This window comes from Protomyctophum bolini, assembly GCF_963924005.1.
Source record: "Protomyctophum bolini genome assembly, chromosome: 4".
Lineage (NCBI taxonomy): Eukaryota > Metazoa > Chordata > Actinopteri > Myctophiformes > Myctophidae > Protomyctophum > Protomyctophum bolini.
The window spans coordinates 43,189,158-43,255,011 of record NC_137865.1 but is presented as its reverse complement, the minus strand read 5'-3'; the positions used below and the strand labels follow the sequence as shown (position 1 = coordinate 43,255,011).

The window sequence follows — 65,854 nt, the reverse complement described above, 5'->3', positions numbered from 1 at the left end:
TTTCAGGCTGTATTGATGAACAATATCGTCCTTGGCAGTGATTAGGAATTGGCCGCTGGGATAAATCCGATGTAGATAGTATAACACGCTAAGACGGTGGTATAAAACAGATTTTAGTATTTTTTTTTGTTTTGATAAATTGCCCATCTACACTACCTCAAAATGTTGCCTGTTTATCATGGCAACATTTCAAGTTAATGTGGTAACTGCCCTGACAACCTACAAGTCTGACAGTATCTCTTTTTCTATTTTTCTAGAGGTGGTTTGGGTTAATCTGTCTTGTATAAGTGTCCCTTTTTGGTATTGCACATGCACACGCACACGCGCACACACACACACACACACACACAACACTCTTCACTTAGCCTTTGTGTCTGGGTCCATCCACTTGTTTTTTTTTTGTTGTTTAGTTCCAGAATGCTCGGGAATTCTGTTGGGTTTGAGGCAAGAATCTGGAACAGGAGAAAGGTTTTGGACTCCGTCCACTTTGAGTTTGAATCCATGACGCTTGTGTGTCATATTATTTTGGTGCCACCATGAGCGTTCTCTGGCTGGCGCTAAACACTTCATTGTGTAACTATGGTCATCTTTAATCTGGGCCTTAATGCGCTCTCTCTTTCATATCCTTGTATAATGTATATACAAATGTATATAATTTTCTCTTCCCTTATCTTACACTGCCCAATTTTGCCACCCTCTTCCTCGTTTTCTTCTTTTGCCACTTCGCCTTCTCTCCTTTCTTGTATTTTTGCTTGGCTGCCATTTGTGGCCATGCTTGTGTTGCCTTCATCTTAAGGATGTGTGTGTGTGTGTGTGTGTGTGTGGGGGGGGGGGGGGGTCAGTCATTTTTATTTTCTTCATTTTGGGAGTTTTGTTTTTGTTTTCACACAAAGTGCACTGTAATCTAAAAAAATGTCATTTATTATATTTTCAATGGTTAATATCTTTTAATTATATACTTTCAACGTTTGAATTGATGGGTTTTAATCAAACATTTTGTCTCCTGTGTTCTTGTTCTTGTCTAGTTGATATTTCATTTGCATGTACATGTGGCTGCATCAGCTTGTTTTTATTATTTTATAAATTTTCCTCTTTTTTTTTTGTTTTGTTTTACAAACGGTTTGAAATATGAAAAGGTTCTGATCACTAGCTCTCTCTGTGGTTACCCATAGCAACCACTGCACCCGGCCCACCACCCCATGGAATGATGACCCTGATGAACTAATGTAAGCAACAGTACACGATGAAGTACACGCAGTCCTGCAGGAGTGTCATCATCTTTATGGACTTAATTTACCAGCACAACAACGGGGGAGTGGGCGTGGGGGGGGGGGGGGATTACATTACTGTGTTGACAAATGCTGTAGTGTGTATGAAATGACTGACTCCCATCGTATCAGACAGTTGGCGCACGCACGCAGCAGATATTTGACTGAAGTACAGTTCCACTAACGTATACAGTGGTATATTAGCACCTTTGTAATTATTTTTAGGTCTGTTATGTTCTGTGATATGAATGAAATTTGATGGAATCACATTTTTCCATTATAGGTTAATATGGGATCTGCTAAGGCAGATGGGAATGGGGGGGACAGACTGATTTGGTGTCCTCAAATGTGGCTGTCAAGGTTATTTTAGATTTTGTTTGTTTTATACTTTAGCCAGACTGGTCATCCCGAGAAGGTATAGCCCTGGTCTAGGACTATAGCGATCTAGCTACACGAGACAATTCTGGTTCTGGTCAATTAATTCCATTGAGCTCATCAGAAGTCTAGTGGATGGCGCCGCTGGCTATGACTGTTGCCTGCCAAAACCACCTCCTGATCTACCCAAGTGTTAAAGTGTAAGCTAAGCTTGGACATTAACTTTGGGGGTTGGGGATAGAGAGGTGCACTGGGATGAGATGGGGAGGGGTTTTTTTGTTTAGTTTTTTGTTTTGTTTTATTACTGTAGTGTTTAGAGCAGGACACGTGATTGTTATATAAAAGACTTGTTCAATTTGTTATCTTTCCTTATCCTGTGGAGCTCACTGTGCTTTGCTTTTGGTTCGTGTCATCTCTACTACCCCCCGCGCCCCCCTTGGCGCGTTCCTCCCTCTATCCTGCCTCATTCATACTGTCTGTTTGATAATCCAAACATGTTCTCTGAGATGTATGTCCCCCCCCCCTCTCTGAATTTTGTAAAGAGTTTCTACCATTTGAATTTGTGTCCGACTGTGCTTGAGTCTTAATGGTTGTGAAGGAGGAGGAGGAGGGGTGGGGTGTGGGGGTGGGCATCAACTGTGGCACCACCTGCTGGTGCAAACATGGACATGACGGACTGAAAAAAATTATATTTCCCATGATTCCTTGTGGTAAGATTTTTTTGGCAGCTAAAGAAAAAGGCCGCCTGTCATCTCTCTCTATCTCTCCTCTGCATTCATCTGCTTTTCCTGCTGGGTTATTATTATTATTGCTGCTGCTGCTGCTCTGTGGCTGTTGTAATAAAATAAAAAAAATACAAAAGATCATCAACAGGAAAAATAACAATGATGTGAAATAATTTCAATCAAAAATAAAAACTGTCTGTGAATATGTTTAAAACGATGGACAGGCATGAGTTCTTTGTGTTTCCTGTATGTTAATATTATACTGTAACTGTCATGTTTGGATCAAGGATTTTATTCAAGTCATTACTGAAATTACTCTGTAAAATATATTTACAGAGGAGAAAGGGGTGGCAGTGTGTATGACACCATTTCAATGGGAATTTATATCCAACTCCACTTCAGTTTTTTGAGGATTGAAACCATTTCTATTTATCAGGGCACTATACTGTCCCCTCTGAGTATCTTAAATACCAATCCCATCGAGAAATAAAGATGTAAAGTCTTCTACCTTAAGCCATCCCAATCTAGCAACGTGTGTCGAATGTATAGCCTATAGGTGGCTAAGCTTTAGGCTGAGTAGTTTGTTTTGAGAGGTCTGAAGCTTAGTTCTTTGTGGGCGTTGGAGAACCAAGAGGTGCAAGCAAAAACAAAATGCCATTGAATGAGTGCTCCAGCCTAGAGACTTTATTGCGCTTTTGTTGACAAAAGAGGAAATATAGGCCTACTGCCCTAAAAACTTGTTCTTGTTCTTTGACTTTCTTGATCACCTTTGTCGCCATATCTCACCATAGTAGATGGGGCAATAAGATGCAAACAGAGTACAGGGTATATTCTGTACTGTTTGGTATCTATTCCAAATGTGCTGACATCATCACATTAAATTTGAGCAAGTTGCTATGGCAAACATCTAGCCCAATGAGTGTTTTGTGCAAAACTATAATGCTTGGAATGGCTTCAGCATCATGAAAACCCCCTAGTTTGACACGTCACATGCTACTTAAAAGTAATAGGATGTCAATGGTGGCCATACTGTACAGGCCATTTTCAACACTTTCCCCTCAGACAATTCCAGGCAACTGAGTTTGTTTTTTTTGCAATTAAATTGAGGTTGACCCTGTATTTTCCATAGATTTCCTGTACTATTGTCAGTGCCAGAGCCATAGTGCAGCAGTGGCAGCCTGGCAGGGAGCGTTTGATTTGTTCTACTAACTGAAGGTGTTGGTCAACTGCCTAATTTATCCTATACAGAGCCTCCAACCAGGTCATTTCCTCTAGGTGGCAGCCAAGCCATAGACAACACATTAAGTAGCCATGATTCATGACTCTTGTCATGATAATCATCATGGCAGTCATGTTTCAGGGCTACACATTAAGTAAAGGTACTAGCATGCAGCTGTGACTGTGTGAGCTTGTAAAAAAGGTAACAAGGATACTGGTATGGTACTGGATTTGGGGTATAAATAATTTGCTTATGTTTTGGGAAATGAGTGTGCGCAATAGGAGCTATTTGCTGTATATTCATGCATGACTAGGCAACAGCAACAACCTACAGGCAACATTAATTAATGGGGGGGGGGGGGGGGAAATGAGGACAGATGAAAGGACAGATTTATCTGGAAAAACAATAAAATTCCCATAGGTACATACTGCCTTTGGTGACCCTGCCATCTCCATCATGGTCCAATTTGCTAATATCGTTTGCCATGAAACTTAATTCACTCAGCAAGGATGGACCCTACTAATTTTGGCAACCCTGGCTAGCGTCTTTCCACAGTGCCACCTATCAGCCAACATTTCCATTTTGGTGTAAGTATAAGGAATAGCACAGTCTCCAGGCTGCTATAAACTTTTAGAGTAGACTCTTAGCCTTGTTTAGGGCAGGGTCTGAGGATACAAATGGCGGGAGCTGTATTAATTTGAGTGTCTGACAATATCTTTTTTCAGGATGATGACAAGAGGGAGTGTCTTGGATGTATAAGCCAGAGGTCCAGGCAATGATGGAGATGGCAGGGAAGAAGACTCTCCACAGCCAGGACCTCAAGGAACCAGAGGAAACCCGGGACATTTTCTCAAAGCATTATTAAAGTACATAGGTACTGTACATACCTGCAAGTGCATGTAAGTGTTACCATGGTGACCACTCAGAAAATGTTGTGTACATTCCACTGCAATCACAGCCGGGGTGGGGACATTGTTTCTTCTGTCCTGAGCCAAACCTATACATGTATGCATGCACTGAAAGTAGAAAACACAATGAACACACAATTAAAATCAATGCCTAACAAATATACAGTGTGCACACATACTGTAGGTCAAACATTGTCTGTAGCAATTAAGGGTATTAACAGCTGCTGCCTGTAGACCTACAGTATGAACGAACATGTAAAGTTTGTTGCGGGCACCTATGCGTGTCCACTCATTTCTGTTTCAATTCTGTTGTAGGCTACTCACTGGATTATTTACAATAGCCTGATTCATTTTCATGTGATGTTTGATTATCTATGTTTAATCAGAGATGTCAAAACCTTGCCAGATGCGGTGAATAGTCAAATAGGCAATGATAAATTGCCACAATAATGTCAATACCTTAACATTTAGAAGAACTTTATTGAACTCAGTAATCAAAACATCCCCCTAGATGCCAAGCTGATGTGTAGACTAGACTCTCCTCTGTTCTCCACTATGTAAATGACTTGGGAATACAGTGTGAAGTTACATAATATGCAAATATGGTATGTCGGCCTACAGTGATTCCCATCAACGTGGACCTTGTTTCATATAGAAAAGGGAAAAGAAGAGTGCGATGCTAGCACTCTTACAGCACCGTGCTACGGCTCCACCTACCCTGTATAGCTTTATATTTGCCTAGGGAAAATATCGAACACCACGGGGACCTCAGTTGACACAGTGGTGGAAAGTAACTAAGTACATTTACTTACTATACTGTACTTAAGTACAATTTTGAGGTATTTATACTTCACTTGAGTATTTCAAATTTCCAATTCTTTTACTTCTACTCCACTACATCTCAGAGACAAATATATTGTCATTTTTACTCCATTACATTTTATTGAAAACTTTAGTTAGGCCTACCTAGTTACTTGATTTTGATTATTATTACAAAACATACAATAACCACTTTGAAAATAGCCGATCTACAAGCTCACAATGCCTCGCGATTTGACGCGTTGTGAGCTTGTATATCTGCTATTTCCAAAATATGTTTCTACATTTGAAATACATTCTGCATAATGAGCATAATGGCTATACAGTACTTTCTACTTTTGTACATTTTGTACATTTTGATGCCAATACTTTTGTACACTTTTACTTTTACATTTTGAAATCTGGACACCCGTGCCTTCCGTATTCAGATTTTCATTTTACGGGAGCCAGTTTCGAATTGCAGCCGTCCGTAGTCTAGATGCCCTTTGAGAGCGGTTTTGAAGGAGTCAAGGCATTCACATGTCTTAATGACTGTTGGTAGGGCGTTCCACATTTTGGTGGCATAGGAGCGAAAATAATTTAGTCCCTTGTTTGTGCCGAATTATATTGTACATGGTTTGTTGCACTCCCTCTGGTGTTGTGGGTGTGGACTTCGTTAACATTAAGGAAGTAGACAGGTACATGCATGGGTATCTTGGTGGTGTATCGAAGTCGAACCATGCAGACCCATTGCAAGATGCTGTACTCGTGACTGTCGTCGTGATCTGCATGCGCTCAGCTCAGCTGGAAAACTCTTTGTTTTCCGTCCTTGGGAACTTTGCATAGATAACATTATCTGCGCTTCCGGATCTGTTTTTATTAGGCCTACAGCCTAGCCTACTGCCATGCCTATATAGTCTATAATGCAAGTGAACTTTTACTTCCTCCTACACTCCAATAGAGGAACTGACTGTTGTGCCGTAGCCTACGGCAGTACTGCTGCTTCATGCTGGAACTAAGCTACTGCTTATTTGAAAACTCTTCAAACATGCATCATTGACAGTGACACCATCCCGTGAGGAGCCTGAGCAGATGACATATAATTTACGTTCAATAGGGTAAGTATTTATTTTTATATAGGCTATGTAATTTGCCTGTCAGTTGTATTTGATACATTTAATGTGATGTGTAGCAAAGACTGCCTGTTGTGTTGTTACACATGATGTACAAGTGACAAGGGGGGAAATCCGCTTTTTGTTGGCAGGCTATCTGTTGAGCTACAGTGAGCGTCAGTTTGGTGTTGAATATCCCATTGTTTATGTAGTGCTATATGCAGCTGTATGGTATACCCGGCGTTGCAATTTTAATTTAGATTATGTTAGGCTACATCATAGTAGTATTGAAACAAAATACTCTTAATTAAGAGTCTTTTCAATTAAGATGACCACCAAGATGATTCTATTCTATCTATACTAACTAAGTTCCAGTAATCTTCCATTTGGCATTGACTAAACCATCATTTGCATAGTCTGTGACAGAATGGTCATAGGCCTACCATACCCAACTGAGTTTGACTAGAAATTCTGGTTCCACTTAATTACCTGGCCCACAAACTGCAGAGAAAGGAAATAAGTCATATAGGACATAGCCTATACTGATTCAGGTTAGGCGATTGGGGTTGATTAAGCATTTGAATGTATAATACATTTTTTTTAATACAATGTAAACAATAACATGTGTATCTTGCACTTCATTGTTTTCTTGCATTCCTAAGTGCATGTGCCATGGGCGTCAGTTGTCGGTAGCCTATAATATGAGGAAGCAGTATAAATCATGACATGCTGGCTTACCGTACAGGAGAGAGATAAACGGCCATGATTACTGTATGTCTAAGTAACTTATTAACTTCCCTTTAGAGTGATCTTCTACATTTTTACACAGACATTAAAAAAATAATAACTATAAAGAACTATATAGACTCCTTATAAAACATCTGTTAATTAAGTTAATAATGTGGTATTGTGGTATTTCCAGCATCATGTTTCTAGAGTGCTTTCTATTACGGTATATATGTATGAGGAATAATTCAATGTTACTTTTATGTTTGAAGTTTAACAATTCATTACTGACCGAGCCAAACGGTCCGGTGCCCAGGGGCCCTCAGCCACAAGGCCCTTCTAAAAGTGAAACACTCAAAGATGTGGGTCCCTCTGCTATAAAGTTACAATAATTTATTATGGCCGTAAATGGTGCATTTATATAGCGCCTTTATTCAAAGAGCTTTACATAGTTTGCTGATGACACATCTTTAGTAGGTCTTATTACCAACGAGGTTGAAACTGACTACCGCAGAGCTGTAGAGGAGCTGGTGAGATGGTGTGAGAGTTACAAATTGATTCTAAACATCTCTAAAACCAAAGAGATGTTCATAGATTTTAGGGGAATAAAATCGTGTCCCCTCCCCCCCCTCTTCATCAATGGGGAAGAGGTAGAAAGAGTTTCCTCCTTCCGGTTCCTAGGGACCACCATCCATGAATCCTTATCATGGGATCTTAACACCAGTCTCATAATAAGCAAATCACACCAGCGTCTCTATTTCCTGCGGCAGCTTAAGAAGTTCAAAGTCAGCCAAGCAGCCATGACTCACTTCTATAGGGCCACTATTGAAAGTGTTCTCACCTTCTCCATGCTTGTCTGGTTTGGTCACACAACCTCTCAAGACAAATCAAAGCTGGAAAGAGTAGTACGTCGCGCATCAAAAAACATAGGATGCAGCCTCCTTACACTTTCCTCACTCTATTCCACCAGAATAATTAGGAAGGCAAATAAAATCATTGCAGACAACTCCCATCCTGCACATCACCTCTTTAATCTCCTCCCATCAGGCAGGAGTATATCCAGAGCTCAACATGTCGCTTCAGGGATAGCACTTACCCCGTAGCCATTAGACATCTGAACTCATAGTATATGCATATAGCACTTTAAAAAAACTGAATGTAATTTCATATGCTGCTGGTTTTTGTTTTTGTATTGTACTGTCCTTCTTGTTTGTGTATCTATGGTTGTCTGTATATGTTGAGTATGAACCAAGACAAATTCCTATCAACTTGTTGACATGGCAAATAAATTATTGAATCTTGAATCTTGAATCTAACTGAGCCATTTTTCCAATTTAACAAATTATAAATGAATAATGAATTTATTAGCGAATTAAAAATGCGAAAACGCACCCAGGGCGCAGTACCCCCTGCAGAAAATATCTCACAACGGCCCGGGTAAGGACCAGTACTTTAAATATATACAAATACCGATGGTCCTTCCCTAAATTTCTACTCAAAAGACGATGACTAGAACTAAATCAAAATATGCCTCCTTCTCATTCTCTCAGTCTCTTTCTCTCCCTGTACTGTCTCCTCCTCCTGCAGCAGAGGTAATGGCGGGCCGCGTCCAGCAGGGGGAGATGACGGAGTACAAGAAGAGCCTGATCAAGCGGGACCTGGAGATGGGCATCGTCATGACGGTGTTCCTCCAGAAGGCGCAGCGCCTCACCGTGCAGGTCATCATGGAGACGCGGCAGGTGGCGTGGACGCGCACCGCCGACAAGACGGACGGCGTCAGTGAGTGAAACACACACACACACACACACGCACCCAGTTATCCCATTCTGACCTGAGATCAGATTCATACGAGGTTTCCACTGGACACACACTGGTCTGATTATAACCCATTCTGACCTGAGATCAGATTCTAAAAAATGTCAGTCGCTCTTCAATTTTTCAAAAATAGCAGACCTACAAGCTCGTAGCGCGCCACTCGGTGGCGCGCTATGAGCTTGTAGATCTGCTATTTTTCAATAGATAAAGCATAACATGATGCTAACACCAAAATGGGCGCCCGGTCAGAATGGGTTATATACGCGACGACAAGGGGCGGGGAAATCCCGCGAGCGGCAGGAGTCTCTTCCTGGTTTTTCGACAGCTATAGCTGATGGTGGATGGAAATGAAGCTCCACCCACGCTGCAACTTATTGGCCGACACGGCAATTTTTTAAAAACCCATTTAGGCCTGACGTCGAAATAAAGTTCGCTCTGAAAGAATATATATTCAAAGATTTGTGCCGCATTTTTTACGAATTTTCGAAAATAGCAGACCTATACAAGCTCATAGCGCGCCACTCGGTGGTGCGCTATGAGCTTGTAGATCTGCTATTTTTCAATAGCTAAAAAGTTTAACGTAACGCTTAAAAAACACCAAAAGGGGTTCCCGCCCAGAATGGGTTAAGGGCCCCCTGGTGCCCAAGAGCCCCTGGGAACGTGCCCAAAGTGCCCATATGGTAGATCCGGCCCTGCTCACACGTTGCCCCATCATAGTACTTGGATCTATAGGCAGAGAGTATGAGAAATCAGAAAATAATCGGGGCCAATCAGTGAAGTCAACTGCTGACTGTACAAAAGTGAAAAGCAGAAATAATTCTCTGATTTACTATACTATACTCTCTGCCTATAGGCCAAAGTCCAGACTGATACCATGGGGCACCGTGTGAGTGAATCCACGTTATCAGTCAGGCTAATGACAGCTAGGCTACTAAAAATGTACAATTCTTTACACTCTGTTAGATTGGTGGTGGTAATGAGATGCGAAGCACCTCATGCACGTGTAGAAGTCACTTTATTGTGCTAATTATTGAAGGTGAACTTGCGAGAAACCCCATAAAGATGAAGTCAAAAATTTGTCAATGGGTCTAAAGTTCAAATGTGCTCAGTGAGTCGCTGAAGATAAATGAAACCACTGAAATCTTCATAAGTCTTTGAGAAGCAAAGTGAAAATGAAAATAACTGTCTGTCCCCAACCTGACTTCCTCGGGTGACTCAGGCCATGTGTCCCAACAAACTGGCAGCAAAGCCACATGGCTACTGAACTGAACTCATATTGAACATTGTAGACAATGCAAACTGACCTTATCGCCTTATTTTTAACAAGTTGCCTGATGCCTGTCACATTTATTCAAAAGTTTAGAACTTCAAATCAGCCCACTGGTCGTGCACATGCATTTTGGGAGGAAGAAAAATAAGGGCACCCCTCTCGTAATTATTTGCAAATGAATTGTGTTACAGACAGGAGCACACCTTGTACTTACTTAAAAATGTATTTATTTCAATACCCCTACACTTAATGCAGATGCTCTTAACACAACTTCAGATTGCATTCCACCTCTTTGCACTACATAAACCACTCAGACAATTTGTGTAGTAAGGATTCCGGAACCAAAGTCCTGGACAAAGGGGTACACCTTGTTCTTTACTCTAAATTTACCAAAACGCCTGATGTTCTGTACTCATTTCTGACTTCAGCAAGCATCTCGTTTGGAATATAAACGCTTCCAGAGAGAGTTTAGATGTGACAGGGCGACATAATAATGGTTTTGGTTTTGGGGGGTTAATGGAAGGCGGGGCTTTTCAGAGTAAAATCTGCCTCATCTGCTTGGCACTCTAGCGCCGTATGAAAGTGTTTTGTGTTTTGAAGAAATTATTAAACTGTTGACAGCCTAATAATTGATGACGGGTGCGGCAGTGGCTCAGGGGTAGAGTGGCCGGTAGAGCAGCCGTATGGGAACTGCAAGGTCCCCAGTTCGATCCCCGGGCTCCCCCAGAGTTATAGTGTCCTTGAGCAAGACGCTGAACCCCTATAGTTGCTCCTGATGTGCAGGTCGGTGCCTTGCATGGTTTAATTCCACCGCCATCGGTGTGTGAATGGGTGAATGTAATGCACATCTATCATGCATCTATGTAAATCGCTTTGGATAAAAAAAGAAGCGCTATATACATGCACCATTTACTAAGGGGAGGAGCTCATCGTTGATTTTGCAGAAGTTGGGTTTTAGATGTTTAGGCTTAGTTAAGTACACCACTCAACTAGTGAGGCAACACAGGAGATCAGACCCGTCACTGTGTTGCCATCTACAAATGTGAACATTTTAACTGAATCAGAAGGAGAAAGAAATGCATTTGAGTCGTGCGATGCTTGTCACACATAGTTGTTCAGATAAACGTCCCAAACAGCATGCTGTTTAACCCATTCTGACCTGGGATCATATTCTAAAATTATCTTCTGAATCCTTACAGTTTTCGAATAAAGCTATGTTTCTATGTCAGTCGTGTTCAAAAATAGCAGACCTACAAGCTCGTAGCGTGCCACTCGGTGGCTCGCTATGAGCTTGTAGATCTGCTATTTTTCAATAGCTAAAGCATAGCAAAATGCTAACACCAAAAATGGGTTAAGCAATGCACGTGACATTCTGTATGCTATTATTAACCCATTCTGACCTGAGATCAGATTTCGTACGAGGTTTCCACTGGACACACACTGGTCTGATGAACCCATTCTGACCTGAGATCAGATTCTAAAAATGTCAGTCGTTCTTCGATTTTTCAAAAAATAGCAGACATACAAGCTCATACGAGCTTGTAGATCTGCTATTTTTCAATAGCTAAAGCATAACATGATGCTAACACCAAAACGGGTTCCCGTTCAGAATGGGTTAAACACATGTTAGGGCATTCATTCCATTTACAAATGCAACCATGTATCTTTTTTTCAGTGGATCTGTTTGAGATCAGGGAGGTCCGTCGAGGGAGAAACTCGAGAGACTTTGAACGCTTCCTCTTCAAGGACAGACATGAAAATGAAAATACCTGTTTCACAATCTTCTACGGCTCCCAGTTCGTACTGAACACACTGAGTCTCGGAGGTGGGTATATGTTGTGTATGTGTACTGTATGCAGACCATAGACTGTAAAAAAAATATATGGACAAAGCATTCTCCGGGTCTGATATGGACGTAAGATAAAGCCTGTCAGTCCTTGAATTGTAAATCGCCATCTTTCTAGATCCGTTTGGGCCCAGCTGGCCATTGGCTGGCCCAGACAACGAGGCGGGACTTCCCCCCCTTCTTCGTTGGTTTTTATTTTGACTCAAATTTTTTAATATTTTAATAAATAGGACCATCATTTTCCAAAAAGAATATTACGACATGAGAAATGAGACTTTAAACTAGTGACTGGAAGCAGAAAGTAATCATGACCATGTTTATTAAGGTAATACAGTCTATAGGTGAAGTTGGGCCCCCCTGATGCAGACACAGTGATAATACTGTATGTTATTATTTCACACCGCACAACAATGGCTTCTAGTATAGGCTATTTTGATGAAGAAATAAATAGAGTTTGAAATGTTCCTAAATGAATGACTAAGACGAAATGAAATGAAATGCTGGTTAAATGTCTGGATTCCCCTGCAGCTGATTCAGTGGAGGATGCAGACAAATGGCTGATAGGACTGGAGTTACTGAGACAAGAGACACTGGCAGCCTCTACTCCAGACATCATAGAGAGGTACTGAGTCATTTATATATACACGCTAACGCAGAAACCAACATGCCATGAATGATATTATGTTCATCTTACACTTGCTATTTCTGTACTTCTAGTTGGTTGAGGAAACAGATGTATTCTATCAATCAGACCAAAAAGAACAGGTAAAGTATTAAACCTCTTGCTTGTCTCTGACTTAAAGCCTTGCGTCACCTATTTTGAACCGTATATTGATAGAATTGGTCCTCAGTAATGCTCGATTCCCTTCTACTCTAAGTACTCAAAGTCTCATATAGGCTTAGAACGGTTCAGAAACACCATTACCAATGACATCATCGATGGAGATTCAAAGCTATTAGAAACTAGAGCCTTATTTCTCTTACTGGAAAGTCAGCATGCTAAAATAGAACCCATTGCTCTTGCGTTAATAAAATATAAATGAATTGGAAAAAAAAAAAGACCAAACCTGCCTACCGATTATAATTCGTATTTATGGAATTTAATAGGTTTCTTCTGTTTCTCTCCCACTGTCCTACAGCATCAGCTTGAAGGAGCTGAAATCCCTCTTACCTCAGCTTAACTACAAGGCCCCAAACACAAAGGCCCTCAAAGAGAAGCTCTCGGTACTGTGTCTTATTCATGCATCTGTATCTTTACCTTACCTCATTTACAATGCGTTTTAATGCACTTATCATCAGGCATTATAACACATTCATCTTTACCTTGTCCTCACTGCATGTATGGCACAATGTTTCACTTTTGATTCAGGGAAGCTGTATATTGTCATTTCCTTGGGGACCGCTGCTATATGGCATAGAAAGCCCATTCATTATTCCTGCAGAGATTTCCCAAAATATTGTTATAAATTATTTGACATCCATCCTGCCATCCAACCAAGGCTCCTGGTGAAACATAACCATAAAACAATTGAACATGTATTGTAAATAATAATAATAATAATAATAATAATATTATTATTATTATTATTATTATTGTAAATGTTTCTGAATTGACCCACTGAATGTGGGTTAAAGGTGGGTTAAAGGTGGTTAAAGGGCTTAAAGGTGAAATAAATGGTGTATTGTAAATGTTTCTGGATTGACCCACTGAATGTGCTATGGAGTATAACAGCATTTTGTTTCCTCCTGTTCCTCTTTCACAGGAAGTGGGAGCAAAAAAAGACCAGTTGGACTTCGAGCAGTTTCATACATTGTACAACAACATAATGTTTGAACAGAAAGAAGTGAGTCTGAAATAACTATTATTATGTTGTTGTTTTTAGGAAAGCACTGAACATTCATTCTAGTGGTTGTTATTGTATGTAATTCATGCTATCCTTATCCAATGTTAGATCCTTGAGGAGTTTAAATCAGAATCGTGTGCTTTCATCATGGGGTAAGCATCCTATTTTTTTGTGTGATATGAATTGGATAGAGTGTTTAATAGAATTCTTTAAATTACTTTGTGCTTAAACATCATGGTCTGGGGCTTGCTAGATATATTGCGATAGCTGACTGGAAAGTGTCTGTTGCATGTCTTAAGGCTGCAAGTGCAACATACTCCAACCGAACAAGAGTTTATTCCGGTTTCGGAAGGGCTTGTATTTTCTATTTTCTACATTGCAGTATTCAATGTACACCATCTGCTTCATGTCTGTCTTTCTGTCTACATAGCTAAAAAAAAAAAGCAATAAAGAACAGAGAAATCACCTGTGTGAAGTGAGGGGCGCAACATGTATTTATATTGGCCATATGGGGCGTCTTACATGACGTAGTCTTCAATAGCCTGTAGTGGAGGAGCTAGCGCCCCTCAAAAACAGTGCTTAGTAGGTGATATCAATATGTTATTGACTTTCACTGTACCTATCATTCTGCTGTTGTTGGCATTGGAGCGGACAGATTAGACAGATTAATGTGAGAATAGTGTGACAGTGTATTGGGTCTTTTCTATCTTGTAGGTGCACAGATAAGGCTCATTCCTCAGAGGTTCTGCTCCATGACTTCCAACAATTTCTCCTCCACCAGCAGCAGGTACGTTATAACTAGACCTGTACAGTACGTGCCACTGGCACCAGCGGCTACTGGCCTACTTGAGAACGATGCTACTTGGGAACCTAATAATACCCGTTGTCAACTTGTCATATAGCACCCACCTGTTTTAACTGTCTATCTGTGTCCCAAATGGAGACTGACTGATTGTGAAAAGTGGACTGGTTAAGTAGGCTAATCAATTGTCAGGTGTGGGGTTGCCATGGCAATCAAGAGGCTGGGAATTGCACAGGTGAGGGAATTTAGGCTGATTAGGCCCACTGGCAGAGCCTGAGCAGAGCCTTTTGTGGGGGGGGGGTGTGGAACGCGTGTCGAATATGAAGTTGGTGGGGCAAAAAGGTTCTCGAGTTTCAATACCAAAAACAATGTCAAAAACACCAAAACAGCCCTACACTCACTTACACTACTACCCTTTCTCTCTTTCTCCCACTGTCTCCACCTCTCTTCCTCGTGTCCGTCTCCCTCCTCCTCTCGTCGTCCAGGAGTTCTGGGCCACTGACCAGAACAAGGTCAGAGAGCTGATGACCACCTTCATCGATGACACCATGCGGAAAACCAATGAACCCAAGTTCACCGTCAGCGAGGTGCTGTTGTTTTTGTATTATTTCTGTGTTTAAATTCAAAGAGCGTGTGTGTGTGTGTGTGTGTGTGTGTGTGTGTGTGTGTGTGTGCGCGTGCGTGCAAATTTTCAAATATTCGACTATCAAGTGCATTAACAGAATATTCAAATATTCGACTATCAAAACGCTATTCGACACTGTAAATTAAAATCTGAATAACTAAGTACTAATCCAACAATCAACCATTCCTATGGTTGATTGTTTTCATATCATACTACTGTACGTGGGTTTTGCCATCGCCGTCACTCAATGTAGGTTGAATCCAGTCTTCTCTTCTCATTCACAGTTTTTAAGTTTCCTGTTTTCTAAGGAGAACGGAATCTGGGATGAGAAGTTCTCAGAGATCAGCAACCTGGAAATGAACAACCCCCTGTCTCATTACTGGATCAACTCTTCACACAACACGTCAGTCGAACGCACGCACGCACACAGAGTATATATTGTGTGTGTGCATGGGGCACGTGTGTGTTAGCAGCAGCCACCACCAGGCTTTGCCAACTGTCACTGCCTCTCTGTATAAGTATTTATAATTGTAATTTACCGACGGCACGGGTGGGCGGCTGTGGGCCCCAAATGCCTCTGGGCCCCGATGCAATTGCGCCGTCTGCGTCACGGTATAGTTACGCGCCTGCTTCACAGGTGTTACCGATGATACCAATGAAGACTCTGTTCCATTCTGCTCAAACAGAGTCAGGGTGCTGCTATTGTGCATGTAGGCTCAACACCATTGGGTCTCAACGTGTCCTTGAGTGGGTTCCAAATGGCCTCGTACGGGTTTGTAACTCTGTGCTCCTACGCTGCGCGGCCTGTGTGTGTTGCCCTTAACCCATTCTGACCTGAGATCAGATTCATACGAGGTTTCCACTGGACACACACTGGTCTGATTAACCCCATTCTGACCTGAGATCAGATTCTAAAAATGTCAGTCGTTCTTCGATTTTTCAAAAATAGCAGACCTACAAGCTCGTAGCGCGCCACTCGGTGGCGCGCTATGAGCTTGTAGATCTGCTATTTTTCAATAGCTAAAGCATAACATGATGCTAACACCAAAATGGGTTCCCGGTCAGAATGGGTTAAATAGCTTGAGAACCACTGCAAACGAAACGGAACAGAGCCTTAATTAGTATAATCGGTAACGCCTGCGAAGGAAGTAGGGAAGCGGCCCGGGAGTAGGACGAGTTAAGGGCAACACGTAGCGTAGCAGCACAGTAATCGACGTGCCCATAAGCACCAGCAGGCCGTGTGGCTGCCACGTTTGTAGTATCACCGTGCGGCAACGCCTGGAAATAGAACAGTGGCGCATCGGAGCGCCGGGCGAGGCGTGAACGCATGTCTGATGCCGCCGGTGTGGGACAGGTTCATTGAAATGAATGGAGGTGGCTGTGTTGATGTGCAGCGTTTGCAGCCCGTGTGTTTCCCTTCATTCTGTGTGCATATAGAGCCCATTTCATTCATGTTCCCTGTGTCGGGGTGTTGTCCTCCATCCAGGTATCTGACAGGCGACCAGCTCCGCAGCGAGTCCTCCCCAGAAGCCTACATACGCTGCCTGCGTCTTGGATGTCGCTGCGTTGAATGTCAGTGCAATGGTTCAAATTAAAATGTTAAAACAAATGGTTCAACCAATCAGATTGCGTGATTTAACCTATAAAGTACCTGTTGTATTCTTCCAGTGGATTGCTGGGATGGCCCCGGGGAGCCCATCATCTACCACGGATGGACCAGGACGACTAAAATCAAGTTTGACGATGTGGTTAAGGCCATCAACGACCATGCCTTCGTCACCTCAAAGTTAGTGTCAGAATAATCATCTCTAAATGTATTGTTATTGGCAGCACCCATCATCACACACACACACACACACACACACACACACACACACACACACACACGCACAGGTGACTCATTGCTGCTGTTCTTCTGTTATTTCAGTTACCCACTGATCCTGTCCATAGAGGAGCATTGCAAACTTGAGCAGCAGCGTCACATGGCTCGTGTCTTTAAGGAGGTGTTTGGGGACAAACTGCTGACGGTATCTGTTGAAGAAATGGCTGAACAACTTCCCTCTCCAGCACAACTCAAGGGCAAGATTATACTCAAGGTACAGTCAGTACAATCTCTCTTAATGTGGCCTTACACTAGCCGAGTCGGGCACCCCTCGAGCGTCAAAAATGCCCAATTATCGGCTAGTGTAAGGCCACCTTTACTCTCACTGTCTTTACTTCACTAGTCAATCTATCACCCGAAATATATACTTCAGGTGATATTATTACTACGTACGTGGATATTAGCCTCACAGTGGCCAGACGCGTATCTGCCGGTGCAAAACAAACTTTGCCCTCGCCGGATATTAGTATGGCTAAGCCAGGCTACGTGGATATAGGCTATTAACACGGAACACTGTTTGAGGCAGATTACAGTACACAGTCTCAGCCAGCCTATAACAGCATTTTGCTAATTATAACTACCATTGAATATTTATTCAATCTATCAGCAGTGAAATATTTACAGCAAAAATCAGGCATCTGTTTTTATATATTAAAAATATATAAAAGTACACGTTTCGCTACTCAACAAAAAACTCTGAGACCTCCATCTCACGTCTAAAATAAAGTTTTGTGCAAAAATGTAAAATAATCCTACCTGGAGCAGGTAGACCACCAAGGCCACATTCACACCAATATAAATGTGCCTGATATAAGCCAAACCTCAGGCGGTCAAGGGAGTCACTGACCTGCACGGTGTCCTCTTGCAGCACAAGACGCTAAGCATGGACACTGGGATCGTAAGGAGGGAGTTCAAGAAGGGAGACAAGATGGGCGACCTGGAGATCTGGGACCCCGTAGACCAGGTACAGTTACCCTGTAGACCAGGTACAGTTACCCTGTAGACCAGGTACTGTAAATTTGTGATCTTTATTAACAACCTCTGAACCTCCCCAAAGTGCATCGAGGGATGTAGGAACACTAGTGCAGCACATTAGTGAAACAATCGTGTCAAAATGTTATCAAAATATATGTATTTTGTTCAAATACAAATTCAATATGGCTTTTAGCTTTCAAGATGGCAGCCATTTTTGACTAAAAAAATGTATAGTTTTCTGCCGTAATTCTATCTGAAATTAAGTTTCCACCAGATTAGACAGACGTAGTAGTCTGAATGTTCAGACTACCGGTAATTGAGAAACCTGTGTGAACATTATTCCCACTTCAGAAGATCACACTTCTTGAGAAAGCTTTGCCTTTCTTTCATCTATATGACTCCTGTTCAGTCATCATTCTCTGGTGATGGCAGTAATTACTGCTCTTACACCTCCCTGGCACTGACAGATTGAAGTAGCCCAAGCAGGGTTGAGGAGATGACTCGTCTAGCCCATTCTGACCTGAGATCAGATTCATACGAGGTTTCCACTGGACACACACTGGTCTGATGAACCCATTCTGACCTGAGATCAGATTCTAAAAATGTCAGTCGTTCTTCGATTTTTCAAAAAATAGCAGACCTACAAGCTCTTAGCGCACCACTCGGTGGCGCGCTATGAGCTTGTAGATCTGCTAATTTTCAATAGCTAAAGCATAACATGATGCTAAACACCAAAATGGGTTCCCGGTCAGAATGGGCTAGGGAAGTAAATTCGGCATACAGTAGGGCGTAGGCTACTATTTCAATCAATTTTCAATCACACTCTAGCTGTGATGATGTGGTCAAGGAGAGGAGCGGCCATGTTTCATCTCATCTGAAGAAAGGCCAAACTCGCAGGCAATCAAAAAGTGTGATCCTATGATTCTACCTGAATGTTCACAAGATGCTCAATTATAGGCTGAATCCTTAGGCCTGACTCACACCTTTACAACAGACTGATGTATGCTTGTTGTATGAGATGTATAGCTGATGCAAGCTCGCAATGCCTTTCCAATGGGAGTCACATGGTTTGACACAACATTTGTGTTGTATGAGGGGGAGGGGGGGGCAGTCGAAACACAGCCGAAAGCCGTACAACAGCTTGTAGTCCAAAATGTTGTATCAAACCATGTGACTTCCATTGGAAATGCATTGGCGCGGCCATGACACTTACATCTTGCTTACATCTAGCATGCATCAATGTTGTATGCTAGATCGAAAGGTGTGAGTGAGGCCTTACTGTCACAGACTGGGACTCAAATGGCCTGGTCAAATTATTCAAACTTGCAGTGGTGCACAGTCTCAGTATACTGTAAATACACATGATGATTACTGTACGTGAAGGAGTAGTTCACCCCCCCAAAATACTTATTTTCTATTAATTACACACGCCATGAAGCCTTGAATTCATCCTTTACCACCTTCAAACTTGCAGTGGTGGACAGTCAGTCACAGCTGAAACAATTATAACACTTTATTGAAAGGGATTTTTTTTGTACTTTAGACTAGAGGAATGAAACAAACATTACTTTAGACTAGAGGAATGAAACAACATTACTTTAGACTAGAGGAATGAAACAAACATTACTTTAGACTAGAGGAATGAAACAAACATTACTTTAGACTAGAGGAATGAAACAAACATTACTTTAGACTAGAGGAATGAAACAAACATTACTTTAGACTAGAGGAATGAAACAAACATTACTTTAGACTAGAGGAATGAAACAAACATTACTTTAGACTAGAGGAATGAAACGAGTGAGGTTTCTGTGTTTTAATCTGTGTTGGATGTCTTCCGCAGCGGTGGAATAAGCACTACTGTGTCATCTCAAACGGCAAGCTGTATTATGCAGAGGAGTACGAGGACAGGTCCGAGCAGGACCCCGGAGAGGTAAAGCCTGAGTGCATCACATCACAGTTATCAGCTTTTGTTCACAGATAAAAAAATATAGTATTTGTTTAATTCTTCGTTTAATGGTTGCACACCGGACGTTTCTTCGCTCACCAACACTCCACTAGACCCCACTAGACAGCTGCGGAAAACGGAAAACAATTCGACCCCCTGTCAAAAAAAAGAAAAATAAATAACCTTATAGGGACGAAATATTCTGTGGCAGACAGTGTGCAAACATGATTGACATAAAGAGATCAATTATTATTAAAAAAATTTACAACCTCCGAAATTCGTTCTGCTATTCGTCTGGGGGGGAAAAACTCACCAGTGTGAAAACACCTTTACAGTAGTTAAAGTAACTTGTGTTCCATGCTTGATATACTATGATATTCTCTCCAGTCACAGATGATCTGTCCTTCACTAAAGCCTTCTTCATCCACTCATCTGTTCTACATGTCCCTTTCCCAAAGCGCTTTCACTTCTCATTACGTTTCGCTGCTTCTCTTCCTCTCACTTTCCTTCTGTTCACCCCTCCTCCTGTTCACTCGCCCTACCATTCGCCACCTCCCACCCTCCATTTTACTCAATTTCGGTCACACTCCCACACTAACTCGGTGGTTTCCAAACCTTTCAAGTCGGGACCCGAAAGAGAGATTCAGACGTTTGCCCAGGCAGGACTCAGACTAGTGAAAATAGCATATCTACTGCAATGGTCTGCTCACAGGACTTTCAAACAAAGCTCTTCGTCAACTCCAACTAATTCAGAATGCTGCTGCTTTGAGTCCTGACAAAAACTAGAAAATATGACCATATTACACCAATCCTAAAATCCTTACATTGGCTACCAGTGTCCCAGAGAATTGATTTTAAAATTGTATTACTTGTCTATAAATCTGTTTGTGGCTTTGGGCCCAGCTACATCTCAGACATGCTGAAGCCATATGAGCCCTCCAGAACCCTTATGGTCATCTGAGGCTGGCCAACTGATAGTTCACCCGATATCTGGAACAAAACATGGTGAAGCAGCATTCCACCATTATGCACCACAAACCTGGAATAGCATTCCAGGTTACATTAGAAAATCCCCAACCATAGCCGTTTTTAAGTCAAATTTAAAAACGTATTTATTTAACATTGCATATCCCAATTAACTGTGTTTCTATTAAAGGTGGGAGTATCTGTTGTAATGTAATGTAATTGTATCTATTATCTGTATTCATTTTAAAGTGCACTGTTGCACTCTGTTTGTTTTTATTCTGTAAAGCACTTTGAATTGCCTTGAGTATGAAAGGTGCTATATAAATAAAATTGCCTTGCCTTGCCTTGCCTTGCCTACAAGCTCACTTGTAGATCGGCTATTTTCACTACACATTATTAATATTTATTTATGGACTTTCTTAGATGTGTTTCTTTCATTATTTTTCTTTCATTTATTTAAAATGTATTTATTAACCCATTTTGGGGGCGGGAACCCCTTTTGGTGTCAGCATTATGTTATGCTTTAGCTATTGAAAAATAGCAGATCTACAAGCTCATAGCACCCTACAAGCTTGTAGGTCTGCTATTTTTGAAAAATCGGCTTTTTCAGAAAACTGTCAGGATGTAGAAGACTTTTTTTTAGAATCTGATCTCAGGTCAGAATGGGTGAGTGACCCATAAAACATGTTCTGTGAGTGACCCACAAATGGGACCCACAGTTATCGGAAACGGTGCTCTAACTCGTCTCCCTCTTTCTCCCTCATCTCTGCCTGGATCCCTCCGTCCTGATTCGCCTCCTGTCCGGGTCCCTCCATCCTGATTGGCCTCTGCCTCGGTCCCTCCATACTGATTGGCCTCTGCCTCGGTCCCTCCGTCCTGATTTGTCCTCTGTCTTCACGCCTCCAGCTCCTGGTTTTGGAGCCGTGGTTCCACGGCCGCATGCCGGAGGGCAGACAGATGGCCGAGAGGCTGCTCCAGGAGTTCTGTGCCGAGTCCGGAGGCAGAGACGGCACCTTCCTGGTCCGGGAGAGTGGCAGATTCGTCTCAGACTACTCTCTCACCTTCTGGTATACTATGTCCAGTTGATTCATATTATGTTAGAGAGAGCACAACTCCAGACTACACTCTCACCTTCTGGTATACTATGTCCAGTTGATTGATATTATGTTAGAGAGAGCACAACTCCAGACTACACTCTCACCTTCTGGTACCGTGTCCAGTTGATTGATATTATGTTAGAGAGAGCACAACTCCAGACTACACTCTCACCTTCTGGTATACTATGTCCAGTTGATTGATATTATGTTAGAGAGAGCACAACTCCAGACTACACTCTCACCTTCTGGTATACTATGTCCAGTTGATTCATATTATGTTAGAGAGAGCACAACTCCAGACTACACTCTCACCTTCTGGTATACTATGTCCAGTTGATTCATATTATGTTAGAGAGAGCACAACTCCAGACTACACTCTCACCTTCTGGTATACTATGTCCAGTTGATTCATATTATGTTAGAGAGAGCACAACTCCAGACTACACTCTCACCTTCTGGTACCGTGTCCAGTTGATTGATATTATGTTAGAGAGAGCACAACTCCAGACTACACTCTCACCTTCTGGTATACTATGTCCAGTTGATTGATATTATGTTAGAGAGAGCACAACTCCAGACTACACTCTCACCTTCTGGTATACTATGTCCAGTTGATTCATATTATGTTAGAGAGAGCACAACTCCAGACTACACTCTCACCTTCTGGTATACTATGTCCAGTTGATTGATATTATGTTAGAGAGAGCACAACTCCAGACTACACTCTCACCTTCTGGTATACTATGTCCAGTTGATTCATATTATGTTAGAGAGAGCACAACTCCAGACTACACTCTCACCTTCTGGTATACTATGTCCAGTTGATTGATATTATGTTAGAGAGAGCACAACTCCAGACTACACTCTCACCTTCTGGTATACTATGTCCAGTTGATTCATATTATGTTAGAGAGAGCACAACTCCAGACTACACTCTCACCTTCTGGTATACTATGTCCAGTTGATTCATATTATGTTAGAGAGAGCACAACTCCAGACTACACTCTCACCTTCTGGTATACTATGTCCAGTTGATTCATATTATGTTAGAGAGAGCACAACTCCAGACTACACTCTCACCTTCTGGTACCGTGTCCAGTTGATTCATATTATGTTAGAGAGAGCACAACTCCAGACTACACTCTCACCTTCTGGTACCGTGTCCAGTTGATTGATATTATGTTAGAGAGAGCACAACTCCAGACTACACTCTCACCTTCTGGTATACTATGTCCAGTTGATTCATATTATGTTAGAGAGAGCACAACTCCAGACTACACTCTCACCTTCTGGTATACTATGTCCAGTTGATTCATATTATGTTAGAGAGAGCACAACTCCACCTGGACATTTGAGTGATTGGGCAAAATGTTGTTGAGTCAGGGCAGATGGGACTTTTGGGGGAGGGATCAGAATAAATGATGGCCTGTTCAAACTGCTTTGGGGTTGCCAAACCTTTCCATGCCAAGGACCCCAAATAGCCATTGCCTCTGGCTAGCGGGTTCGAGTGTTAGGTTTTCAAATAATCGTAGTGGAGTAAAAGTACAATAATTGGACCCAAAACAGTAGAAGTATTGGAAATCAGAAACAGCCAAGTAAAGTACAAACACCTCAAAACTGTACCTATAAAGTTACTTACACCACTGCAGCTTTGAATTGTAACTGTCATCTGGGTCCAATAATACCTGTACTGTACCTACAGGCGCGGCGGGCGAGTCCTACACTGTCGCATCCGCTCCGACGACGAGCACTCGTACTACTACCTGACGCCTCAGTTCCACTTCCCCAACGTGTACACCCTGATCCAGCACTACAGAGACAGCCCGCTGCGCTGCCAGGAGTTTGAACTGCGGCTCACAGACGCCGTGCCGCAACCCGATCCACACCTGCAGCAGGGGTCCGTCTTGTGTTTTATATGCCACTAGCTCTGGTCCATAGCTCTAATGCGTTTCATTTAGAGCTATGTTACTCTCAACTTCCGCCGCTCGCATGAATGCAGACCAGCCTCTCCTCTTTAGCGTAAATAAAAAGAAAGTTTTTGCTACTCACCAAAACAAAGGCAAGTTGTGTCATTAGAAAGCCTACTTTCCTTAGTGGACGCACTCTGAGCCCCCCACCACACGTATAAACTGTACTTTTTTATCAGAAAGGGATTTTCTTTCACCGGAGGAAAAATATTCTCTATGGGGCAGTTCTCTGGGCAATATCGGTAGAGGGCGCAGTGAAGTAACTAAAATAAAATAAAATCCGGTGGAAACAAAATCCCCTTTTGGCCAAAAAGTACAGTTTATACGTGTGGTGGGGGGCTCAGAGTGCGTCCACTAAGGAAAGTAGGCTTTCTAATGACACAACTCGCCTTTGTTTTGGTGAGTAGCAAAAGCGTTCTTTTTATTGTGTTATCTAGTCCTGTCACCATTACACATTTAAGTTTGACGATTTTATTGTCACACAAATAACTGCGATTAACGATTTCTATTGTGTTTCTTTTGCATTGAACATTGGAACGTTGCAATTTGTATCTCTGGTTGCCATTCAGGCTTCGTAATCACAAATTGCACAGGGAAAATGTGACAAATAACTTAAATGTATAAAAGAAATCACTGACGCACGCATTCATCTTTCCAAAAATAAATTGCAAAATAGCGACCGAGTGGCGCGCTACAAGCTTGTAGGTCTGCTATTTTTGAAAAATCAAAGAACCACTGACATAGAAACATAGCTTTTTCAGAAAACTGTCAGGATGTAGAAGACATTTTTAGAATCTGATCTCAGGTCAAAATGGGTTAATTATCACAACAAGATAACAAGAGACACATGCATATAAAACCCTAATATTAGACTTGCGTGTGTTGTTTCTCAGTTGGTTCTACAGTAATCTGAGCAGAGGCCAGGCAGAGGACTACCTGATGAGAATACCCAGAGATGGAGCTTTCCTCATCAGACAGAGGGAGGGAGAGCCGGACTCCTTCGCCATCACATTCAGGTACAGTGAGTTGACATTAACTTTACATGACACAATCCATTCGTCATTGAATCTGACATTAAGTCAACAACACACAGCCACAGTATGTTGGCCCTGAAATACGAACAACGGATGGGACACGGTGACAATGAAAACATACTGTATAGTCACAAAATACGATAGGATATGGAAAAAACATGGCATTGTGTGTAAATGTTACACACTTCAATGAATGAGTCCATATCAGTGTGGTTTGATTTTATGACCGTTTTACTGGACATCAAGGAACTGCAACAAGACAGTTAAACACACAAAAATGAGTGAGACACATGTTGTCCAGCTTATGCACCATCACCATATACAGGATGTACTGGTTTCCTCATTGCCTGACTGGCAGAAACATGCTGACTCACTGGAGTATATTGCCCCCCTTGTGGCTTAGAGGAGCAATCGCTCTGTTTTGTTCTTGGCAGGGCAGAAACACAGTGACTATTAGTATTTGAGACTAACATTACATAGAACAATGACAAAATGAAATACACTTATGCATGAACTTTTATCTTTTTAACTATTTGACTTGTAATGCCATTAACTGCATTATGAACTTGAGTAGAATATGAATTATAATTAAATAAACAACCAAAAAATAGGGGGTGGCTTTGGCTTATCCTACATAAACACAGATAAAATATCCATCAATCGCTACACATGGTCTATCGATAAATGTGTGTATTCTCTGTGTCCATATGTGTTCAAATATAATGTCTATGTAATTGCCAGAATTTTCCATATTCATACATTTTCCCTTAAAAAAAACCTGTACTATCCAGTTTCATACAGATTTAATTTCTTTGCTAAATGGTCACTGTTTCGATTTTAAATCATTGAATCGTATCGCCAATAACGAACCAATATTGTCCACGTATCGCTGTTACAATGTATTGTTACACCCCTAAAATGTTGTCCCATCAGAGGAGATGGCATGGTGAAGCACTGTCGCATCCAGAGAGAGGGCAGCATGTACCTCCTGGGCACCACCACGGAGTTCGAGAGTCTGGTGGAGCTGGTCAGCTATTTCAGGAAGAAGCCACTGTATCGCAAAATCAAACTACGCTATCCAGTCACGCCTGAGCTGGTGGAGCGCTTCAGCGAGGTGAGTGACGACGACCACGACGCAGGTCCTGCAGGGAATGAGGATGCATGTGTACGACGGAAAGACAGAGAGAGAAAGAGAGAGAGAGACTGGAGAGACTGAGCAAATGTGAGAGAGCCTGCAATTTGTTGGTGGCGTGGGTGGGTCTCTGTGTGGCTGCTCGTGTGCTCCACACAGGGAAAGTTTTGACTTATTTCACTTTTACCTCTGTCTGTCTCTGTATAGGAGAAAGATTGTGCTTCGCATTATGACATCAAAACATATGTGGAACCCAATGAGATCGAGCCACCAATGGTATGTATACACAGCAATGTAGTCAGACTATAACTATAACTAAATAACATCGCCTGGATGCAACTGGGACGTATCCTCAGTGATGTATCCCAAGGTCATCGGGGTTTCGGGTCTCTCGAACATCATAACCCCTCACTCAGGTGACCCAGCCGGGGTGATCAAGTCCCGACTTACGTCCCAGTAGCTTAGCTATACCCTCGAATCGAGGGTATAGCTAAGCTACTGATCGAGGGCTACTGATTGATGGGACTGATCGAGGGCCTCGATCAGTCCCATTAGGGAAAAACAAAGGCCACACAATCCGTTGCTCCGGAACTACGTGGGAGGAGCAGGTTGGCTCCTGCTCCTCCTACGTCTCACCAGGTCCACTCCTGCTCTCACCAGGCCTAGGACCCGTGCGTTGCACCAGACTCCCAGCACGGGTCACTTCATTCAGGAGTGGTGGATTATTTATAATGGACCTCCTAAAGGCCTCACGGAGGGTTTTTGGGGCTTCCTCCTCACGGAGGACACAGGCTGGGGGGCGCTAACCCATACTGCTCACCCGTTACATTGTACTGTACCGTTCACCGTTCACTGTGTGTGTGTGTGTGTGTGTGTGTGTGTGTGTGTGTGTCTGTGTGTGTTCTAGCCTCAGAGTACTGTTCGAGCCCTGTATGGCTACCAGGCCATGAGGCCAGATGAGCTCAGCTTCAGTACAGGATCTCTGATACACAACGTGGTTAAAGAGCCAGAAGGAGCCAGTGCATTCTCCGGCTGGTGAGGCCCCACACACACACACACACACACACACACACACACACACACACACACGTACACACGCACACACGCACGCACGCACGCACACACGCTGGGTCTTTTAACCCATTTAGGCCTGACGTCGAAATTAAAAAAAATGTCTTCTAAATCATGACAATTTTCTAAAAGATAATAAAAATAGCACACCTACAAGTTCATAGCGCGGGACTTATGAGCTTGTAGATCTGCTATTTTTCAATAGCTAAATTATAACAATGTATGTAACACAAAAAGGGGTTCCCGCTCAAAATGGGTTAATACTTAGGCTAAATTGCTTAAAGGTATATTCAGTGATTTCACTCAAAAAATCTTAGGTTTCGTTTTGGCTGTGGGACCTAAGCCTTCGTCCAATCAGGATAGAGAGTCAAAAACGAAACCTAAGGTTTTTTGACCCCCAGGGGTTAACTGGGGACAGGGAGGAACTCCTTATATGGTCAGCACACTCTATAGTAGAGAGGATTATCACAACAAAACAAAACAATAAGTGATATTTGAATTAAGTGAAATCACTGAATATACCTTTAACAACTTGAAAGCACATCATTCTGAAAGTATAGTAAAGCTATCCACAAGCTACTATAGCTTAGCTATCTATTTGTAGCGAAGCGAGTGCTCAACATTGATTGGTCACATTGCTCTGTACTCTCCTGCAGGTGGAAAGGGGACTATGGTGGAAGGCTGCAGCTGTATTTTCCGTCGAATTATGTTGAGGAAGTGTCCAACAATGTCCAGCCTGAGACAACACAGAAGGTACAGTATTTTAGTTGAAAGAACTCCAGGTCAGCGTCGCAGGCCCGCCCCCTTTCAGAACGACGAGTGGCCCAGGAAATGATTCTCCATTCATTTTCTCCGTAGGCTTTTCGAAAAGTATTTATATAAAGACTGTTTTACGCCGCGGACAAAGCCAACTCATGACAACACAACACAATATTTTAAAGAAGAAAAATAAAGGCAGGATACAACACTATTTGTTTTGTTTTTCTTCTTACAAATTATTTGATCGGCCCCAAAACATTGTAATTATTGTCATGATTTGTCACGATCCGAATTGGCTTTGTCCGTGGCGTAACCGTCTTTAAATAAATTATATTAAAAGTGCCGATGGGAGAATGCATGGGGCTTCCACTTCCTGGGCCACTCGCTTTTCTGAAAGGGGGCGGGACTGCGGCGCTCTATAGAGCATCGCAGGCTCTTTCAGAACGACGAGTGGCCCAGGAAATGGTTCTCCATTCATTTTCTCCATAGGCTTTTCGAAAAGTATTTATATAAAGACTGTTTTACGCCGCGGACAAAGCCAACTCGGATCGTGACAAATCATGACAACACAACACAATATTTTGTGCCGATCAAATAATTTGAAAGAAGAAAAATAAAGGCAGGATACAACACTATTTGTTTTTTGGGACTGTGACGCTCTATACTGCCTCTCCCTGGTCAGCCGGGCGCCTGATGGAGGGGGAAACTCCTCCCCCCTTCTCACTCCTCATGTATTGAAGGAAGCATGATCTCAGTTCAGGGCTCTCCCCAGGTTGGCAGAGGGAGAGTAGCGCCCAGGATTACAGCTTAGACAATTGGCACCGGGTGAAAAATGGATTACAAAATGGTGGGATAAAAAAAAAATATATATATATATATAATTAGAACGAAAATTCATCGCTTGGATGCACCTGGGACGTATCCTCAGTGATGTATCCCAAGGTCATCGGGGTTTCGGGTCTCCCGAACATCATACCCCTCACTCAGGTGACCCAGCTGGGGTGATTAAGTCCCGACTTACATCCCAGTAGCTACCCTCGATCAGACCCACTAGGGAAAGACCATGAGGGCCACACAATCCGTTGGATCCACTCCGGAACTACTCTGCCCGGGACTGGGAGGTACAATTCTGGCATGTGGAGGGACTATAGGCTCTGTGGGTTGCCTCCTGTCCGGGCCCCTCCTACGTCTCACCAGGTCCACTGGTGCTCTCACCAGGAGTACCGCCAGGACCTGTGCGTTACACCAGACTCCCAGCACCAGGACCTGTGCGTTGCACCAGACTCCCAGCACCAGACACTTAATTCAGGAGTGGTGGTTTCTTGAGCCGCAATGGTTCTGCAGGCTCCACCTGGGCAACGGTGGTACTGCAGGCTCCGCTTGTGGTCTCGAATGGCCCTCCTAAAGGCCTCATCGAAGGTTTTTAATTAATTAATTAATATGAATTAATTAATTAATTGATTTCCACACAATCCACACAATCATTAAGACTAATCACTGCAAGCCTTTATTTGATGTATTTGGGCTGTGACACAGGATGAAGACAACCCATTGGGTGAGCTGTGTAAAGGTGTGGTGGACATCTCCAAGTGTACGATCAAAAACAGCTGTGAGTATATCGCTAGGAATTCACTTCTTTTTTTTTGCTAGTACCAGCTTCTTATTAGAAATGCAATTATTATATGTATAGGCTATACATCAACACATGTAAAAATATAAATCGAATCCAAACTCGGATGTGTAACCCCTGAATGTGTACTGTGTATGTGTGAGCATGAGTGCATATGTATACAATGCGTATTATGTTTACATTTGTCTGAGTGAGCACACTGCTGTGTGTGTGTGCACGCAATTGCGTGTGCTTACATCTATGCCAGAGTTCAGAGTTTGGGGTAATTCCTAATAGGTCACATTGAAAATGTCTGTGCGTCTTATTAGGTTCATTAGGTCTGGACGGCGTCACCCCCGTTCGCCACGGGTTCGTTTTTTTGTCCAAACGCAAAGTACGCAACGCCACATGTACTCAGTGGAGCCCCAGCCTTATATGCAGTATTACCCCCTTAAGTATTACCCCCTTAAGCTCATAGCACGCCACCGAGTGGTGCGCTACGAGCTTGTAGGTCTGCTATTTTTGAAAAATCGAAGAACCACTGACATATAAACATAGCTTTTTCAGAAAACTGTCAGGATGTAGAAGACATTTTTAGAATCTGATCTCAGGTCAAAATGGGTTAACTCCCTAACTTCTCCTTCCTGCCTAACCCCTCTCTCTCTCTCTCTCTCTCTCTCTCTCCCTCTCCCTCTATCTCACTCTCTCTCTCTCTCTCTCTCTCTCTCTCTCTCTCTCTCTCTCTCTCTCCCTCTATCTCTCTCTCTCTCCCTCTCTCTCTATCTCTCTCTCTCTCTCTCTCTCTCTCTCTCCCTCTATCTCTCTCTCTCTCTATCTCTCCAGTAAAGGACGGGAAGAATGGGAAGCCCCACGTGATGACGCTACAGGACGTGGAGAATGAGAGTCTGCAGTTTGACTTGGCGACGGAGCCCTTGGAGGATTTCCATGAATGGTACCAGGCGGCCTGGTCCCATTCCCACACCACACAGACTCCCATACATGAGGCTAGTATGAATGGTACCAGGCGGCCTGGTCCCATTCCCACACCACACAGACTCCCATACATGAGGCTAGTATGAATGGTACCAGGCGGCCTGGTCCCATTCCCACACCACACAGACTCCCATACATGAGGCTAGTATGAATGGTACCAGGCGGGCTGGCCCTGGTCCCATTCCCACACCACACAGACTCACATACATGAGGCTAGTATGAATGGTACCAGGCGGGCTGGCCCTGGTCCCATTCCCACACCACACAGACTCCCATACATGAGGCTAGTATGAATGGTACCAGGCGGCCTGGTCCCATTCCCACACCACACAGACTCCCATACATGAGGCTAGTATGAATGGTACCAGGCGGGCTGGCCCTGGTCCCATTCCCACACCACACAGACTCACATACATGAGGCTAGTATGAATGGTACCAGGCGGCCTGGTCCCATTCCCACACCACACAGACTCCCATACATGAGGCTAGTATGAATGGTACCAGGCGGCCTGGCCCTGGTCCCATTCCCACACCACACAGACTCACATACATGAGGCTAGTATGAATGGTACCAGGCGGCCTGGCCCTGGTCCCATTCCCACACCACACAGACTCACATACATGAGGCTAGTATGAATGGTACCAGGCGGCCTGGCCCTGGTCCCATTCCCACACCACACAGACTCACACACATGAGGCTAGTATGAATGGTACCAGGCGGCCTGGCCCTGGTCCCATTCCCACACCACACAGACTCACATACATGAGGCTAGTATGAATGGTACCAGGCGGCCTGGCCCTGGTCCCATTCCCACACCACACAGACTCACATACATGAGGCTAGTATCCAAGTAGCCTGGGCACCATTTCATTTAGGGTATATGATCCTGTCGGGAGCGGATGACATCGTTACGTCATGTTGTAGTATTGTTTTGTAGTCGACAGGCAGGAACAACGGGGCGGCAACTTCCTTTTTCCCTTAAACCAATTTTTCTCAATAAAAGTTACAGGCTACGAGAGCTTTTATTGTGAAAAATGTTGGATATACTGTATCTGTGGAGATTTAACTGATGAAACAGATGCAGGGATTTGCGCTGGTGAAATAGATTAGCGATTTGAGCTGGTGAAATAGATTAGCGATTTGAGCTGGTGAAATAGATTAGCGATTTGAGCTGGTGAAATAGATTAGCGATTTGAGCTGGTGAAATAGATTAGCGATTTGAGCTGGTGAAATAGATTAGCGATTTGAGCTGGTGAAATAGATTAGCGATTTGAGCTGGTGAAATAGATTAGCGATTTGAGCTGGTGAAATAGATTAGCGATTTGAGCTGGTGAAATAGATTAGCGATTTGAGCTGGTGAAATAGATTAGCGATTTGAGCTGGTGAAATAGATTACCGATTTCGCCATTTATCTGTCGGCTAGTGTGCAATATAGGCCTACATTTTTATTGCCTGTAATGTAGTCAAATCTGTAATGTAATCTGTAATTCACAATACATTTTTAATCTGTCATTTAGTACAGATGTATTAGTGGAAGACTATTTCATATTTTGTAATTCTTATTGTCTCGTTGCAAAAGGAACCCCTTTTGGTGTTAGCATTATGTCATGCTTTAGCTATTGAAAAATAGCAGATCTACAAGCTCATAGCGTGCCACCGAGTGGCGCGCTACAAGCTTGTAGGTCTGCTATTTTTGAAAAATTGTGAAAATATTTATTTTAGAAAACTGGAGGATTTAGAAGATTCTTTTTTTTAATTTTGAGATCAGGCCTCAATGGGTTAACCCATTCTGACCTGAGATCAGATTCATACGAGGTTTCCACTGGACACACACTGGTCTGATTAACCCATTCTGACCTGAGATCAGATTCTAAAAATGTCAGTTGTTCTTCGATTTTTCAAAAATAGCAGACCTAGAGCTTGTAGATCTGCTATTTTTCAATAGCTAAAGCATAACCTGTCTTTTTTTCTGTCCAATTCCAGGCCAAGTTGCAAGAGGAAGTGAAGAAGAGGCCCGAGGTGGCCATGGAGATGTCGGAGCTGGTGGTCTATTGTCAGCCTCGCAGCAAGGACAAAGACAACTTTGGTATAGCGCCCATGCACGCACGCACACACGCATACATATACACACACATATATATACACATATACTGTACATACCCACATACACCACCACCAAACAACAGACATGCATGCACAAAATACTCAAATCCAAAACTATAGACAATTTGAAATATACTCACAAATATAGCCTCATCCATAAGTAAAACGACCAATTTCAACAAATCATATTGCATTTTTAATGTATGCATTATGCATGTATGCATACAGCCCTCACATCAGCCTACGTTTTGTAAATGTATCATCCCATCAGGTTTGGTTTTTTATACACATACATTCATGACTTATTTATTTATTTGTATGTATGTATTATGTGCTGACATTGTAGCGTGCAGATTAGTCATATATACAGTATTACGCACTTTATGATGTTCTCTCTATCTTTCTTAACTGCAATGATGAGCCTGCACAACCAAGAATTTCACCCACCTGTGATGTGACACTAAAGATTGATTCTGATTCAGATTCTAATTCTGATCCCGGTACACAGTGGAATACACATACAAAGAGGTCCGCTCCTTCGTGGAGAACAAGATTCCAGAAACGAACCGGATCCCGGCCTTCTTAGAGTACAACCGCAAGGGTCTGAGTCGGATCTACCCCAAAGGCCAGCGCGTGGACTCCTCCAACTATGACCCGTACCCTCTGTGGGCGGTCGGTTGTCACATGGCGGCGCTCAACTTCCAGACTCCAGGTCAGTGGGCTGGGTCTGAGCACGCACTAATGAACTCAGGGACAAATTAGCCATTGGGCGTGTGGCCGTGGCCCAGGGGGGCCTTGGCTCTCAGGGGCCCTTCAGGGAAATCGGACCGTCAGGTACTAGGTTTGACACCCTGACATGGGCTCCTGGGGCCCTTCATTGGCCATTTATTTTGTTAAATGTCGGTCAAAAATGTGATAAAAACACTGACAAACATAAAAATGTCGCACGCACACGCGCTACGGGGGCCCTGCAAAGATTACCGGCCCAGGGGCCTTCGTGGGGGTTAATCCGTCCCTGAATGCCATGCAAGAGACAAATCAATTTAAGTTTAGCCATGCGTACGTACCACCTAATAGCCGCTTCAATGTATGAATGAATGAACCACTGTAAAGCGCTTTGAGTAGTTAGAAAAGCGCTATGAAAAAATGCAATTCATTATATAATATTAGAAGTGTTCGGTCAAATTCTCTCCGTTATATTTATATTCTCTGAAACATTTCTAAATCTATTTGGCTTGTTTTTGCATTTAGTAAGTAGGATCAGGAGGTGAAATTGAAAAGCTGCACCAAATTCAAAGCCATGTGGCCCATAGGAGTCTTATCTCCTGCTTCTGTAGCGTGAGCCGTGAGGCGGGAGTCGGCCGCGGGACGCTAGTATTTCTTATACCCAACCCAACCCTTAATTGCTGCTGAGTGCCAAACAGGGAGGCACATTTTTTAAAGTCTTATGACTTGTCTCCAGTGTTGAATTGACTGCAACGTTTAAAATTGGTTAATAGATTCCTAATAATAGCATAATTTAATGTCTGCACAGACAAATACACACAGCTGAACCACGCCCTCTTCGGTTTGAATGGATGTACGGGATATGTCCTGCAGCCGGAGACGATGCGCACGGACGGCTACGACCCTCAACTGGACAAGAAGAAGGTCAAGTACAACATCACTGTCAGGGTAGGTGTCCACAGGATCACGCACGCAGTTGTCATTATGACCATTTCATACTCTCATTCATTCAAGTTAACCCACTTAGACCTCAGGACGCATCTGTGTCACCTTATAGCTTTTTAACCACTAATAGCAGATCTACAAGCTCGTAGCGTGGCACTCGGGGGGGGGGGGGGGGGTCCCTGGAACAACATATTTTCAGATGGGGGTCGGCGGCCAAATACAGTTAATTCGGGGGTCTTTGACATGAAATAGTTTGAGAACCACTGATATAGAAACATAGGTTTTTCAGAAAACTGTCATGATTTAGAAGACGTTTTGTAGAATCTGGTCTCAGAGTTATCTTTTGCGGTGCATTTCTCCGGTCTGGCATGTCAAATGACGACCGTGGTGAACATTCTGTGACAGCCATTCAGTGTTTGTTGTCTGCTGCCCATTGCAGGTGATCGGAGCCAGGCACCTTCCTAAGCCAGGCCGCAACATCGCCAGCCCTTTCGTGGAGATTGAACTGTGCGGACACACCGAGGAGTCCAAGTTCAAGACTGTTGTCTTTCGTGAGTCGAGGGGATGTTGGATAAATGGGGTGTTAAAGGGGAGGAAAACAGTGGGATATGGACAGCTCTGTTGCCAATCCTCCTTTTACACGTCCTACCTGGGTCGCAGTTTTTTTTTTTCCCATTCTGAATTCCCATAGACTTTTCTTATATCGTGTCAATTAAGAACCATCCATCCATCCATCCATCTTCAACTGCTTATCTGTAGTCGGTTCACTCCACCAGAGTGTTCCAGACGTCCCTCTCCAGAGCAACATCCGTGACTTCCTCCTGGGGGGATCCCGAGACGTTCCAAGGCCAGTGAGTTGATGTGTTGATCCTCCAACTGTGCCTTGGTCTGCCCCGGGGTCTCCTCCCAGTGGGACGTGTGTCGAGGACCTCCCTATAGGGAGGCGCCCGAGAGGCATCCTAACCAGATGCAAGAACCACCTAAGCTGGCTCCTTTCCAGGCGAAGGAGCAGCGGTTCTACTCCGAGTCTCTCTCGTGTGACTGAACTTCTCACCCAATCTCTAAGGGAGACGCCAGCCACCCGTCGAAGAAAACTAATTTCGGACGCTTGCATTCGCAACCTTATTCTTTCGGTCATGACCCACACTTCATGACCATAGGTGAGAGTAGGAACGAAGATTGCTCGGTAGACAGAGAGCTTTGCCTTCTCTTTTAGTCACAACAGTGCGGTACAGCGACTGCAATACCCCGGCGGTTAATGATCCCCCGGCGGTTTGATTGGATATGAATTTAATAGTTACATTTCCCCCAGAAACAGACTGTATCAAATATGAGTGACTGACCACTGCAAACGATACAGAACCACCTCCGTCGCTGAGACAGTTAGTTTATTTAATTTTTTTTACCATAATGCTTAATTGCTTATATAAGACGATTTTAAGATCGTCGAATAACGAATGACGTCAGGACTTTGGTACTTTCTGGGATGATTCTTCTTACTTTCTGTGATCTTCTCCTGCATTCCCAGTCATGGACAAAAGGATCTTTGGTCTGGTCGTATGCGTCTTAGACTGGCACTGTAGACTGATAGTCGGATCCTTGCTGGTAGAAATTGCTGCACAGGATCTTCAGGTGTTAGCATTATGCTATGCTTTAGCTATTGAAAAATAGCAGATCTACAAGCTCATAGGTGGCGCACTACGAGCTTGTAGGTCTGCTATTTTTGAAAAAAATCGAAGAACCACTGACATAGAAACTTTTTCAGAAAACTGTCAGGATGTAGAAGATATTTTCAGAATCTGATCTCGGGTCAGAATGGGTTCAAGGTGATAACCAGGTGTTTATCCCCAGGTGACAACGGTCTGAACCCAACGTGGAAGGCTCCTGCAGCGCCGGTGACCTTTCCTGTGTACGAACCAGAGCTGACCTTCCTACGCTTTGTGGTCAGTGAAGAGGACATGTTCTCAGACCCCAACTTCCTGGCTCAGGCCACGCTTCCTTTCAAAGGCATCCGCCAAGGTATGGAACACCTGTGCATAGTATACGCACACGCACGCACGCACGCACGCACTCACGCACGCACGCACGCACGCACGCACGCACGCACGCACTCACGCACGCACGCACGCACGCACGCACGCACGCACGCACGCACGCACTCACTCACTCACTCACTCACTCACTCACTTCTTCTTCACCCGACAGTGACGATATACACCTGTGTGTGTGCATACACATGCATACATACACGTCTGTACAGTGGTGCAGGTTGGTTTAGTGTTTTGCATGTTTTGACAGGTTATCGGTCGGTATCCCTGAAGAATGGCTACAGTGAGAACTTGGAGCTCGCCTCTCTCCTGGTCCACATCAAGATAGAGACAGTGCAGGTGAGGAACAGACACATGTGCACAGGAAACACGTGCTCTAGCTGGCTCATACATACATTCTGCAATTTTTCTAAAATGGCAGATGTGCTACTTCGTTGTGTGCTGTGAGCTTCTCGATCTGCTATGTTTGTATAAAATATGCATAAAGCGGTTAAGATTATACTGTGATACTATATTAACTAATTTAACCCACCCAGACCCCACTTTGATAGCCACTGGCATAGAGTACCGAAGTCCTCACAGGGGCGGCGGTGGCTCAGGGGTAGAGTGCCTGGATGGGAACCGCAAGGTTGCCAGTTCGAACCCGGGCTCCCCCAGAGTTACTGTCGAAGTGTCCTTGAGCAAGACACTGAACCCCTAATTGCTCCCGATGTGCTAGTTGGTGCCTTGCATGGTTTCCGCTGCCATCGGTGTGTGAATGGGTGAATGTAATGCACAATCTATGTAAAGCGCCTTGGATAAAGGCGCTATATAAATGCACCATTTACCATTTATGATCAAACCCACTAAACTAAAGATTTTCTTTCCGTTACAAATTCCATACACAGATATATTTTAAATCACATAATGTGGAACTGTGTTCCAAAATAAAATAAAAACGAGTCTGGCGATTCTGTCAGGGAGGTGGCTGTATCTGTATGATATTTTACAGAAGTAGTGTTGGAAAAAACCACAGTAGGAAATCACGTGGTTCACTGTGCCCAAAACATTCCTGAGATTGCTTAGATTTGTTATAGTTATAGTTAGTAGTTTGTTTGATGAAAGAACTGAGACATGATGTGACGCTCGCTCTTCTCTGGAGTCCTGCCTCAGAGCAGACCAGAGGTAGAAAACTGTCGTTCCCTGATGTCATCGCTATAGGGACACATGCATCATTAAGCAGGAACTGGGGGTGGCATTGAAGGACCGGAAAGTCTGGCATGGCGTTGTGATGATTTGTGCCGGTGGTGTAAATGTGTAATGAGAGATGTAATCATTTCTAAGCCTGGCTTTTTTTCTTTTTTTTTTATCACATATTATGTGATCTCAAACCATTTTGGGTGGGAACCCCTTTTGGTGTTTCAAACATTATGTTATAATTTAGCTATTGAAAAATAGCAGATCTACAAGCTTGTAGGTCTGCTATTTTCTTTTAATCGGGAAAATATTTATTTCAGAAAACTGGAGGATTTAGAAGATTGTTTTTTTTTTTTTTTGAGGTCAGGCCTTATTAATGGGTTAAAATAGTTGATGGGATTTTGAATGGGAAAAACTCATCCTGACCCAAAAGGGGCGTATTTGTTTTTACGTAAGACTTTTATGCTAGGTTTTAAATTTCCCCTCCAGTTTGAATTCTGTGATTGTGATCCTAACTTTCACTCAGAAAGTGGCGGAGGAACTCTACTCGTCTTCTAGCCAACTGCGGAAAAGGCAAGAGCCTAACGAAACTTTCCTGTACGGCACAAACACCCACCCAAAGACCCAACGCCCTGCCCCTCCTCAACAGCACAATGACCTCAACAGAGTGCCCAGCGGCAGTGAGAGACAGAAGTAAGTTCTTATAGCAACAGTGAGAGACAGAAGTAAGTTCTTATAGCACCAGTGAGAGACAATTAAGTTCTTATAGCACCAGTGAGAGACAGAAGTAAGTTCTTATAGCACCAGTGAGAGACAGAAGTAAGTTCTTAGCACCAGTGAGAGACAGAATTAAGTTCTTAGCGTGTCCCAGTGGTGGAAAGCAACTATGTCGTAAACATTTCGGCTTTTTGAAAATGGCCGAGCTGCTAGTTTCAAAATATTTGTATACGTTTGAAAACGTTTGACAACTTGACATTGGACATTTACTCAAGTAAATGTTTAATTGCGGACTCTCTTGTAACAGAGTATTTCTACAGTAAAAAGTAATTGTAGTACTTTTTCCACCATTGACACATCCATTGTAGATGGCCAATGCAGAAAACATGAATCTTCTACAGCAATACATACAGTAATAAGTATTGAATAGCATAGTTTTAGAATGAGTCCTTCTATATGACATGTGCTGTCCTCTGGTGTTTTAGAATGAGTCCTTCAATATAACATGTGCTGTCCTCTTCTGTTTTAGAATGAGTCCTTCAATATAACATGTGCTGTCCTCTTGTGTTTTAGAATGAGTCCTTCAATATGACATGTGCTGTCCTCTGGTGTTTTAGAATGAGTCCTTCAATATAACATGTGCTGTCCTCTGGTGTTTTAGAATGAGTCCTTCAATATAACATGTGCTGTCCTCTTGTGTTTTAGATTGAAAGAGAAGAAAATAAACAACAGTAAATTCTATCCATGAGGTCATCACCTATACCCCCATCCGGCTCCATCTGAGGCCTTCCTTCCCTGCATGAGGGTGAAATGCTATGGTTACTGTATTGCTCCTCATCACCACTTTGCAGAATCCTAGACTAGAGACATTTTACGCAGAGTATAAAAAGGAGCATCACACTCTGAGTTAAAGCTACAATATGTAACTTTAATGTTCTTCTACCCCAGATTTGAACCCGGGTCCCTGGCCCCCCCACACAAGTACTGACATTTTTACCACTGTGCCGATAGAGCCTGCCTGCTTGCTCAGTGGAGAAATCTATTTATCAATAGAAGAGCAGGGAGACCAAATAGCACCACCCCATTTGTGTAATACAAAAGTAATAAAGAAGTTACATAGTGTAGCTACTTTATAGCTACTGTATCTATAAAGTAACATTTCAGCACATTTCAAGTAAGCCACATGGTGACTTGCTGCTGTCAATCAATGTTTGATTCTTAGTCTATGGTCCTACTTATGCCAACTGGTATTGGGAAGTACGGACGGAGAAAAAAATATATATATATATATTTTACGTTCTGTTTATTGAATTATTTTACATGTTTTGGAGAAATACATGGAGAAATACAAATATTGATATAAACGTATGGCTTCAAAGTAGGCTACATAGTGAAAGTTTTTTATTGTTATTAATATTATTATTATTATTATTATGTTTGGCCTGCCATGTATTCTTTATTAGATTTATTTTGTTATGAATTGAGTCAATAAAGTACTGTATGCTTGTGATAATGTTTGTGTTGCATTGTTTCATTGTGTTTCCCAAAGAAACCTCACTATTAGGCAAAGTCATACAATCTGATCTTCTGACAATCATGTAGAATGTATGATGAAGCCTTCACAAAGAGTAACAATCTTTAAAATGTGTTCATTCCCTTTCCTTGCACTCTATGGACACAGGCACACCAAGACATTATCAAGACATCCTTTGCATTGGGTTATGTCTCATGTTTAAAAGTTGCAAACTGGAAGAATATGTACAGGCCGTCCGAATCTTTGGCCAATGGCTGAGAGAAATGTCATCCTCTTTAACAATGGAAATGAGCACTTTTACGGTCGGGGGTAAATTTGATCATTTCAAAGAGGTTTGGAGTTGGAATATGTTGAGCAAAATGATGTGGGTGGTATATTGGCCAATGAGGTTAGCGCAGGGACAGACAGCGCAGGCACACCTGAACTTCCATGCATGGCCAAAAGCCGCTGTCTGCCGGCATCTCTTCCTGGTTTTGGTGCTTGTACACCCCATGTGCGTCCCGGAGGATTGTACTTCTGTATAGATGTTGTTTTGTATTTGTTTGCAGTGTGTTTTTGTTTTGTTGTTTGTTGGTGTTATTGTCTTGTGTTTCTTTGTTTTGAATGTGTAGTCTATTTTTAAGTTTCTTGGGTGATGGAGAGGATATTGACGTATCTCTGTTTGCCCTTATTTGTCCTTTGGACAATGGTTGTGTGATGCTTTGTCCTCTCAGAATGATAGAGAAATTAAATACGCATAATGGTTGCTCCAAGTAGCCTACACATACTATACACATAACAGCTGATTCACTGTTCTGCACCTGCATCATAGGAAATAACTCTTCTTTAAGTTCTTACCATATACTGGGTGAATATATGGATGTAATGGAAATACAGAAGCAGGCTGCAAGTGTCCACCTGATGTTTGGCGCCACAGTGTGGTTTGCATTTAGCATATTGAGAAAGAATCCATACAAAAGCAACAATTTATCCACCCTAACATTTATGTTAGGAACCCAATGCAAAACTCAAGACTCAATGTGTTGTGTATGGCTTGGCTGCCACCTAGAGGTCAGTAAGCACATTCCTCTGGAATGCAATGATGTTGGAATGCAAGTGTAATCTGAGTTCCCTCTGTCTTCCAATTGGCTGGCCTTTACACAGCTCTAACTTTTGTTTACAACATGCTACACAGCTACAGCCTCAAACTTTGGTACATGGACGTAGACCAATATGGATATAATATTGATACTAGGGATGTCCCTTGTCAAAATATTCTGTTTTGTTACACTTTGAATGTACTTTTCCTAGATTTATAATTATAACATATTACAAACTTGTGAAACTGTGTGCTGTCGTTTAAATTAGCATTGTAGTTCTAAACTTCCACAAGCCTCTCCAAGAGGAACTTACAGAATTACCGTATATCCAAAGGATATGTTTGTGACGTCATCCCAACAACCAGCCCGCTAGTAGGTTACATACTGTACGGAAGCAATGTTGTAACGTCACCGATTATCATTGGTTTATTGGTTAGGCTTCAATGCCAAGGTGCAGACAGACAGGGATGCCTGTTCTCTGCTGTCCGAGTCATGGAACCCGAGGCTGACCAATCATCAGCATATATTTTAGTCTAGGCCCAACCCGAACACGTTGGGTTGGGTAGGGTCGGGTTCGGACAGAATCTGAGAACTCGGCAAAGAGTCAGGAATCACCCAGCAGTCAGTTGGCAAGGATGTTCAATTTTTAAGAGCTGGCGTTGTGGAAAGGTCTTGGTTTAATATTTGTTTAATTAATGTCCTTGATTTTATTATCCCTTTCTCTATTCTCTATATAGGGAACTATTCCTATGCATGGTGAGATGGAAGAACATCGTGTTGCAGAATCGATGTCCTCTCTGGAGCTCCAAGATGAAACTGATCTAAGTTTGTCCTTCAGTGGTTTGAGGATGGAAGAATCCGCCTCTCTGCCTCGTTCTCACAGCTTACCCTCACTGATCCAAATCCCATGTTTAGAGCAGACCTTACCCTCACTGATCCAAATCCCATGTTTAGAGCAGACCTTACCCTCACTGATCCAAATCCCATGTTTAGAGCAGACCTTACCCTCACTGATCCAAATCCCATGTTTAGAGCAGACCTTACCCTCACTGATCCAAATCCCATGTTTAGAGCAGACATTCACACCTGATATCATTGTTGTGGAAAACAAGGAATGCTACAGGTTCCACTGCACCCACGCAGGACTGTTCCGATGCAGCGTGACCGGCCTGGGGTTTAAGATGGAGAAAGATGGAGAGGTGACTTACAAGACAGTCCCCTGGGGCCGGGGGCTTCTATCCTGTTTTATAAACCACCGATTGACGATGATCATCCCAGTTGACTCTGAAAGTGTTGCTGCTGCCTCGGAACGTCGTGCTGGACGAAGTGAAGAACAAAAGGAGGGAGCTAGTTGGAGAAGAGATTTACATTGAAAAGCCTCAGTGTAAACTATTCCCAAATCAAGAATATACACTCTCCACTTCACCTGAAGATGATTCCATTATAATTGAACCAGTTAGAGCCGAATTTGAAGTTGACGAATGTTCCTATCACAATTACGTCCCGACATTTGTCATTTATTTAGAGCGACGTTTAAGCCACGTTAGGCTGCTTCTAAGCAGCAGTAACACCTCCAAATGTGCATGGGAAGGTTATGTAAACCTTTCAACCTTTCAACATGTTCAGCACACACCAAGTCATGCAGCGACAGACAAACTGCTGTCTGTGCGAAGCAGCTTCATCAACAGCCTTTCACATCCCATTCTCAACCAGATCCTAGACAAACTGTTTGAGAAGAGGGTGATAATCAAAGAAGAGTATGATGAAGCCTGTGCGAAGAAAGTGATCCATGAAAAGGCACGTCTTGTCATAGACACAGTGAGGAGCAAAGGAACCCCTGCAAGTTTAAAACTGATATTCATTCTACGAGAAACCGACCCATTCCTCTCCCAGGATCTTGGGTTGATGTGAAACTAAATGAGCAATGGCAGGTGCAGTGCCTTGCTCAAGAGCACATCTGCATGGAGGGTGCCTAATAGGACCTTTTATACCACTGTTTTTCTATCCTAATCCTACCAGGACCTAAACTGTATTGTTAGTACTGCTGGTTTATAAATAATAAATCCTTTGTAATACATTTGTTGGTTGTCTGATGCTCATTTAATCATATTCATTATATCTTCATAAAACGTGCTATGGAAATAACCCAGAATGTTATTGCGTTGTAGCATTTTATTCAGATATTGGTAGCATTCAATGATGTAACAACCTGTATAGAGATTTAAGGTGTGGAGCTGTTGTCTTGCAGTTGCCATGCAGGCTTTACATTTCAAAGTGTACCACATTCTCTCCACAGCTAAATTACTTCTGAATTAGGAAGTTCTAGGCCATATTTTCTTCTAAATGTGAATTAGAAAAAGTATAAAGTCCTTTTAAATCCAAATAACAAAATAAAGTACAACTAGCCAAATATTCTTAAAATGTACAGTAGCCTATGTGCACTACTTGAAATGTATTCAATCGGGTGAAATTCACAGTCCTTGAGTGAAATGTGGTGTGCTTGCAGTAATTGCTTCAAGTTCCAGCAAGGGCAAGGACTGTGGCAGCACCTGTCCAGCCAGCTCAATGGAATGTGCCTAATAGGAAGGAATGGGAAGTATTTTCAAAAAGCACTATGCATCCATTATTTCCATACATTTCAAAATGATCAGTAAACTAAAGTTTTCAAATGAATGTAGTAGTCTAGTAGAGTACGGTACAACATTTGGTTCCAAGATGTATGTATAGTACACTACAGTACAGTTACAGTACTTGAGTAAATGTACTTTAATAGTTACTTTAAACCACTGTTAATTTCTGATTTCTTGAGGTTTAAATGCACTTCAGATCCTCCTCCACTCACGTTGTCCTAAAAGGATAAATGACACTTCGTTCGGCCAATCACAAGTTTAGAGGACACGTTGGCAAATAACAAACAAGCATCCGTCTCCTTTGGGCCAATGGCAGCGCGTTCGGTGCGGTGCCATGGGGCCAATCACGGCGAGGGGTGGGTTCGCGTGCGAGGAGCGCGAAGAGTCAAGGAGCAAGAAGAGGAAAATGGCGGATGTTATTGTAGAACTTTAAAAACAAACTTCCCAACCTTCTGTGTAACAAACAAACAAACAAACTACATGTCGGTATTTGTAGTTGCGCGTGTATGTTTACGTATCTTCAGCGCTGGACTGAATGACGCTTGAAATAAAATAGTGTGCATTCTTCTACCTAGTACTGTAGTTAGCTTTAGCCTATAGTTAGCAATAACAGCTAACTCCAGACAAGTTGGGTAACGTTACTTTCCTCCACCAACTGTTCACAGTTCAGAGTTCAGACATGTTGGGCGACATCTAATTTAATCCAACGTCCAGCCGAGATTTCTAGTATGTTTTCGGGTTCATCTTCTAGACTAGGCTTTATTTAGACACGTTGAATGAATGCTGGCAGTCAGTCAGGTCTTGTATTTTGGAGTAACTGCGACCTGTTGTTGTAAATGGATTAATGGATCAACGGCCAGTGAGCTATTATTATTATGGCTCTGCACAACTTGGTTTTTGTCATTGATCTGGACGGTGGTGGTTGCGATGCCGAAACAACAGCCACAACAACCCCACTGAAACGAGGGATCCTGCGGATCCTGCTGCATTTCGGCTACAAGTATGGCTTCGACAAGGTCTGTATATTATAGTACCAAGTATACCACGGCTAGACTACTAGCCCCTTTCGCGACCCTAGTTTAACCTTTTCTGGATTTGGGATATCGGCGACGTCCCAAATACAGAAAAGGTAAACTAGGGCCTCGAAGGGGGCTAACCACTAGACCCACTGCACATGTAAACAAAGCTGCTACCTTTAAAACACATCTTAAATCTGAGTTTGTTTGAGGGGCGCTAGGTTTAATGTTTGTCTTTAGTTCAATGTTTGTTTTAAAAACGTCATATTGTCTCTCGTCATATTGTCTCTTTATTGTTAATGGCATTTAATGTTTGTGTTGGCACTTGGCACAGTTTGTTTTACATCACCATTACATGACATAATCAACATGAGTTAGACTTTAATATATTTAGCGCCCCTCACTTCACACGGGTGTGAGTTTAACTTTTTAATAATATTTTAATAGTCTTGAGAAAAAGTGCTGCTATTTGGCCCAAAGTGTTACAAAAATGAAGCTTGATACCCTGTATAACATAGCATGTATGTTACACAGCTCTGTTTACAAAATGCTGTACCCCCTCTTAACTGTTTTTAGTTTTTACTATATTTTGGCAATGTAAACGTATGTTTTCTCATGCCAATAAAGCTCTTTTGAATTGAATTGACAAGGTACGCTGGGGCTACAAGTTTTTCCAGTCCAAGTCCGCCCGCAGTGGCAACCTGTCCCGGGGCTCCGACTTCAAGGAATTTCGGCACAAGACCTTTGAGGACTTTGAGATGGAATACGACGCCAAATTGGACATGCAGGGCAAGGCATCGTGCTCTACCACTCGGCGAAAACTGCAGCCCAGCCCGTCCTCCTCGGTCCAGAATGCGCTGAAAGAGGCCCTTTTGGACTTCCAGTGGGACAGACCTGACATCACTTCTCCGACCAAACTGTCCCTGAGACCGAGGAAGTCGATCCGGGCAGTCGGGATCAGAGCTGTCGTCAGCTCCTCGCAAGAGGATGACACTTCAGCTGATGGTGGTGGGAGAAATGTGTTGTTTGTTCTGTCGGAGTGTCCTCGTTCGAGAGCACAACTCGGAGAATACACATCTACTAGCGTCCAAGACATGGCGCACGCGGACGTGTCCGATCAGATTGTGTCCAGGGGGCTTCATGACATGTTGGTCCAACGACGGGTGGTCCTGCACTGGGTGGACACCAGCTCCTACCTACAGGTAAAAAGATCCAAGGTCCTTTTAAGAATCAGTCGTAATCCTTAGAGTTGAGTTATATTTAATTTAAACTAAAATATAAAGGTTTAACAATGCCTGGTACAGTATTACTTACTAGTGCCGCTCAGTGTGTGTGTGCGTGTGTGTGTGTGTGTGTCACAGTAAAACTGACTTGAATGATTGAGGAACTGAACCTTAACTGATTGTTTTATATCATTGAAATAGATTTATGATCAAGGAAACAAAACTCATGTTGTTAAACAGTGCTCTAGTCTTAATTTACATTCCACAGACCAGAAGACAGAGCGCTTTGGCCACATTGAGGTGTTAAGACGGATATCTTGTGTTGTGTTTATAGACGGTTCGTTGCGTTCCCTCACAAACGAGCACTTGCCCCGTCGGGCAACTTGAAAGCAAACTCACCTTTTCCAAAACTTTACAAAATGTATTTACCTGCCAGGGGCAAGTGGGCAACCCTTAGTGTCAACACCTAATTATGTATGTTATTGCCCTAATACATGATTTAAATTAGGTGCTGAGGTGTGAGGACCACGTTGGTTCTGAGAAGCTGTCGGAGGTACTGGGGCAGCTGGGTGGCAGAGAGCTTCCCATGGATGCTCTGCTGCAGCTCTCCTGCACGCGGCAGAGAAGGCCTTCTGGAATGACGGAGCAGCATTTAGGAGCCGAGAGAGAGGCTTTCCCTCTGGAATCTAGCATCGGATATCTTCTGTCTTCTGAACGGCTCTACCGACTGGCGTTTCCTGTCCTGGGAGGTGTTCTGATTTGGGGGCAAGGTGGGTTGCATTGGTTATTGGTTGGGAGGTGTTGAGTAAAAAACCTTTTCAGAGCATACCTAGTAATGCATGCACATCGACAGTAGGTGCTGGCCGGGCCAATAAGGCACGTATTACATGGAAGGAGTAGGGGCTCGCACAGCATTAGGTAAATTAATTACCTAAGTAGGAATTACTTTATTGTCAGACAACGTTTCGATCTCACAGGATCTTCGTCAGGTCAGTAATTATTATAGACCTATTATACTGACCTGATGACACTCCTGTGAGATCTAAAACGTTGTCTGACAATAAAGTAATTCCTTTACCTAAATACCGTTTTCCATAAAAATCATAATTTCCCACAATTGCTCGTTTTATGCGTTTCTGTGTGTAGAGCTACACACATGTGTAGTACGGTAGTACCTCTACCTTTTTATCATTTCATAAACTAAGCACAATGCTTGCATACCTTCTCCCCAAACCCAGGCAACACCACCCAGACCTGCAGTGTATCTGTAGAGCCAGTGTCTTGCTGGCAGAAGCTCCTCCCTCAGCCGATGGAGGTGTCTCTGAAAGGGGTTGTCCAGGGTTGGAGAGCCCCGTCATCACCAACAAAGACCTTTTCAGAGTCCTGGATCCTCCAGTGTCCCGGTAGCAGCGAGGACCCGGGCCGAACAGCCCTTCAGCAACTCCTAATGGAGCTCACCACACTTGATCTGCACATGGTAAGCTGCAGAACCGTTAATAATAATGAATGGCATTTTTATAGAGCTTTTCCAAGTGCTCAAAGCACTTTACAATGGTTCATTCATTTATACATTGGGAGGTGAAGCGGCGAACAGTCGACGCCAGTGTCCTCACTTCCTACATTCACACACCGACCGAGTCATTGAAGGTGGAGGCAATGTGTTGTTCAGTGTCTTGCCCAAAGACACTTCGACATGTAGACAGGAGGAGCTGGGATTTGAACCACGGACCGGTGTGCTGTGCACCTTTTGCCTATACCAGGGGCGGCGGTGGCTCAGGGGTAGAGTGGCTGGATGCCAGTTCGCAAGGTTGCCAGTTCGAACCCGGGCTCCCCCAGAGTTAGTGTCGAAGTGTCCTTGAGCAATACACTGAACCCCTAAATTGCTCCTGATGTGCTGGTTTGTGCCTTGCATGGTTTCCGCCACCATCAGTGTATGAATGTGTGTCTGAATGGGTGAATGTGATGCACAAGCTCTGTAAAGCGCCTTGGATAAAAGGCGCTATATAAATGCACCATTATACCCATCATACTCTCAGCCATGTTCTTAGGTTGTCTAAATTATAATGATTACAAACATATTTTTCCTCACAATCCGTGCTGTCTGTAATAAAGCCCTTCTGTTCTGTCCCCTCTTGTTTCTTTCCAGTTTGCTGAGGTGAATGACAGTGGTGTGCTGTGCTCTGCCATACTCTCTCCTCTGTCTCCCTTCAACGCTCTGCTCTCCGTCTTCCAACCTGACGCTGCCCACCATAGCCTGCCCTTGACGGCCGATGGCGACACGTTCTCCGACCTACCAGACGTGGTCAGCAGTGTCCTGTCTGTGGTCATGGAGCAGGATGTAGACACTGAAAACGAGGAGGGTGAGGAACCAATAGAACAGTAAAAAACAGGATTTGCAGTTTGCTCTGGAGCAAATTCGACCAGTAAGGGTGACTTTCAGTTGTTTTTTTGCTCCTCAGTCCAGCCGATGGAGCACCAAGTCCCAGAATGGGCTCAACAGGAGCTTAGACACTCCGGCCCAGTGATGACGAGCCTAACGGAGAGCTGGTTCCCTCAATCTGACCAGTCAGGAGTCAGCTCCCATCTAATGGAGTCGATGAGGTATGGCTGTATATACTGCACTATTCCTCTCTCACTGCCATTATTGATGCTACTGAAACCAACTTTACCACTATCTGTCAGAAGCACTGCCGTCACACACTACTGCTGCTTCTGATATGATTTGCTTCTAATTGAATTCCGTATTATTTGCATTGATTACCACTAAGAACTAAAAAATACATCGCTTGGATGCACCTGGGACGTATCCTCAGTGATGTATCCCCAAGGTCATCGGGGTTTCGGGTCTCTCGAACATCATAACCCCTCACAGGTGACCCAGCCGGGGTGATCAAGTATCGACTTACGTCCCAGTAGCTACCCACAATCAGTCCCATTAGGCCCTAATGGGACCCCTGCATTAGGGAAAGAAAGGGTCACACAGTCCGTTGCTCCCGAACTGCGGAACACAAATTTCACTGTGGTAACGTGTGTGACAAATCGTACGACTTTAACTTTGACTTTGTCTGACTGTGTGTGTGTCTCTCTCTCTCGTTCTCTCTATAGACTGTTGAATGCTGTACCAGAGCATCCCAGAGCAGTAGAGGAGACCCAGGGAGAGGAGTTGTCTGCTTTGCAACAGGAGCTCGTCAGCAGCCTGGCTGAACTCTACCAGGCCTCGCAGGGCCCTGGAAACAACACAACGAAGAAGAAACGTAAGAATGCTGCACCTCTGCAATCTCTTTGTCATCTTGCATATTTTCACATATTTGGGCACAGTGGGTTTTTTTTTAGATGGACACCAAACAAAGAGGGAAATTATCTGTTAGTTTAGTATTAGTAACGAATACAAATAAACTCTACTCACCTAGAGACAATTAGTTTCCCCCTCAATTTAACCCGGTTAAGTAAATTGAGAACTAGTTTTCATTTACGTTACCTACCTGCTGGTACACTTTTCCAGCTGGTTTTGATATCGGTTCTAACAATACACAGTACACACAGGTGATAATAACCACATCACTTTGAGGAAATGCTGAAATTAACCAGGAGAAGTGGACATTCCACATAACAAACGTTAGGGTATATAATGGTTGGGGTTAAGGTTATGGGCAGACTAAGGTTTTAGGTTTGGGTTTAGGACGTTTAACCTCTCGTGTCCCTATTCTGGAGGTGAACATTCTGTTAAAGTAGCAGCTCCCAAAATCCTGATAACATTCAGATGTTCTTCAAACTCCCTAACCCACCAGTGAACTCACTATCTCACTGACTGACTTTGCAAACTCAAACTCACTGATTCCTCAAATTAACGAACAGATTATTGTTGTGGTTTAGCATGAGGTCACCCGCGTCGTCTACCTTTTCTGTTCCTTGTCTCATTCTGCCTGTAGGTGGGGCCCAGCGCACGCCTGTGAAGCAGAAGATGAAGACGATGAGTCGCTCCCTGCAGATGCTGAATGTAGCCCGACTCAATGTCAAGGCCCAGCGCGAACTAGACCAGGAGGAGACCGAACAGCAGGGCCACGACAAGCCCGGGAAGAGATGCTCTGGTGACAAGACCAAATCTGGAGGAGCCAGCAGCCATCAGAGTGAGTGGTTGATGGTCGTAGCCTAATAGTAATATTACTAAAAGTGGTTCTAATTTGAACATTTAACCATGTTTATGTCCCTCCATCAGTCTTCAGCAGTGAGACAGAGCTGGTGGCTCATCTGAAGTCCAGTTATGAGAAGACCGTAATGGAGAGGGATTTGTGCGTCCTCAATGAAACCCAGAACTTCCTGGCTGCAGTCAGATCCTTCATCACACCGAAGACAGACCAGGCAGTGAGACAAATAAGATCTTTAGTCGCCTCTCCCCATTTCTTACAAATAAATATTTAGGCATATGGTACTGATGTAAAGACTTAAAATAAAGCCAGAATGAAGATAAAGTAATATCCTCTGATTTATTGTGTACAATTATACAATTATGTGCCAACAGTCTTAAAATGTATATAACATTTAGTAGTCATTTACAGTACATTCTGTAAGTCAAAAACCTTCTGTTTTTTAGAATTATTGAATTATCCACAGAATAATGGATGTTTCTGTATATGACACATGTGTTTTCTCTTGCGCTTTACAGGTAAAGACCTTTCAGTTTGTCCAGCAGCATCTTCTCAAGTCCGCTAAATCCATCAGGCAGTTCTATGGCGCTGCCTCTGATCCTGAAGGCAAAGTCAGAGAGTGAGTTTTTGTAACATGTTGTAGGGTAGGGGTGCAAGTAGCGATTATTCTCATAATAAATTAATCTGTAGATGATCCGATTATTATCTGCAGTTAATTAGGTGTGTGTGTGTGTGTGTGTGTGTGTGTGTGTGTGTGTGTGTCCTAGGTGCAAGCTACAGGCGGTGCTGAGGTTGGAGTTGTGTAGACTCTCTCCAGGACAGAGTGATGCATCAGCTACAGAAGAGATGGTGGAGGAGGTAGGATGCACAGATGTTTTTGTTTGTTTTTGAGTGGTGCAACCACTCCAAGGAACAGCAATGTCCGTCCTAAACTATGTGACTGTTACTATGTTCAGAGTACCAGTAGGGGCAAAAGTGGCACTGTTGTGGCAGAAACAGAGAGAGAGAGAGAGAGATAGTGCTGCACTTTTGCCTGCTAATGAGAGAGAGAGGCACTCAGTTCACACAGTTGTGATCTTTTAACAGAAAGTGGCCTTTCATTGCAGAACAGATTATTTTCTGACACATTTTATGATGACCTTTTGTTTTTCCTAAATGCATTCAGCGCTCCATTAAAATGCCCTTCAACTAATTAAGAGCATAATGACCTGACCCATCGAGGCAAATAGTTGTGTTGAAGGTTTTGATACCTTAAAATTGATTTTTAAGTTACTAATGAAACTAAATTAAACTTGTGTTTCTGCTGCTTAGGCTGCTGATATGTTGAGGATGATCTCTCTAACCAAAGACCCGGTCTGTCTCACAAAGTTCCTGCAGGATGAGCTACTTCCTAGGTAAGTGACTTTTATCTGGCTGTCAATGTGGCTCATCAGACACGATTAAAACGAAAGTCCAGACTCTTAATTGTCTCCACCATGCTGAAGGCGTAGCCGAGACTATGTTTTCGCCCCTCGGTCTGTCCTTGTGTGTGTATTTGTCCGTCCGTCTGTGTTCCGCTAAATCTCCGGCACCGTTGGCCCAATCGGTGTGAAACTGCGCACACACTCTCTCAGCATGGACAGACTTGAGCCGACAGCCGTGGACAGAAGAAGCTGTGTTTTACGCCTGTTGTGAACAAAACTGACCGACTGCCGTGAAACATTGCTGGCACACAAGAAGCTACCTCGTAACCTGCCCTGGTGGAGACCTGTGCTCAGAGGAGCATGTTTTTCTAGTTGAGATTGTAGTACTTGTAGGATTTTTCTGCCTTTTTATTTTGGATAATAGTAGTGCAGAGTGAAGGGAGACGCAGCAAAGGTTGTCGGGCTCGGGAATCCAACCTGCTGCATTCTGTCAGGCGGCTTTAGAGTGCCTATATGTGGTTGTGCCTTAACCGCTAGGCCATCTGCATCCCATACATTCTAAACACTCCCATGTCCTGTCAGGTTTTTGACGAGCATCCCCAGGCTGTTGGCTGACATCTACCAGAGCCTGGGCAGCCAGCTGCCTGATGCCCTGCTGGCCGCATTGCCTTCGGACTTCTTCAGCGACGAGTCTCTTAACAAGGACAGCTTGTCTCCTTCCACCATGTCTCCGTCCGTCTCCACCACCATGGGAGACGGAAGAGCCTCAGATGCTGGGGATGGGCTGCAAGACCTGAGGAAGCGCTCCCCCGGCAAGAGGAGGTGAGGAGGGGACGGGTCAGGGGTGTGTTCTGGTGGGAAGGGTCAGGGGTGTGTTCTGGTGGGAAGGGTCAGGGGTGTGTTCTGGTGGGAAGGGTCAGGGGTGTGTTCTGGTGGGAAGGGTCAGGGGTGTGTTCTGGTGGGAAGGGTCAGGGGTGTGTTCTGGTGGGAAGGGTCAGGGGTGTGTTCTGGTGGGAAGGGTCAGGGGTGTGTTCTGGTGGGAAGGGTCAGGGGTGTGTTCTGGTGGGAAGGGTCAGGGGTGTGTTCTGGTGGGAAGGGTCAGGGGTGTGTTCTGGTGGGAAGGGTCAGGGGTGTGTTCTGGTGGGAAGGGTCAGGGGTGTGTTCTGGTGGGAAGGTCAGGGGTGTGTTCTGGTGGGAAGGGTCAGGGGTGTGTTCTGGTGGGAAGGGTCAGGGGTGTGTTCTGGTGGGAAGGGTCAGGGGTGTGTTCTGGTGGGAAGGGTCAGGGGTGTGTTCTGGTGGGAAGGGTCAGGGGTGTGTTCTGGTGGGAAGGGTCAGGGGTGTGTTCTGGTGGGAAGGGTCAGGGGTGTGTTCTGGTGGGAAGGGTCAGGGGTGTGTTCTGGTGGGAAGGGTCAGGGGTGTGTTCTGGTGGGATTGATTGAGACATCAACACTAGTTGATGTCTCCAAAACTGGCTCCAAAACTGTGGAATGCACTTCCCATTGCAGTCAGAACTGCAGCATCACTCCCAATCTTCTGCCGTAGTCTGAAAACCCACCTTTTCAGACTCCATCATGGCCCATAGCACTTACCCTACCCCCTTAGATAGCATTTCTGTAGACTTGGATAGCATTTGATACAGATTTATAGCATGTTATGTAGACAGCACTAGAATTGCATTGTATATAGTCATAGCACGCCATAGTACATATGTATAGCATAGTAGTATATATGTATAGTTTATATGTATAGTTTCATTATATAGATATTCCACTGTTTCTTTCTTAGCTTACGCATGTTTCATGATAAATGCTTTTATGTGATGTATTCCCATGCGTCTGCTAAATGCCTAAATTGTAAATTGTAGTTAAAAGCTATACTTGCTAAGTTGCTATCAGTGGTGGAAAGTAACAAAGTGCATATTTCTATATTTGCAGTCTTCCATTTTATATTTGTATTAACTTTATGTTTCAGAAGTGGCATGCTGACTCGACATCGCAGTATGACTGCCCAAATAGAGATCCCACAGAGAAAGGCCACCAAAACTGTAAGCTGAATAGGACACATAACTCATGCCTATAGACTGCTCTCTGATATTTTATGACCACACTGGTCTGGTACAATATATTTATTTACTTAAAATGGCTTTTTGACAAATGTATTGTGACAAACAAAATGCACTTAGCAGGGCCATAATGTAATCTCTGACTTTATAGCGATTCTATTTAGAGTCGTTCGTTGCATCACGAAAACTCTTAATTTCACCATGATTGTATTTTGATGCGATTGTGCAGAATAATTGCATGCATTAAATTCACCAGGATTATGTACCTTAGCTTATGTAAGCTTAAACTTATCAAAGTGCCATTCTCTAGATGTTACTAGAATATAATCAATCAATTATACATTTCTGTGGTCATTGTTATGCCCTACAGTATGTAGTACATTCTACTTTAATTTGGGCATTTACTAGCCACTTGTTTCAATTCATTCGGGTTATAATTGTATTCTTCATGAACAGTAATTTTTCAGAGTGCCTTACACTATGACTTATTGTCTTACCCCACAGAGCAAAGCTAAACCGGGTGTCCCAGTGGAGAAACCAGTTGCAGAGCCACCACCTCAGAAACAAGCAGCACAAGGTACAGTATTATGTCCGCTTAGAATCAAGAGGGGTAACTGTCTGTCTGGCAGGTTTCACCTAGCTTAACGCACTAACTGCCACATATTAATTCATTCATTCTTCCGCCGATCTACAAGCTCACGGCTTGCAGTTCTGCTATTTTCACCTAATGTTATTTTCGCTGAATGTTCGCCTATTATGACATGCCCAGAGTAGGGACACTAGGATTCATCTCAATCACAATGATTCCATGTGATGTAAAAGCTAGAATTCCAGAATTTACAGGCAAAGAAATGGATTATAGTCAGTATTGATGATGTGATGACTGCCCTCCAGAGGTGACCAAGGTGAGGAGGAACCTGTTCAACCAGGAGAAGACCTCTCCAAGGTCCAAGCGCTCCAAGCTGCCCAGGAGTCAGTCTGTGTCTGCTGTGGAAGGACTCGACCGCAAACGCGGTCGGGAGTCTGAAGGTAATGACGACGTGACATCTGGCTTTAAATGACTAACCCATAGGCTTTGATTAGATTGTATTAAGGATCCCCATTAGCTGGTGCCATGGCAACTAGCTAGTCTTCCTGGGGTCCACATAAAAGACATACAATTAGAAATTCAAAATTAATCAAATCTTTCCACCCTGGCTTGTGGCTTTTCAGGACCACACGCGCTCCTGACAAAGAAAGTGTGTGAAACGCCCCATCACAAGCAGGTGTCCAGCCGTCTACTGTACAGACAGAGAATGGGAAGGTACTGAATAACAGGGCCACGGGAACCTTAAACAAGAAGGATTACACTAAATGACACATCGAGGTGGACATTGGGCCCTAACTAAGCACCGTTTGTCTGTGCTTGTTTACAGGAGGTCTGCCCCAGAGGATGACTGCATAGTGGAGGAGTCACCAGTGAAGCCTTTAGATGGTATACTTGCATTGATGGCATACTGTATGTAAAAGCAGTCAAGTGTTTCTCCAAATGAAGAAATTAACCCATTCTGACCTGAGATCAGATTAATACGAGGTTTCCACTGGACACACACTGGTCTGATGAACCCATTCTGACCTGAGATCAGATTCTAAAAAAATGTCAGTCGCTCTTCGATTTTTCAAAAATAGCAGACCTACAAGCTCGTAGCGCGCCACTCGGTGGCGCGCTATGAGCTTGTAGATCTGCTATTTTTCAATAGCTAAAGCATAACATGATGCTAACACCAAAACGGGTTCCCGGTCAGAATGGGTAAAGAAAACCGTTTGACATGTCTTCTAGCCCATTTTGGGCGGAAACCTCTTTTGGTGTTAGCATTATTATGTTATGCTTTAGTTATTGAAAAATAGCAGATCTACAAGCTCATAAGAGCTTGTAGGTCTGCTATTTTTGGAAAAATCAAAGAACCACTGACATAGAAACATAGCTTTTTCAGAAAACTGTCAGGATGTAGAAGACATTTTTAGAATCTGATCTCGGGTCAAAATGGGCTAGAGCAGTCCCAGTTGTGGCCCACCGATTGACCCTTGACGTTACCTTTTCTACCCAGAGCTGAGGAGGAGCCCGAGGATCAAGTCGTTTGCCAGGAGGAATTCCAGCGTCTTCTACTCCAGCTCCCAGCCTCGTTCCCGTAACCTGGACAAAGCCTTGTCCTCGTCCCAGCTGTCCGTCAGCGGCGCGGTCAACCCCCGGGCCGTCCACTCTCCTCACCGCATCCTCTTCGGAGCCGCTCAGTCCCCTGGTCGCCCCTCCACATCCTCCTGCCCCAGCAGGGCCAGCAGGAGGTTCCTGTCGTTTGGCAGCTCTGATGTGTTTGAGGTGTGTTATGTTCTCCCATTTGTTTATTTTTGTCTTCAAATCTTAAAGGCGTAGTGAAATGAAAAATATGTTTTTCACACTTTTAGACCACATCCGTGGTCATCATATGAGCATACCTAACAATGGGTGCCAAATTCATTTTTGTGTATTTTTATATCAAAGGTCCATAAAATCGAATTTTAATTACTTCCTGAAAACGAAAACGTACTGCGTGATGACGTGTCGAGGCCCACATCGATAAAAGCCAATAAAAATGAAGCTCACCCGTTTGATTCCCCATCCCTCAAACACTGTCCAACACAGCTGGTACTGATTACAGAAATCCTCATTCAAGATGACATCCAGACAGTGTATTACTCGGTTTCAACTTAATCATCACGCTAAAATATGTATCTGAAAACATTATAGGGTAGAAATAAGCCACATAACAGTAAACTGTTACAGCTGGCCGACTATCTGACTTGTAAACAAACACACTCCATGAGTCCTACGTATAGCATAGCTACCGCCCCTAGCTACCGTCCCATCGCCTGATTGGTTCAGAAACTTCAGAGCCAGTGTTTCAAGCTGAAACCGTCTGAAACGTCAAAATAAAATGCCCACCATTTCCGTTTCCCTATACCTTTAAAAGCTATTACATGATCCAGGCAGTAATGACCATGAATGGCTTTTAAATTGTTTAGGGTTTGGCTTTCTCTTTTTTTTTCTTTTACTCACTCTAATCTTAGCCCTTCGCTAAGTCCCTCCCCAACCCGTCCTTGTCCAATAGGCACGTTAGCAGCGAAGAGACGGTCAAGCTGTCCTCACCCATTGAGATGCATGTTAAATGATGGGATTTCTCCATATAAATAAATACTGGATAATTTCAGAAGTAAAACCTTCAAAATGTCATACTATAAATATACTAGAAATGTGAGGAAATGACAGAGGGAGAAATCAACTTTTAACGACAGCCCGACAGGAGTTTTCATGTTGCACGGTAAGACTATGGTCATTAGTATTATTCCCATCACCTGGGTGGGTCAGTCGTGTAACTTTCCCAACGTTAAGCTGTGTTGGCAAATTGGCAAAATCTAATAATCAGATATAATCTGCCAATATTTCAGAAATTTCAAATGTAATTTGCTTGTAAAATGCTTTCAATTTAATAAAAGCTTGTTCAATTATAACACCTTTCTCTGTTCTTTCCCACAGACTCCCAACAAAACCCCGACAAAATCACCTGGTAAAACCGGAAGAGCTGCTCACGGGAACAGAGCACCCAACACCCCTCAGACCCCCAGGACCCCAGGATCCACCAGGGTCCGTGGCACCATGGTGTCGGGCAGCCCCGTAGCGGGTTGCTCTCTTCAGGCGGGGAGGTCCCTGAGAGGCAGCCCCTTCCGGTCCCCAACCAGAAGGGTCCTGGTGCTGGGTACTCCTCTGAAAGACAGCCCCGTGAGGACCCCACTGAAGGGGATCCTTAAAACGCCCCTCAAGGCCATTATGGCGGAACACGTGTCGCCCACTGGAACCATGCTCAGTCCATGCTCGGGAACACCCAGAAAGAGTGTCACCTGGTCGCCATCCCCCCGGAAATGTAGACCCCGGGAAAACAGTGCTTTCAAAGTGCCAGAGTCGCCCGGTGTCCATTCAACCCGGGCCTCCCCAAGCTTGTTGAAACTGGCCTCCAGAAACAATTTTCACAGTCCTTCTAAAAACCGTGGTGCCAAAAGAAAGGTCTTCCACACCCCTGATAAAACTTCCCACGTAGCACATAGCTTCAGTTCCCCAGTAACTCCTCTGAAGCCTCCTCAAAAAGTAGCAAGAGGCAACGTGGTGACACCAGAGAAGCCATGTCATAGTTTGATTAAAAGACATCAAGACAAGATGACCACCCCGGCCAAGGACGTCCCTACTGATACAATTGTTTGTTCTCAGGAGGACATTCCTGACTCTACCACGCCTCTAAACCTTTCCCCACGCACCCACAACGCCATAAGCCTAGACATGAGCCCTGTCCTAAACCTTTCCCCACGCACCCACGACACCATAAGCCTAGACATGAGCGAAGTTCTTGAATATCAAATCATCACGCGCTCTGGTAGAACACCTGTCAAAAATATAGTGTCTCCTTGTAAACCAGAATTGACGCAAGTAAAAGGTACAACTCTTAAACAAACTCCAGAGAAAAACAGGCCTGGCCAAAGTGCTAAAAACAGGACCAGGACCAGGTCCCAATCTAGTGAGAGCCGAACTCCCTCCAAACCAAACACAGACTCTAGCTGTGCTATGCCCAGCGACCGTGCAACAACGGAAAACATTGAGCGTGAAACACGGGCACAACAGAAAACCTCGTCTGAATCGTCTCAGTCCTCCGAAATCAGTTCCCACACAGACTCTCAGAAGTTTGACTCCTCTCACATCAGCATGAAGACCGAGACAAGTGAGGGCGACAGCATGGATATCATTGATGCCGCTATTGTAAAGACTGAACTCACCCAGGGCCTCAAAATGAACATCAGCTTCTCCAGGAAGTCCTCCATTTCCAGCGAAGTCTTTGATTTCACAGCAGCGTCGTCTCCGAGATCGTACCCGCTACCGGCTCAAGTAACCCCAGGACGGAGCTACGGCTTTCGACAGACGCCCGACCGCCAACAGAGGGAAGCAGCGGTTCGTTGGGGCTACGCCGATTCGCCTCGCTTTTCAACCCCGAGAAGTTCAGTGACGCCTCGTCGAGGGAAGGGTGCGACTACTCCATCGATGTACCAAGTGGAAAAAACAGGACTTAAACTCAAATTCAAACGCACCAACTCCTTTGCGGCCGCCGACGGTGGTGATCCCAGATCAGGAGGCCAGAGCCCCTCGGTAGGTTCCTCTCAGCTGGACAGTCCGTTGGCTCTGCGCTCTAAACACAGAGGCAGTGTCTCGCCGTCCCTCTGCTCTCACTTCACTCCGGCCAAGAGCACGCCTGGCAAAGGTGTCCAAACCTACATCTGCCAGTCCTATACCCCGACACGGCACTGCACCGCAGCCGGAACCACGTCGCCCCCGGTGCCCACGGACGCCGTTCCCCTGACCCCGTCTCCCCAGGACATGGGGCGGGTGAACCCGGACAACCTCAACAGTTGGCCCAGGAAGAAGAGAGCGCACGAGGCCATCGGGTTTGGGAGCAAGGAACACGCTCGCAAGGAGGAGGAGCTACTGGAGGAGGTGGAGCTCGGCGTCAGGAGGTTACAGGATAACGAGGACGCGGACGAGCCTTCGTGCAGTAGAGCTGCTGTACCGGGTGGACCCTCCAGGGGGCCGCCTCTCGTAGGAGAAGATGCATCATCTCCCGTTTCCCCACAGGGGGACATGAACTGGATTGAGAACCTGGCCAAGCAGCAGGTTGATGGAACTAGTCCTCAGACAAGAGATCACCAGGGGTGGATGGCAGGAGATGGAGACCTGAAGTGTTGTAAGACCAGATGTTTTATCAATAATAATAATGGAATACTTATAATTCCAAAATATATCTCTGCTGTTGTGAAGAAATGTTCATTTTTCAGGAAATAGAAAAATATAACATTTTCAGGAAATTAAGAAACCAAGCAATACTGCCTCATCAAAGTTGGTATTGTGACTTTATATATTGTCAATGATTTGCTGTTGCATGAGAGGGGGAGAGGTGTTGGAGTTAGCTGCTTTAGCAAACAGTTTGAGGGCCCAATGGAGTTAAGAGGTTATGTCCGAAGCACTTATTACTACTTTACATTGGTTCAATGTTTTTTTTTAACCAACACCAATTGACAATAGCATTGATTAATGCAAAGAAATAAACTAAAAAAATGTAGTTAGGTGGTTTCCTCTCGACAGCAATGATATTTACTTATGTTGTGGACAATAGTTGTAGACCCCAATTTAGTTTACACATTATACTATATCCAGACTAGCCACTGAGACCGTTTGATCACATGTGTTCTTGTTGGTCATGGTTTAAGTGGCGTTTGATTTGTTTCAAGGCAACTTAGTTTTGCATGCTTTACCTGTATCCACAATTTCCCTTTGACTTAAATGATGAACACATGTATCACTGCAACTGCATATACCGGTAGCTAAATGATTGATATATAGAGTTTTTAAACTGATGCCTAAACTTTGAAATTCATTAATCTCGTCTCTATCCATCCGTGCAGCCATTAATCTTTGTCATGGTTCTGTTGTTCAGTGGAGACACCACCGAGCTCCAAGAGGAGGAAGACGGTGACAGCCAGTGGGATCTTCGCTCTCACTCAGTCTCCGCTGCTGTTTGGGGGCAGATCAGCCTCTGCTACCAGGAGAAGGCCCCATTTTCAAGGTAAAACACTTGGCCTTTGACATTGTCTTTGTTTGGCTGGTTGGCATTGGATGACCCGGTTGTATTGGACATATGTCTAATGAATGTGCCCCCTTAGTTGTTAAACATTGTCAAATATATATATATATATTTTTGGCTTTTTGCCTTTATTGATAGTTACAACTAAGTGAAGGAAAGAGGGAGGAGATATGCAGCAGAGATATTTAAACTAAAGCATCGTTATATCCACAAGAGGGCGCTTGTAGCCAGTTGGCAACCTGATATCTGCCACTACCACAACAAGCTCAAGAATTCTATACTTGTGTGTGTGATTTGTTTTGTGGATGAGGATTTACAAATGGTTTATTCTGATTTGTTGTTGGAGTGTGTGGATGTATGAGGATTTACAAATGCTTTATTCTGATTGGTTGTTGGAGTGTGTGGATGGATGGGGTTTACAAATGCTTTATTCTGATTTGTTGTTGGAGTGTGTGGATGGATGGGGCCTCATTGCTAGGTTTGCTGATCTAACAAGCTCAAAAAGACATATTTACCTGTAATATGGCCAATATAATATTGGGACAGCAACTTGAAATTGGTTGATTTGAGCAAATTGTGTTTACTTTGTATGAAATGTGCTATAACTTTTTATTTGCATTGAAATCTCCGATTTTAGGTCGCTTTATATAAGAACTGATCATCCCAGCCTTTCTGTCGGGGGGTGGCTGTGCGTCGTTAATAATGTCCATTCATATTTGATACAGCCAGTTTCTGGAGAAAATTGAATTAATTTGGCCGCAAAAGCCTTGAAACTACAGTACATATGAAAGCAATGTCGCTGCTCAGCTGTCAACACATTGCGTTCCTCAGATTCCTTGTTGACGTACTGTAAGCTCAGCTGGCGGTGACTCGACTCGTACTAACCACGACGAAACATTAAATATCAACAAACAAAAAAACATGTCAGTTTATGTTGTGCGACGGGCAGCTGCAGCCACCCCGCCTACCCGGAAATGTAGTCTCTGGGTTGTTTGACTCGTTTCTAGTGCTTATTGTGTTACTCTTTGGGTATATTTGTACATTTCCACCTTCAGTCGATGCTTCATATCAATTATATATATATATATATATATATATAGAATTGACTTGACTAAAAATGTGCTTTCCACTAATCCTGTAGATGAAGTGGTGTGTGAGAGGACTGTGGAGGTAGAACGCTCCCCCTTCAGACATTCAAACACGGGGAAATCCTTCAGCAGGAAGAGACTTTTGGACTGAACCACTGCTCCTGACACTTTACTTTTTAAGGCAAGGCATATACAGCACTAAACAAACAAGTACCACCTTTTTTTTTTCATTTTTATTGTAAACAATTGCAGTTAATTAATAATTAATTAACACTGATACACCATCTGAGACATATTTTGTCGCACGGTTATTGTGTTCCTAAAAGGTCATTTTTCTCATGCAGAGCTCAATGTATTTTGGGATTGGGATTCGGGAATAAGTTGATCCACGTCTAAATATGCGGCTATACATTTCTTAATGTTGCAGAGCTGTCGAGATACCTCAAATTACTTTTGCTGTGAAGTCCACACCAAACTTAAGCATTTTCTCACTACGTTTAGTGCCTGTAACTTGGAAAGTGGTCATTTTAAATGCCATCAGTTCCTCCTTTGTCAAAAATGCAATCAGCCATTTCGCAAACCACTTTCTCCTGTAATTTATGTAATATATCTGTTTATTTATTTAGTTTGTGTCTTGTTTTATCTCAAATTTTATTTTAAATAAAAGGGAAGAACTGGTGATTTATAATGTAAATATAGAATGTGAAAGTTTTTTTGTAAATAAAAACTATGTTTCTTAAATAAATCCTCTGGTAGGTATTATTTATTTCGGGATAATGGAACAATGTTCCTATGGGTCATAGACATTTTTAAACATCATGAGATTTGTCAATTTGTGGCCAAGTAGTCTCTCAAGCCAGACAACACTTCCACTATCCTGGAATGTTACAGAGTCTGAAAAAATGTAATGTCAATTACCAGCATGCACACAATCACATACACACAAAACATATTCATCTTTGGGGCAAAGAAAAAGCACTGCTGCTGTTGCCCCCACAACCCGACTACGGATAAGCGGTTGAAGATTGATGGATGGGATACACAAACACTCAAGCTGGACATAGGAGGGGCTAGCGCCGCTCAAAAATATGAGGTAGTAAAATGTTTTTGTTTTATTTAAATAATGTAGCCTGCAGACTGTGCAGAGCAGCTCTGTACAGTACAAGAAAACTGTTCTGAAATAATCAGTGTCCTTTATGCTTTATCAGCTATCACCTGATAAAAGTAAACCTGAATCAACAAAAACTGGTGTTCAAAGGTCGGAGTATATTTTGTTTCTGTGTATCTGAGTCATTAGTCATGCTGTAGGTTGTCAGGCAGCCATTGTTGGTGTTGTATTGTTCACGTCAGGCACGCCTACACTGGACTCTTTGGGCGCAGCGTCTTTCCAGGGGACGTGTTCTTTCCAGGTACTGGGTTGGGTTCTGCAACAGGTAAGACTAACGTGTCCATCTCTGCATATTTTTAAACGCAAGGTCAAATTGGTCACATCTGCACAGCGAAATCTGCCCTGACTCTCAGAGTGACGTTTTACACTGCATATTTTATTTTGCTGTATGTAATGTATCTAATATGCTTATTTATAAACCAGATTCTTTCTTCAAGCCGCAGCAGGTGAAAACCCTGCTGTGGCATTTGGATGAAAACCCCAAATACTGGCTGCTTTCCAAAACGGTCAAGTCACCACAATCTATGTAAATTCTTTCTTTGTATGCACATTTTTACCAGCATTTCCCCCCCACCCACACTACATAAGGTTGTACATAATTATGTATATCCAGGCCCTGTTGAGTGTATTGTATGGCCATCATGTTTTGACCATTTCACCTGCAGTGAAATTATCCCTCATAAGGAGCTCAGGGTATTATTTACTGAAAGCCAAGTGTTCCTTCTTTACTAGTATTACAAATTAACACTGAGTTCCTTGTCCTTAAACACGCTCAGTTGAGTTCCATTGTGACTGATGGGTGTTAGCCCCTCCAATGTCTGGCTTTTGAAATTACGTCATATGGCAGCCAAGTCTATGGACTTTTTTTATAAACGTTTGTTTAGAGCAGTGGTTTTCAACCAGTGGTCCTTGAGGGGCTTCCAGGTGGTCCCTATACTAAATGACAGAGAGTTGGTAACCAAATGGACCCTTATAGATCTTTAACTCTTGAGAGCGTAAAATGATATACCAATTTCATTTTACGCTCTCAAGAGTTAAATTATTGTTAAACATCTTCACTACTTAATTTACAAGAATTCTACACAATTAGAGAATGTAAAGAATTCTTGTCCAACGAAACTATCAAACGAAAACAAAACATACTTATAGTTTTGGGTGTGAGAGGCTAAATCTCATCTCATCGCATGTTGATCAAGTCTTTGTGAATATAAGGACAGGATATGGGTATGTCATTCAAGGCTCTAGTAGTCTATCTGATATGCCTGCCCTCGGTTAATAGGCTATATATTTTTTCCACAAAATAATTGCACATCAAGCCGGGTGAAATGTATCCAGGCACATTAGAAAATAGAAAGTGACATGCTTTAATGAAATATCTGTAGGCTATATCCTGCACCTGCTGCAACAGGTTGTCATATAGTCAGACCATATCATCCAAGTTAACAGATCTTTAAAAGACAATAGGCTACTCCAGTCCACTGTCAGTCCTGCGTGCATGCAGGTGTAGCTGCTTGATCAAATAGGCTATATCATATTTAGAAATATGATGGAGGCTATATACTTTGTAATGGCGACCGTGCCTTTATTCTCTGTATAGGTTCACAGTCACATGGCACCACTGAAAAATCTGCCATTCATTTTACTCATAGAGATTTACAAAAATATTTATATAAATTGTTGCAAGCCTAGGGGGATACGAATATTTAATACATTTATATATGATTTGTTTAGCGTTTTTTTCTCCTACAATATCAAAGGTTTTATGGCCATGATTCACCATGATCCTGGATGGCTTGATTCTATAGGGTTAAAATTGATATCCTATAAATATGTTTGTAAATCTCTAGGCTATGGGAAAAATTAATGAATGGCAGATTTTTCAGTGGTGCCAGAAAACCACGCCCACTATGGCCTATATGTTTACTTTTTACATATGTCATTAAATGTTCTGATGAATTGAATAATGAAGGAATGGCAGCCATGGCACAGGCTTTTTTGCTTTTAAATCCTAGCAGCTAGACGTAAGTTTATTGAACTGTACTTTCCTGAGCTTTTTCTTTTGTCTGAAAACTGTTAAAAGTATTCAATCAATCAAAACATATAGAGCTCTCTCTCTCTCTCTCTCTCTCTCTCTCCCTCTCTCTCTCTCTCCCCTTCTCTCTCTCTCTCCTCCTCCCTCTTTCGTCTACAACGAGAATACTTGCCTCATTTGCTCTCACATTCGCTCTCATTCCACAGGCGTCGCATCACCATCACACGGAAAATATAAAAAAGGCAGAGAGAAAACGGTAAAATGGCAAGCAGCTTCACCAGGATCGTGTCCTCTAAACGGAATCTGGGCATCTTGTCATTAGTGGGAGCGGGCTCGTTAACGGCTGGGCTTCTGCTCCACCGGGAACATGTCAGCGCTGGAACCCCGGTACGGAGACTGTACCCCGCCAGGTAAAAGACCGACGCGCCGGCCCCCGTAGGCTATGGTTATTGCATTGCAGTCACGCACACGCTTTTTCTTCCCATTATTATGATTGTTTAACCCTCCATACTGCCTAAACGATCATCACATGAGAGAAATCACGCACACACACACTGTCTGTCATCAGATCTAGTCTTGATATTTGTTTCTATTTCATATTCCGTGTTGATTGATAGACTGCCCTGCCCTACAGTTCAGTCAAATACAGTTCTTCGCCGGAGTTTTCTGCCAATAAAACGTTAGGGATTCTGTCCTGTACACCAATTAACGCGTTTCGGAACCTTTTACATATAGCCTGTAGCCTACATACAATTCCGCGGTGGCTGATTGTTTGAGGCTGATAATCTGATGACAATATGGTAATTAATTCATTGATGAATAAAATCCTTCTGTGAAGGGATGTAGATTGGATGGACACATGCAATTTCATATTCACACTTTTGCCATGTTCCAAGTCTTCCAACTAAGCTGCAGGTGTTCTTTAATAGCGCCTAATATGAGCAATAGAACGATCTGGAATGTCCTCGCTTGAACTCCAAGACAACCCAGCTGGTTCATATCAGGGAGCCATCGTCATATTCTAGTGACCTGGATTTACTGTATTGTACTGTATAGCCTATAGCCTATAAAACATATTGTAATTGGTAGACTGCTACACCTTGGCCTGAGGGATGGGCTGGTGGTTGTCTGGTGGTGCTTGTCACTCTGTCAGAGAGACATTTTCAAGGGTGTATTTAAAAAAATGGTGGATGTATTACCATACTGTCCCCATTGATTCTACCTAGTTTATAGTTTTAATCATCAGTTTTATAGTAATTCCTGAGACAGAAATAGACATACAGCGACTAACATAACGGGC

At 43.3% G+C, this 65,854-nt stretch overlaps 3 protein-coding genes across 3 annotated transcripts in view; all 3 read left to right on the top strand.

Moving 5' to 3' along the window:
- Nucleotides 1–6,283: 6,283 nt before the first annotated feature.
- plcg2 (phospholipase C, gamma 2) lies at nucleotides 6,284–39,902 on the top strand. Its single transcript, XM_080762245.1, has 34 exons — nucleotides 6,284–6,411; nucleotides 8,719–8,910; nucleotides 11,892–12,041; nucleotides 12,591–12,684; nucleotides 12,780–12,827; nucleotides 13,202–13,286; nucleotides 13,826–13,906; nucleotides 14,015–14,058; nucleotides 14,621–14,693; nucleotides 15,194–15,295; nucleotides 15,618–15,736; nucleotides 16,820–16,905; nucleotides 17,002–17,119; nucleotides 17,261–17,429; nucleotides 18,084–18,179; nucleotides 20,034–20,123; nucleotides 22,011–22,171; nucleotides 23,904–24,098; nucleotides 25,062–25,184; nucleotides 26,136–26,316; nucleotides 26,542–26,610; nucleotides 27,242–27,369; nucleotides 28,062–28,158; nucleotides 29,701–29,773; nucleotides 30,617–30,846; nucleotides 31,469–31,534; nucleotides 32,751–32,853; nucleotides 33,379–33,582; nucleotides 34,405–34,544; nucleotides 34,981–35,092; nucleotides 36,393–36,560; nucleotides 36,840–36,928; nucleotides 38,292–38,458; nucleotides 39,188–39,902. Exons 2-34 carry the CDS (start codon nucleotides 8,727–8,729, stop codon nucleotides 39,228–39,230), a joined length of 3,888 nt encoding a protein of 1,295 aa, XP_080618371.1. The 5' UTR covers nucleotides 6,284–6,411; nucleotides 8,719–8,726; the 3' UTR covers nucleotides 39,231–39,902.
- Nucleotides 39,903–44,153: 4,251 nt separating this feature from the next.
- On the top strand, nucleotides 44,154–62,034 carry ticrr (TopBP1-interacting, checkpoint, and replication regulator). The gene is made up of 22 exons (XM_080762624.1): nucleotides 44,154–44,741; nucleotides 45,392–45,943; nucleotides 46,473–46,734; nucleotides 47,203–47,441; nucleotides 48,111–48,324; nucleotides 48,424–48,565; nucleotides 49,070–49,218; nucleotides 49,894–50,091; nucleotides 50,181–50,326; nucleotides 50,628–50,728; nucleotides 50,877–50,967; nucleotides 51,421–51,503; nucleotides 52,095–52,334; nucleotides 53,484–53,556; nucleotides 54,079–54,151; nucleotides 54,469–54,603; nucleotides 54,787–54,877; nucleotides 54,990–55,048; nucleotides 55,662–55,930; nucleotides 57,125–59,369; nucleotides 60,120–60,248; nucleotides 61,408–62,034. Exons 1-22 carry the CDS (start codon nucleotides 44,601–44,603, stop codon nucleotides 61,503–61,505), a joined length of 5,730 nt encoding a protein of 1,909 aa, XP_080618750.1. The 5' UTR covers nucleotides 44,154–44,600; the 3' UTR covers nucleotides 61,506–62,034.
- A 2,701-nt stretch (nucleotides 62,035–64,735) lies between these two features.
- LOC308314008 (creatine kinase U-type, mitochondrial-like) overlaps nucleotides 64,736–65,854 on the top strand; it is an 18,664-nt gene continuing 17,545 nt past the window's right edge. Inside the window, exon 1 of the mRNA XM_080761380.1 lies at nucleotides 64,736–64,964. Coding sequence (XP_080617506.1) covers nucleotides 64,816–64,964 — 149 coding nt within the window. The 5' untranslated portion in view covers nucleotides 64,736–64,815. The remainder of the gene's footprint in view (nucleotides 64,965–65,854) is intronic.

Bases quoted from the DNA above. Each gene is read 5' to 3' on its own strand.
- plcg2 (XM_080762245.1), top strand. From the start codon at position 8,727: ATGGCGGGCCGCGTCCAGCAGGGGGAGATGACGGAGTACAAGAAGAGC. The intron at 12,042-12,590 runs GTGGGTATATGT...ATTCCCCTGCAG, and splicing joins GAACACACTGAGTCTCGGAG to CTGATTCAGTGGAGGATGCA. The intron at 36,561-36,839 runs GTATGGAACACC...ATGTTTTGACAG, and splicing joins TTTCAAAGGCATCCGCCAAG to GTTATCGGTCGGTATCCCTG.
- ticrr (XM_080762624.1), top strand. From the start codon at position 44,601: ATGGCTCTGCACAACTTGGTTTTTGTCATTGATCTGGACGGTGGTGGT. The intron at 54,604-54,786 runs GTAATGACGACG...GTGGCTTTTCAG, and splicing joins ACGCGGTCGGGAGTCTGAAG to GACCACACGCGCTCCTGACA. The intron at 54,878-54,989 runs GTACTGAATAAC...GCTTGTTTACAG, and splicing joins TACAGACAGAGAATGGGAAG to GAGGTCTGCCCCAGAGGATG.